The sequence below is a fragment of the Plectropomus leopardus genome, chromosome 12 (genome assembly GCF_026936395.1).
Source record: "Plectropomus leopardus strain MGB_pleo_1.0 chromosome 12, ASM2693639v1, whole genome shotgun sequence".
NCBI lineage: Eukaryota > Metazoa > Chordata > Actinopteri > Perciformes > Serranidae > Plectropomus > Plectropomus leopardus.
This window is the reverse complement of record NC_142187.1, coordinates 36427723-36497500: the sequence shown is the minus strand read 5'-3', so window position 1 is coordinate 36497500 and position 69778 is coordinate 36427723. Positions and strand designations below refer to the sequence as shown.

The window sequence follows — 69778 nt, the reverse complement described above, 5'->3', positions numbered from 1 at the left end:
TAATGTGTATATCACAAAATGACATGATATATATTTTAAATAAAATAAAATTAATAAAGACAAAAATAATATTTGAAAAATTAAAAACATAAAATAAATGTCAAGAATGATAATTCTGGATAAATATTTGTGTGTCCGGAGTATGAATAAAATCAGTTTTAATGATCAGTCCGTCCTCTAAACGTGTGAGCAGCTGGTGTTGGTTGTTGGTGTTGGTTGCTGGTGTTGGTTGCTGGTGTTGGTTGCTGGTGTTGGTTGCTGGTGTTTGTTGCTGGTGTTGGTTGCTGATGTTTGTTGCTGGTGTTGGTTGCTGGTGTTGGTTGTTGGTGTTTGTTGCTGATGTTGGTTGCTGGTGTTGGTTGCTGGTGTTGGTTGTTGGTGTTGGTTGTTGGTGTTGGTTGCTGGTGTTGGTTGCTGGTGTTGGTTGCTGGTGTTTGTTGCTGGTGTTGGTTGCTGATGTTGGTTGCTGGTGTTGGTTGTTGGTGTTGGTTGTTGGTGTTGGTTGTTGGTGTTGGTTGCTGGTGTTGGTTGCTGGTGTTGGTTGCTGGTGTTAGTTGCTGGTGTTGGTTACTGATGTTTGTTGCTGGTGTTGGTTGCTGATGTTGGTTGTTGGTGTTGGTTGCTGGTGTTGGTTGCTGTGAGGATCTGATGTGTTGCGTCTCGTTGCTCGTTGCCCTGCAGACCCTCCCGTGGCGCCGACCCTGTTCGCCCTGAGTCCTCTGCCTCCTGAGGGGACGTCGGCGGACTCGCCGGGTCCGGACGTTTGTCTGGCTACAGATTTCCGTCCGAAAGTCGGTACGCTGGTCCTGAACTTGAGGGACGGTCCGGTCAATGTGAGCACCAGCAACGCCGTCCTGTCCACGAAGAAAAAGACGTACTTCTACGCCACGTTCACCAACCAGACCCTGCACTCCTGCGAGCTGTACAGCACGCCGGGAAACAACGAAATCAGTAAGAAGATCACTAAATCAACAGAATTACAGATTTTTGTACGGGGGGAAATAAAATAAAGATAAAAAAGAATTTAAAATAAAATAATCAAATAAAATGAAATGAAAATATAATAAATAAATAAGTTAGAAATACATTAAAAACTGAGCAACAGGCAGGCAATGATGATGGTTTGATGAAAAAAGATTTAAAATGAATGAAGTGAATAAATGAATATCCAGCTGTTGTAGTGGGGGTCCTGGGAAGGCTTGACAGCTGTTGGTGTCACTGGCTGTTTTCGATTTTGTACAATTTAACCCTTTAACACCTGGATCGACGCCCTCCACCAGCATTTTTTCATCTCTGAAACCTGAGAAAAGTGGTTCCATTTTTTTTCAAAAACACGAAACCCTCTGAAACAGGTTTCAAAGGGTTAATATAACATTTTGTTTGACACCAAGTCTAAGACAATATTTTGGATATAATGAAGACACGCTGATCCTTCGTGTCCCTACAGAAGAAATGAGCCCAAAATTTGCACGAAATTGGTAAAAACTTGCAAGAAAATTTCCATCCAAAAATAAATGAGTAGAAAAAGAAAATAACCAACTTGCTCACTTTTTCAAGGTTTAAATGCCTAATACTTTACATTTTATTTTATTTTACGATCAGACTTAATAATTAATATGATGTTTGTGTCTCTGACCGATGCGTCTTCTGTTTCCTCCGCTGACAGTCGACTTGTGCGCCGACGTTCATCCAGGTGAGTCAGCAAACACGCCTGAAGGTGAGTCACTGACGACGACTCAAAGCGGCTCAACTCGTCTGTTCTGTTCCTGTTTTTCTCTCCTGAACAGACAAAAGCAAAGTGAACTTCTTCCTGCTGGTGATGAACGGAGTGAGAGTGGTGTTCACCAAAACTCTGGCCTTGAACACCCTCCTCACCATCAGAGCCGTGCTCTTCTAACGCACGCGGCTCGGCGGCCGCCGCGTCTGGAAAATCGAATGAAAACGAAGCTTCTCTGAGGCGCCAGTAAAACAAAGTTGGCATCGTACATTTCTGCAAAACGACACATTTGTACGTTTGATCCGAATCATCTCAGTGTGGTTACAGTGCCGTAGTGTCGCGAGGAGGTGGAGGGGCCGGTGGGCGGAGTTACAGGATTTAATTTTAAATTAAATCTGCTCAAATCTGGTCCTTAACTTTAAAGTCTCTTAACTTTAAACAGTACAGACAATAGAAAGCATATAAACCTTTACAACGTGAGCGAGTTTTTTCAAAAACATCAAAAAAAGTCAATCAGCAACTAGATAAGAAATGCCTCTGCAATAATTTTTAAAAAAAGGTGACAAGAAAATAACCTAAAAATTTGTTTTAGAAAAGAGGGAAGGATCATAAGAAAATGATCCAAAAAAGAGGGAAAATGTCCTGATATTTATAATTGTAACAATTTTAGATTTGACCTTTAAATAACCTTTAAACCTTTAAATAAAGGTGCCGTTTATATTCATGCACGCTGCGTTAAACGCCCTCGTGGGTGCGTGCTGTCTGCACACTGAGTTATAGCTGTTTCACCATGTTGTCTTACTGCCTGGAGCCTCCTTTTTAAATATTTTCAAATATATATTTTTAATATTTTGAGCATAAATTGATATTTTTTTCTATAACGGCTGCTTTTGCTGTTTTGAGAGTGTATCTGGAGTGTTGTGCTTTTACACACGTCACCTGTTTTCCTGGTTTCCATGGTGAAATGTTGCCTGTTTTATTTCTAATAAACATCAGTTAAGGTTTTGGATCCTCTGTTTTTTTTTGGGGGGGGGTTGTTTTTTTGTGAGCAGGATGACAAAGGTTGGTTTTCTGTGGCAACCTGATTTGAAGATTTTAGGACATATCTTGGAATTTTGGATATTTCCAGGATTTTATAGGATTTTAGTACATTTGTAGGTTTGTAAGACGTTTCTCGGATTTTATAGTGTTTCTCAGACTTTAGGATGTTTCTATGATTTTAGGACATTTCTAGGATTTTAGGGCGTCAGGGCCTTAGCTCGTACCTCTGTTGAGGGTGTCAGGATCTATTTTGATGCTGTTTTATGAATTTCCTATCAGTGGCCAGATTTTTCCCGCGGGCTGTGAGTTGAGTATCACTGCAGTAAATGATGGCGTCCTTATGAGAACTTTTAAGTGATTTATCTGAAACAAACTAGTGGTGGTCTCTCCTCTGCAGCCTCGTAACATGTGGAGCCCCTCAGGGTTCAGTTCTGGGACTGATCTTTTTTTTATGTTGAGTAAATGTTATGCAGATGATACACAGATTTATCTATGAGTGATATTCACAGGCAGGTTAAACGTGTACCCAGGACCAGATGTGTTCAATTCTAACTTTATTTCTGACTGTGTTTTCTCGATCCGTCAGCTCTCTTTGTGTCTGTCTGTTTGTGTTCGAGTGTGTCTGTTGGTTTTTCAGTGCAGCAGTTTCATCAGTTGAAACCACATTTCAACAGAAAGCTGAAACCATCACAACAGTCGAACCTGAAACTGCAGATAAAGATCCGACAGGAGCCAATCAGCAGCTCACTTTCAGATCAACAGGCAGCTCCGTCTCATCATGGTGAGGTTTCTTATTTTATGTGACACTGTTACAGTCTGCTTTCCACCACATACCAAAATAAGAAAATACTTTTCTTTTTTTTAGGTTATTAGCAATCTGGCTTGATTTCTTTCAAAAACATGGGAAGTAGGTAATGTGCAGCAAAAAAAGGGAAAAAATGACCCAAAAATTTGCCATAAATAGTAAAAAGTACAAGAAAATACATAAAAGTAAAGTATTCAAAATAATAATAACACGACAACAGCAAAGTTGGGGGCTTGTCAAACATTATCTGGGAAGTTTTTCCAGGTTATTCCAGGTTATTCCAGGTCTGTGCTGCATGATAACAAAATGCATCCTCACCATGTTTAGTTCTGACTCTTGGGACAGCCAGTGGGACGACCCCAGATGTTCTGAGGACATGAACACCAACATTTTCCCGCCAACAAATACTGACGGCGGCGAGAAACAAACAAAAAAAGCTGGCCCTTTAAAACAGGAAATGAGACAAGAAGCAGTGCCACAAAACAACCTCTAACATTTACACAACTTAGGACGCCAAAGACGTAGAGCAGAGCAGAGTAGAGTAGAGTAGAGTAGAGTAGAGTAGAGTAGAGTAGAGTAGAGTAGAGTAGAGTAGTGTAGTGTACAGTAGAGTAGAGTAGAGTAGAGTAGTAGGTGAGTAGTGTAGAGTAAGTGTAGAGTAGAGTAGAGTAGAGTGAGTAGAGTAGGTGTAGTGTAGTGTACAGTGTAGAGTAGAGTGTAGTGTAGAGTAGAGTGTAGTGTAGTGTAGTAGTGGTAGTGTAGAGTGAGTAGTAGTGTGAGTGTAGAGTAGAGTAGAGTAGTGTAGTGTAGAGTAGTGGTGGTAGTGGGTGTGTAGTGTAGTGTAGAGTAGAGTGGAGTAGAGTAGTGTAGTAGTGTAGAGTAGAGTGGAGTAGAGTGGGTGAGTAGTGTAGTGTAGAGTAGAGTGGTAGAGTGGAGTGGTGTGGGAGTAGAGTGTGGGTGGTGTAGAGTAGAGTGAGGAGTGGTGTGAGTGTGGAGTGGGTAGTGGAGTAGAGTGGTGTGGTGTAGAGTAGAGAGTAGGTGGTGGTGTAGAGTGGAGTGTAGAGTAGAGTAGTGTGGTGTGAGTAGAGTAGAGTGAGTAGAGTGTGAGTAGTGTGAGTAGAGTAGAGGGTGTGGTAGTGGTGTGTAGAGTGGGTAGAGTAGTAGTGTAGAGTGAGTAGAGTGGGAGTAGTGTGGTGAGTGAAGAGTAGAGTGGTGTAGAGTAGAGTAGAGTGGTGTAGTGAGTAGAGTAGAGTAGAGTAGTGTAGTGAGTAGAGTGAGTGGGGCAGTAGAGTAGAGTAGAGTGGGTAGTAGAGCAGAGTAGAGTGTGGTGTAGAGTAGAGTAGAGTAGAGTAGAGTGGAGTGGTGTGGTGTGTAGAGTAGAGTAGAGTAGAGTAGAGTAGAGTAGTGTAGTGGTGTAGTGTGTAGTGTAGAGTAGAGTAGAGTAGAGTAGTGTAGTGTAGTGTAGAGAAGAGTAGAGTAGTGTAGAGTAGAGTAGATTAGTGTAGTGTAGAGTAGAGTAGAGTAGAGTTGTGTAGTGTAGTGTAGTGTAGTGAATAGTAGAGTAAGTGTAGTGTGGTATAGAGTGGGAGAGTGGGGTGAGTAGAGCAGAGCAGTGCAGTGTAGAGTAGAGTGAGTAGAGTAGAGTGGGGTAGAGTGGGGTAGAGTGGGTGGTAGTGTGGTGTGGTGTGGGAGTAGAGCAGAGCAGGTGCAGTGTGGAGTGAGTGGGGTGGAGTGGGGTAGAGTGGTGTGGTGTGGTGTGGGTGTAGAGCAGAGCAGTGCAGGGAGTGGGAGTAGAGTGGAGGTGGGAGTAGAGTGGAGTAGAGTGGGGTGGAGAGTGGAGAGTGGGAGTAGAGTGGTGTGTGTGGTGTGGGAGTAGAGCAGAGCAGAGCAGAGCAGAGCAGAGCAGAGCAGTGCAGTGCAGTGCAGAGTAGAGTAGAGTAGAGTAGAGTAGAGTAGAGTAGAGTAGAGTAGAGTAGAGTAGAGTAGAGTAGGGTAGAGTAGTGTAGAGTAGGGTAGGGTAGGGTAGTGTAGGGTAGGGTAGGGTAGAGTAGAGTAGAGTAGAGTAGAGCAGAGCAGAGCAGAGCAGAGTAGAGACCATGTTGTGGAAAAGCTCCATTCGAGTGTTTAATGTGATTTTGATGTCTTCTTATTTTGATTGTAGTATTTCATGATTTTCCCGGTAAATCATCGTGAATTTTCTTGTGTCTAAATTTTATTTTAATTTTATTTGTTTTCTGTCATTTGGATGTTTGTTTGGTTTTTTTTGCAGGATGATTTTCTGAACACTTGTGGAGGCGTGGCTCCGCCTCACCTGCGCTCACTCAGTGATCAGAGCGGACTGACTCACCTGCAGGCTTCATCATCGTTTCAGTCCTGCTCACCTGCTGCTCCTCTCCTGCTCCTCTGCTGCTCCTCTGCTGCTCCTCTGCTGCTCCTCTCCTGCTCCTCTGCTGCTCCTCTCCTGCTCCTCCAGACGCTCTCCGGCTGCAGTTGCTCTCCGGGCTGCAGACGCTCTCCGGCTTGCAGACGCTCTCCGGCTGCAGACGCTCTCCGGGCTGCAGACGCTCTCCGGGCTGCAGACGCTCTCCGGGCTGCAGACGCTCTCTGGCTGCAGACGCTCTCCGGCTGCAGACGCTCTCCGGCTGCAGCTTCCTGTCACGGCGCTTTGTTTTTAGGCCGCAGGTGAAGCTCGCCTGACAAACAGGTCACAGCAGTTGAGCTCTTCCTTCCTGCCGGTTACAGAAACTATAAAAGTCCTCCTGGAGGAGTTTTTAGCTCTGAGGAGAAGAAGCTGAAGAGGAGTCCAGAGCCGGATTACCACCAGGAGGATCCAGGAGGATCTCAGCTCAGGTAGTCCAGCTCGACTCCACAGACCGTCTCTGTGACCGTGTGCAGAAAGCTGCGTCTTCTGAAGCTAATTTTCAGTGCTGCAGTTAAGTGGCTGCATCTGACAGTTTTTGCAATTTTGCTAAAGAAAAAATGTGACGGTGACTCCAGGGCCGTTTTTAGGGTTTGAGGTCATCGAGGGCTCTGTCGGGGGGATCTGCGCTTATGATGGACAAGCTCTATTTTTATGCCTTTTTTTTTTTTTGCACTCTGGCAACTTATTTACCCCCAAAACTTCTTCACTTCTTAACATCACTTCTGAAAAGTGATGTTAAGGTTTGTTGTTGGTGTTTAGAAACAGAAACTTTATGACTGCTCATTTTTATTTCACTTTTTTGGTTTTCACTGGAGTTGGAAAGTAGTCTGCATTTTTGTTAAAAGTGAAGGAATCTAAGTGTATTTAGTCAAATATGGACAGAATATTGGCTCCAGGATCGTTTTTTGTCATTATTAGGGACTGTGTGTTATTTATGAGGGGGGTGCATGAAGGAGGAGGCATGTCAAACAAATTTTAAGAGATTTTTTAAATTATTTATTTTTTGGCTTTAGGGGAGGGGCGTACTGCTTTAAATGACTAAAGTTTTGGATTTATTTTAAAGTACATTTTTAAAGAAAACATGCAGGCTTGGAAGACATTTTTTTAAATCTTTTTTTTTAATTTTTAAAAAGTTTTTTACTTTAAAGTTTTTCTTATTTTAAGTAAGCAGCCGTCATGGAGCATCGCGTCTGTCGCTGATCAGTTTGGAGACGAGTGACTCAGAGGTCAAACCAAAGGGTTAAATCTCAGTGAAAAACTGGGAACGGTTCCCTGACTCTTCAGGATGTTTTTCTTCGAACACGTAATGGTCAGCTGTCTGTCAGCGTTCACGGCTTTAAATGTGTTTAAAGTAGGTTTTTGGAAAAGGTCTCACTTTTTGTTTTTTCAATTGTTGACTTTCAGGCTGAAATGGATTCTGGGACTCTGACGAGCGGCGGATTGTGATTGGACGGCAGCTGATGGACGGACTCTGCTGTTTTCGGCGCAGACGTGGACTCTGAGGTCGGCGTGGACGAACGTCAGGGTGAGTTTTGTCTTCTGTCTTCTGAGTTTCGAGCTGTCGGAAAAAACGCAGAAAAGAAGAATGAAAATAACATTTCAGTATAAAACGCCGTCACACAGCTGAGAGAAGAAGCTCGGTGTGAGCGCTGCACTTTTTGTCACAGCGAGTGTTGAAGTGTGAAAACTAAAGAAGGAAACAAACTTTATTTCGGCTCTGGAACCAAACTGACTGTTGAGTCTGGTAAGACGAATATTTTCAAACTTATCAGTAGAACTGCTTTATTTGTCATTTTTGCAGACTAAAAAAAATACAGAAAATATGAAATTAGGAGTCGATACAAGACAAAAAGTTAAACATGAAAAACAGGTTAAAATGCAGATTTGCAGCGTCAGTGTGAGAGCAGTTTTACAGTGTGAAGACTCAGAGAACAAACAGGCTATTTCAGCAACACATGCACGCTGCAGACTGGCTGAAAAAAAAAAAGAATACAAACCTTTGTGTCTAATTATGAATCTTCAGGTTAAAAGCAAACAAAAACTGGATCAAACTGTAAAACAGCAAAAGCAGAAAGAAGTGCACATCAGTTCATAAATGCAACACGAAATGCATCGAAATAGAAGTATAATTATACTATTTTATACTATTAAATGCATATTATAGTAAAAATAAGCATGAAAAACAGTGAAAAAATGAAATGAAATAATGCAGATTTGCAGCATCAGTGTGAGCAGCAGTTTTTGTCACGATGAGTTTGACAGTGTGAAGTTCAGGGAACAAACAGGTTTTTTTTCGGCTCTGGATCCAAACTGACTGTTGAATCTGGTGAGATGAATATTTCCTTTATTTGGTTTGATTTATTAGTGTTGATCTGGAGACTCAAACGCTGCTGACTGAGCCGCAGTTATTCTTTATTTTAGCAAAATTATCACAAAATCCTGATGATTTTAAAAGTTAATGATCAAACTTGAGACCGCAGCGAGAAAACGGTGAACAACCTGAAAAAATCCAGCCAATAACTTTATAATAAAATATGAATTTAGAGTTTGGATAAACGTCAGGAATCATGTCGCAGCAGTTTTTGTCACGGTGAGTTTGACAGTGTGAAGAATCAGGCAGGAAACAGACTTTATTTCGGCTCAGGATCCAAACTGACTGTTGAATCTGGTGAGATTATCAAAGTTTCTTTAGTCAACTTTCTGTCTCTTTAATGCAATTTGTAAAGTTTTGACTTGACCGTGAAATACAAATTAACAAAAAAATATAGAAATGGATGCAAAACTCTGTGAAAGTTAAAAATAAAGTGACAACAGGATCTTAAACTGTGCAAAAACCAACCGAAGCCGACAGCACAGAGTATAAAACCTGCACAGCAAAATAATCTTTCACAGATTAAAAAAAAACCCAAAACATTGAAAATAAAAGCAAAATAAGAATAAAAGCAAAAAAATAGATGACCGACAGCACAGGGCTGTTAAATCCCATCAAATAATAAAAATAAAATAATAATACATTTGAAAGTCTAAATGTATAAAAGCCAGTTTCTGCTAGGGAAAATGAAATTAATTAAAAAATGTGATATGATAATAAAACAAGCCACCTCTTGGCTCGTCAGAGCTGAGATCAAACGTCCAAAATGTACCATTTATTGAACTAATGTAGAAAAATGTAGTTAAATTTTACACATTTCAAAATACAAAGTCATTTTCTTCAGTTTTAAAGGGAAAGAGTCAGTGTTATGTGTATTTAATTTATTCTGGTTAATCATAATCTTAAAGTCATAACTTTGACTCAAAGTGAATATCGTCAGTTTTTCTTGTTTTTGGCAGAAATGGGCTTCCGTATGAACATAATAACACATCAAATAATGAACCAGTGTGTGTGTGTGATTAGTGAGGGTGTGTGAGGTTGGTGTGTGAGTGTGTGTGAGTGTGTGTGACGGTGTGTATGGAGCTGGGAACAAGCTGATGTTCGGCGGGGGCGTGAAGCTCGTCGTGTAGCTCGTCGTGTAGCTCGTCGTGTAGCTCGTCGTGTAGCTCGTCGTGTAGCTCGTCGTGTAGCTCGTCGTGTCAACAGGTCGGTGAAAAAATTCATAACACAAAAAGCAAAATGTTTTTTCTTTATTTTTATTTTTTATCATTATGAATCCAGCTGTCGGCTCTCCGGTTCCTCACGGCAAAAAAACTGAAATTATTTAAAATTTTGCTTTTAGTTTGTCGCCAAAACTGGTCCCAAACTGGTTCGTGCTGGTTTTTGTGGAGCTGTGTGTGTCAGTGTGACTGCTCAGGGAGGCTACGCCGTCGTGTTCGGAGGAGGAACTAAACTGCGAGTACAAACCAGTGAGTTTATTCATTTTAACTGCAAAATATATTCAAATAAAGTTACCTCAGACATCAGTTTAGTGACGAACAAATTCAGGATTATCTGTTGAAATGACTGTGAGGATATAATTCAGTCTGTTCAGACTCACGTTTCTGAAAACCGGAGTCGTGTTTTTGAGATTAGAGTCAGTTAACCCTTAACTTAATTAACTGTTTAGTTTTTATTCTTATCGAAAACGTGGTTAAAAGGCAACAAGCAAATACACGAGACATGGCCCTAAATAAACCCCCCAAAATACTCCTGAAAATATGCACAAAAAAACAAACAATGAAATGGCCAAAAAAGATTTATTTATCATATATATATATATATATATATATATATATATATATATATATATATATATATATATATATATATATATATATATATATATATATATAGGAACATAATTAATAAAATTTAAAATTATTATAATTATAGTTGGTGTCGTATTTATTTGAATAATTTCCTTCTAATCTTCCTCTCTCTTTAAAACTATTTTTAAGGTAATTTTCTTATTCTTATTATTTTTTTCTTTAATTGTTGGACATTTCTTGCTGAGTTGGTCAGAAATCAAAGTAAAACTTTAATGATTTTATGATTGATGTCAACAAAAAGTTACAACTATTAGACTTCACCAAAAGATGTCAAATAAAAGACAAATAAAAATATAGTTTGATGGTATTTGATAAAAGTTTATATGTCTTATTGTTTTTGACTTTTAAGAAATTCATCAGAAAAAACCCCAAAAACTGGACTGAATCTTTAGTTTATTTCTAACTTCAGAGGAACCGAAAAAAAAAGACTTTTTAATGAAAGTGAATCTGTCGAAGCTGAATCTGACGTTTTCGGTCGGCTGTCAGTCACAGTGTGAGAGGAGCTGCAGAAAGGATCATTTTTGGGAGAGGAACTCAGCTGAGAGTCGACGCTGGTAAGATGGAAAACAGTTTAAAAAATATTAATTTAAAAAAAAGTCCCATCTGCTAACTTTTGTCCACAAATGAGTCCTAAACGCTTTTTTCAACACATGAAAAGAGTCTAAAAATATTTTTGTATAATTGAGTTTCGTTGAGGACAGAACGTGGGAAAAATTTTGAGATTAAAAAGATAAAATGAGATTTTTACCAAGAAAAAATAATAAAGTTTTTGTTACCAGGGAGAAGTTTTTTTATGTAACAAGTTTAATTTTGGAAAGTGACTCGAGGTTTTCAGCCAGCTGTCAGTCACAGTGTGACAGGAAATACAGAGAGATTAATTTTTGGGAGAGGAACTCAGCTGAGAGTCGACGCCGGTAAGAAACAAAACTCAGTTTATTTCTTATATATTTTTAACCCAACACAACGTAGAAAAAGTGGCATTTTATCCAGTGATCACTGAATATTTCTACATGTTTCCAACTATCAATTTTAGGTATTTCAGCAAAAATGAATGATAATAAGTGATGATGAAGGTGAGCTGCAGGTTTTCAGTCAGTTGATCAAACTGATCAGGTTATTTTCGGGAGAGAAACGCCACAAGGTTCTTAAAAATCTTAAAACGTTGTGTTTAAGGTGCGACACTTCAGGTGAAACAACTTTGAGATTTTGAGTGAATTTGCTTCCAAAAAATCTCTTTTCTTTTTATCAGACTTACGAAAAGAAAACGTCCAAATTCAAATTTAGTTTTTTTTTTCCTGCAGACTTTCTGTTCTGGAAATTTAGGCAAAAACGCAAAATCGTAAAAAAAAAAACATAGAGCAAAAATAATTGTCTTAATATGAGTAAATTTCGTGGCGATATCTATGAGTTAAAATTTAAGCTAATAGTGTTTTATTTTTGGTCTAAAATTGTATTGTGAAAAAACCTGATTTTATGTAATGGAAGATTTTTGTTTTGGAAATGTATGAAACTCAGTGCGTATTTAATAATATTTAATAACTCATTTGCCTTTAATTAAACAAAATGAAAAATCTCCAAAAAAATAGAAATGATAATAATGATGTTTTCAATGTAAGTAATCACCTGAGGAAGATTCATGGTGAAATCTGTTATTTGAAACCTGGATGTCTCACATTATACCAAACCGAATTCATTTATTCATTTATTTTTCTGATCTGAGCAGCTCGTATTTTCTTTATTAACAGTTTTTGTTTTAAACTGCAAAAATCTGCAGTTAAAACTCTGTTTGACTCAACTTCTTTTAGTGGAGAATAATCCAACGTTTCAAAATCTCAAGTTTTGTGGAAATGTTTTTACAACGTTTGTGAATTTATTATAAAAAGTTAAACTGAGAGACTCGAAAACTTTCACCTTTCTTATTTTAAAGTAAACTGCAGGATTGTATGGAAGCTCATTTCTGCCAAAGAAAAGCCAAAACAACAGAATGATAAAATAATAAATATGTCGTCCCTTCACAATCTTAAAAAAGGACACAAAAACAAATTGTTTCGATGCAAATAAAACGTTTAATTCGAGAGTCGGGTCAGAAACAGCAGCTTTGAAGCCGTTTGGTTGGGAGCTGTCAGCAGTTTGAGTTTCTGTCATCAGACTCGACACTGTGTGAAATCCGGAGGCGTCGACAAAATCCTGTTCGGCTCCGGAGCCAAACTGACCGTCGAGTCCAGTGAGTCTGATCTGTTTTATTTGGTTTTTTTAAAATAATTTTCTCAGCAAATTAAATCCAAGAGGAGGCAACAGTAAATCCCGACATGATCATAAGAGGTCAAAAATCAAGACAAACTGTAAATAAGCATCAATAAAAAAGAAAAGAAAATTACATTCAAAATAAAAACAGTTGAAAAATAATATCCACATAAAAATGTGTAAATATTAAAAAAATAAGAAAAATTAAATATTTCTTTAAAGAGAATTATTTAATAAGCTGAAAGATTTATTTTTCTAAATAAAACAGACTGATGAAAGAATGATCTACAACTTTAACCCTTTGAAACTGGAGCAATTTATGAGCAACTTGAGAAGAAACTGCCACCAAAAATATAGCAAGTAATCAGTAAAAAGATACAAAATAAAATACCTGAACATCAGAAAAGAAGAATAAAGTAAAAAAAAAAAAACAATCTGAAAAAATCTAATAATAATAATAAATCAGTATCACAATTTAAATAATTAAAATGATCCTCTTCAGACATTTGACGTGTTGATCAGATTTGATGTGAGGACAGAATCACTGTGTGACGTCTTCAGCTGCCGGACGGAAGATTTTATTTGGAGAAGGAACCAAAGTGATTATTGAAAGCTGTGAGTAACCGAAGACTGAAGTTATTCCAACTTTTATTTACATTACATTCATAATGTCACTGATCCCAAAAATACGTTTTCAACATAAAGTCTGTAAATACTAGTGGCTCAAACGCAGGAGCTCAGATTCATAGAACATCCTTTTATAATATTTAATGTTTTAAAACGGGTAAAAAAAAAAAACAACAATAAATAATCAGAAACTGCATGAAGTCAAAAAAGACTAAATATCAAAATCTACCTTTTAATTCAAATATAAACATATAAAATATAAACAGAAGCTTTATTATGCGACTGGAATAAAATCAGATTTAAAAAATTTTTTTTTTTCTTCGTGTTGTGTGAATTCTGCTTTGGCAGCGGGACCGTTTAACCGTTTAACCGTTTAACCGTTTAACCGTTCGACCATTTAACCATTCGACCGTTCGACCGTTTAACCGTTTAACTGTTTAACCGTTCGACCGTTTAACCGTTCGACCATTTAACCGTTCGACCGTTTAACCATTCGACCGTTCGACCGTTTAACCGTTTAACTGTTTAACCGTTCGACCGTTCAACCGTTTAACTGTTTAACCGTTCGACCGTTTGACCGTTTAACCGTTTAACCGTTTGACCGTTCGACCGTTTAACCGTTTTACCGTTCGACTGTTTAGCGTTTAACCGTTTGACCGTTTGACCGTTGAGCTCAGTGAATACTGACGAACATGATCAATAGTATTTATGTGGAGAATTTCTAAAGCATGAGAAACATCTGAAAAATTACCTAGATGGTAAATTTTTTAAATTAAAGGTGTTTAATCAGGTTTATCTAATCAGGTTCATTTTAACAGATTTATTAAATTGTGTTTATTCAAGTTTATTTAATCAAGTATTTATTATAAAATCTATTTGTTCACTTCATTTAATCAAAATAATTTACTCAGACTTATTTGTCCAGATATGTTACATCAGGTTTATTTAACCAAATAATGAAATTAGCTTTATGTTATCAAGTTTATGTAATCCAGGTTTATTTAATAAACTTTAATTAATCAAGATTAATCAGGTGAATTTAATTAGGATTTATTTAATCCAAATATACTATATTTAAACATTTTAAAAATCAGATTAATTAATGTAGTTTATTTATTCAGGTGTATTTAATCAAACTCATTCGTTCAGATACATTAAATTAGGTTTATTTAATCAATTCATGAAATGGGGGTTATTTATTCAGGTTTATGTAATTTTATTCAATCAAGTTTATTTAATCCAGACTAATAAAGTTAATTTATCGGGTTTATTTGATCAGATTTTTTGAGGTTTATTTAATTGGGTGTTGGGTGTTTTTGTAGTCAGTGAGGTTTGTGTCGTGAAGCGTCACACTGTGTGACTTACGGCTCTGCTGCTAACAAGATCGTCTTTGGCGGCGGCACCAAACTTCACGTTATCGACAGTAAGTTAAAAAACTCTTTTTGAGAAAACGGCCTGAAAAAACTAACATGCTGTAAAATTTCATAGACAACAGATTAATTGACTGGTGAGGTTTCACAGTGATATTTATATATTAGAAATGGCACTTATTCATATTTATTATTTATAAATGAATTAAATTTAAATATATTTATGCATATTTAGTATATTAATAAAACTTATTCTCATTTTATTCATGAATCATTTTAAATGAAAACAGTGACTTTATTAATCAGACAGAATGTAAAAAATAAAACTAGAAAACGTGGATGAAGTTTGGTTCAGTTTGTGTCGTGGAGCTTCACGTTGTGCGAATGATGGAGGATTTAAGATCATCTTTGGAGGTGGAACCAGTTTAACCTTTGAACCCTGTGAGTTCTGATCTATATTTTATTAATTTTACTTATCTGAGGTGTCATTAAATGCAAACGACAGTGTTAAAACCAGAATATGAACAAAACTAGAAAGTTATTAAAACTGATGCAGTGAAAACAAAAATCATAATTAAGATTTAACTTGAATTATTTTTATCATACGCTGTAAAAAGAGACAAAGTGTTTTTAACTTTACAAACGTTAGTGTGCGGGCTGCTTAAAATAATTAAAAATAAATGTCAAAGTAAAATTCAGTCCAAAGAAATTATTTCTTCTCATGGGACGATATTTAAATACATCTGTGTGTTAATAAGAAGTTTAACATTAAAAACAGTTTGTTCAGTAAATCCCACCATTAGCATCTGATTTATAATAAATATTCAGTGAATAATCAGTTATTTTAAATCAGCCACGTTAAATTGCTGTTTTTCTGAATGAGGTTTGGTGCAGTGAGTTTGTGTCGCGCTGCTTCATGCTGTGCGAATGTCGGAGCTGCAACTAAAATGATTTTTGGACGTGGAATCAGATTAACCGTCGAACCCAGTAAGTACAGATACTGATCAGAAATATAGTTTATTTTTACAGGGAGACGAAACATTTCCAAAACAGTTCAGTCCCTCTCCAAAATACACATTCAATTTCTTCTGTGTATTTTCATGGAAAAAGCCATTCATGGTAATAATCATTCAGGCAAAAGTCTCAAATAATTAAAATAATATGATTTTTTGAGGGAAATATAAACCTACAAAATTTGGTTTAATTTATAATCAGATATCTTCTTGATCCTAAAAGTCAAAATATTAAAAAATACATCTGCTGAGAAAGAATCATGACTTTATTCATTCAGACGATCGACACTAAAACAAATCAATATCTTTGCTGATCCGTTAATATGAAAATCATTCATAGTTCATTCACTTCATTTCATAGTTCAAAGTGTAAAAACGCTGATTTTCTGAATGAGGTTTGGTTCAGTTTTTGTCGAGCTGCTTCACGTTGTGTGAATGATGGAAGTCGAACTAAGATCATCTTTGGAAGTGGAACCAGATTAACCATCGAAACCAGTAAGCAGAAAATATATTATGTGTATTATTGTAATGATGCAGATTTATCAACAAAGTTTTCAGCGTTTGATGCAGAAAAAACACAGTCAGAGTTAAAAAATCCAATAAATAGATCTGAGATGAAAATGATTAATTTGACTATTCAGGCCATAAAATCAACACAGAAAATAATTCAGATTTACAGATTTACAGAGTTTTTATGAGCAGAAAAGCCTTTCAGGAGATATTTAATCCTTTGAGACCTGAACATGTTGGTTTCTTTTGAAATTATGAGGAAAAAGGTGATTAGTAAATTGGTAAGAAATATTGGGCAAATTGCAAGAAAATATTAAAAGGTGATGAGAAAATGACCTGAAATGATTTTTTAAAAGAGGAAAACGTCCAGAAAACTATATGTGTAATTATAACCACGTGATGTTACTGAAAAAAAAGTTTTTATTCAATTATTTTTACTTTTTTTGGGGGAATCATCATTTTTCTTCTATTATTTATTTATTTATTTATTTTTTATTTAACTTTTTGTAATTTAGTGGTAATTGTCATTTTTTTTCTAATCCTAACCCTTCCTTTCAATTTTTAATTTTTTTCCTGCTAATTTAGAGGTAATTTTCAAATAATCTTTCTTTTCCTGCTTGTTCTGTTCAAAAGAAGCCAAACCAAATTGCTCAGCCTTTAAAGGGTTGAATATTGATGTGATTGAAAAATTAAAATCCACTAAATCAATGTGAAAATCAATCAGCATGATTGACAAAATAACCACTGAACGCAGTAAACTCTGATACTGGTGATCACGGAGCATCATCACAAACTCACTCAGCAGCTGTTTTTAGTGAGAATATAAATGTGTCAAATTTAAACACTGATTTGTGGAAGAAATGTGTCATAAACGCCTGTTTTTAAAGGACACAGTGACGTCATTTTCCAGCCCGAAAATAACCTTTCAGTCAATACATAAAATAAATAAATGATTATGAATAAAAGTTTGGTTCAGCTGGTCACTGCTGAGTTTATGTGGCGATGCTTCATGTTGAGGGATTATACTGGTGCTCATGAGCTCATGTTTGGAACCAGATTGACCATTGAAACCAGTAAGTGCTGGTATGGAAAAATAACATCAACACAAAGTAGAAAAATATTCAAAAGTAAAATCAACACAAAGTAGAAAATAATTCAAAAATAAAATCAACACAAAGTAGAAAATAATTCAAAAATAAAATCAACACAAAGTAGAGAATCATTAAAACACATCAAGTGACAAAATATAAAACTGAATGATCAATATCTGTACCATCATCAAAAAACAGTTGTGGTATCTATTGTACAGCAATTTTTAAAATTTTACCATTATTTATTATACATATGTACAATAGACATTTATTTCTAATGAAAAACCCCAAACAATAATAAAACAATAATAGAAACTTTTTCGTATATTTGGTAATTCTATATTTCTTTACACACTTTACGCACTCAGCATATTACACATATTTTACAAACTGCTCTGAAACTAAAGCCTGTTGCTCACATTTATTTTTTATTTAATATTTTTACAAATGCACTTATTTCATTTTAATTCGATTTTCAGTTAATTCTATAAATCTATAATTAAGCTCCGCATCACAGCGACTGTAACAAATCAATATTTCCTTCGATGATCAATAAAGTATTTCTAATTCAGATTCTCAACTGTAACTTAATCATTCCAAATAAAGTTTAAAAAGTGGTTTTATTTTTTAAAATGCAAATAAATGTCTGACAGATTTTCTTTATCCTGATAGTTATATATTAATAATAATAATAATAATAATAATAATAATAATAATAATAATAATAATAATAATAAATTCCTGCTGCAAAAGAATCATGAATTTATTCATTCAGACAATCGACACTCAAAATAATCAATATCTTTGCTGATCAGTTAATGTGGAAATGTTCATTTGATAGTTCAAAGTGTAAAAATGATGTTTTTCTGAACGAGGTTTGGTTCAGTTTTTGTCACGACGCGTCCCGTAGTGTGAAGTCTACTAACCAGAATAAACTGATGTTCGGAGGTGGAACCAGATTAACTGCTGAAGCCAGTAAGTAGAAAGTAACTTTATTCTTGGCTTTATCACAATAATCAATACACACAATAATCACAATCTTCAGTATCTAATCTAGAACATGACAACCTCTCGTTCTGAACATACAGTAAATATCAAAACCTCTAACATATATTTATCATAGATATGCATATTTTTAAATTAAAACTGTCTCTTTTTTTAGTATCTGAATGTCATCGTTCCAGTAAAATCATGATTTTCTAAATGAAGTTTAATTCAATTCATCATTGCTCAGAAAAAACACCCAAAATAAAGAATTATCCAACTAAATCCAAAACTGACGTTTTTATCATCTTAAAATTGTCTTAATCATAACAATAGATTCAAACCTTTGAGCAGCATCCTGACTCTACAGTAAATGTAACCATTTGCATTTTATTTATAATAATAAATGATTTCAAATGAAAATAGTGTCTTAATTAGCCAGACTGAAGTCTCTAAAGTTAAAAAAAAGAAAAAAAGAAAAGTTTTTTCTGAATGAAGTTTGGCTGAGTTTGTGCCGTGATGCTTCATGTTGGAAATAAAATGATCTTTGGAGACAGAACCAGATTAACCAGATTAACCAGATTAACCAGATTAACCAGTGAACCCAGTGAGCACTGACACACATCATTAATGTCTTTTATAGAGCGTTAAAAAACAAACACAAACAAACAACAATCTGAAAATAAAAAACTTGTGTTTTACAGGAATAATCCAAAAGTATTTGTGGGTATTAAAACAGTTTGCAGAGTATTTTTAATGAACCGTCATCATTCGTGTGATTTCTGACACGTATTTGTCACAGAGGTGCGTGTTTGTCTGAGGGCGGCTCAGGGCTCTGCTGAGTTTGTGTCAGGTGATTTCGTGTTGTGTGAACGCTGGAGGCGGATTAAAGATCACTTTTGGGAGTGGAACCAGATTAAGCGTTGAACCCAGTAAGTGCTGATAATGTCTGATTAATGTCTTTTACTGAGAATCCGAAAAGACACGAAAAGACAAAACACTTTTGTTTTTCAGGAATAACAAACAAAATCTGAGTGATAGATTTAAAATTATTAATGATTTATTGATGAGTAAACAGCTGCAAACAATATATGACGCGTTTAGCGCCGCAGGTTCATAAACCAGCTCAAAGCAGGAAATAATTCACTGTAACACTGTTAATAAAACTTTCTTAAGATAACAGCAACAAATCCAAAAACATGAAAAAGGAAAAATTCAAAGGTTTGCAGGAAAAGTGGCTGAAATAATCAAACACATTATTAAAAACAGGGTTTTTTTTCAGTATTTCTACTAAATGTTGGCATTGTAAGTATTTTATATATAATCTATACTTTATGATTTTTTTAAACTTGTAATTCTGAGAATTCAGAAACTAAAAAAGTCGATCTTTCTAAAACAGCAAAAATCAACAAGAAAAAAAGGCAAATTGTAAAGTTTTTGAGGAGAAGTAGCTGAAATAATCAAAAACATTGTCGATATTAAAACAGTGTGCACAGTATCTCTGCATCATAACTGCTTTACATCTCTAATATGTTGATAGTTTCTGATCATTTTATTGAAATGGTGACTTTTTTTAAGCGGACAGAAGTCTGTAAAGAAAAGTGTTTTTCTGAATGTGGTTTGGTTCAGTTTGTCACACAGTTTGTGTTTTGCTGCTTCATGCTGTGTGAATGCTGACAATCGAAAGCTGATTTTTGGGAGTGGAGGCAGATTAACCGTTGAACCCCGTGAGTACCGAAACAGATGATAAATATCATTCATACAGAGCGGGTCTAAACTTCAAAAACACAATCTGAAGAAAAGCTGAAAACATAAATATACACAGTCCGGTCCAGCTGGACTCTGAGTACGTTTACGTGCATGCGAATATTTCACTTTCATTTCCATCGTGACAATATTCTGACGCTGATGCGGCTCACGTAAATACTTGATGCTGTTTGGATATTCTAAATTTGGCTGTTTTCAGGGTGTAGTATTTTCTGATTTAGACGTGGATTATTTAGATATTTTCAGGTATTTTTAGCGGGAATGTTGTCTGTTTTTGTAATGAGAGTAAAAAGGTAATATTTGTATGCATGTAAATAACTGATAAATAAACAGCTTCATTACAACAATACAGCTGAAGAAAAGAATCCGAATCATCAGTGAATTCATCTGATGTATCAAAACCATTTTCAGTATATTTTAATACACAGTTAATTTCAAATTTCAGATGTGACTGAGACAAAAGTCTGAAATGTAAAACGGCGGTTTTTTGGGTGAAGTTTGGTTCGGTCGCTGTGCTGAGTTTGTGCTCTGCTGCTTTATGTTGTGTGAATGCTGGAGGTGGATATGAATTCATTTTTGGAAGTGGGACCAGATTAACCAGTGAACCCAGTGAGTACTGATACAGGCCATGAATGTCAATGATAGACCGTCTAAAAAAAACTACGACAAAAGGAGTTTAAAGGAATATGGATAAAAAAAAAAGAAAATTTGTATATTTCTGGACTGACTGATGAGAGCAAAGAAGAAATGATTCCTGTCAGGTTCATAAAATCTAAATAATTCACTGTAACACTGTCAGCTGAAAAACCTTCAACAAAAACAACAAAAAACTACAACTAAACTTTAAAAAACCAACCAAACAAACCCTAAAATCCTTTAAATAAGAGCCATGATCAACAAACATAAAAAAAGGGAAAAAAAAATCAAAGATTTTGCAGAAAAACTGCTGAAATAATCAAATAAATCTCTAGTGTTTAAACATTTCTGGTAGTATTTCTAAAGCAACTAGCCTCTCATCATTATCATAAGATTCATCATATATATTTATCCCAAAAATCTGTCGATGTATTGATGAGGTTCGGCTCAGGTGCTCTGCTGAGTTTGTGTTCAGGTGCTTCATGTTGTGTGAATGCTGGAGGTGCATATAAGATGATTTTTGGGAGCGGGACCAGACTAACCATTGAACCCAGTGAGTACTGACTCAGACCATTAATGTTGCATATAGAGCATCTAAAAACCAATAAACAAATGTTGGTTTTACAGGAATAATAAAAAAAAAAAACAGAGTGATGGATTTTAAAAGAGACAGAGAGAATTTGTTATTTTATTGACTGACTGATACGCTAACGATTGTAAAAAAAAAAAATAAAAAAAATTAAACAGATCATTTGTTCATAAAATCAGCTTAAAGTAGAAAATAATTCAGTATATGTTGTCAGGTGAAAAACTCGTATCTCAGAGATGTCAGAAATTAAAAAACACAACTTTTATTAAAATAACAGCTATAATCGGCAAACATAAAAAAGGGGAAAAAAAATCACAGTTTTTGAGGATAAGTAGCAGAAATAATCAAATAGTGTTTAAAACAGTTTGTTCAATATCTTTTCAATTAAACATTTAAATGTCAAATATATTAATCAAGAGTTTTTAGTGAAATTGTGACTTTTTTTAACTGGACAGAAACGTCTAACATAAAAACGTTGTTTTTCTGAATGAACTTTGGTTCAGTTCGTCGCTCTGCTGAGTTTCTGTCCTGGAGCTTCGTGTTGTGTGAATCCTGGAAATCAGAATCGACTCGTCTTTGGACACGGAACCAGAATAACCATTCAGACCAGTGAGTCCTGAGATATTAACCATTAATAGTATACATATTTCTCATGGTGTTTTGCCTGTAAACACCCAAAATCACGATCGTAAAAAAAGAAAAAGATGAAAAACCAAACTTGCAGTTCAGACTGATGTGAGATGAAAACTTTGTAACTCCAAAATGTTTTAAAAATCAAAGGAAATAGTTTTGTGATCAGACATCAAAATGAACCAACATCCATATTTGCCAAAATAGAGACTCGATTTAGTAAAGCAGAATAGAAATCTGTGAGTGGATATTAAAAATAAAACTATTAAACAAGTAAAATGGAACAAGAGTTAATCTAACAAAAAAAAAAGATTTTGGTGCAAAATGTCAAAAAGTCTTTCCAAATCTCCATATTTTGATGTGTTAAACAACACGTAAGAGGACACTTTCATCAGTGTACACAGCTGCACTTAAACACCAAAAGCAGATGCATATTTATATGAATAAGTATACTGAGTATTTCTTTCCATTAGACGTTATTAGTGGGAATATTGTTTTTCTTTGTAATAACGGTAAAAATGTAATAGTTTTATAAATGTAAATGTAGCTACTGATAAGGATGCAGCTTATTCATAATATCTTTTAATCTACAGTTCAATTCAAATTTAAGATTTAATTGAGACAAAAGTCTGAAATGTGAAACTGAAATTTTTCTGAGTGAGCTTTGGTTGGTGCTGAGTTTGTGCTCTGCTGCTTCATGCTGTGTGAATGCTGGAGGTGCAAATCAATATAAGATCATCTTTGGAGGGGGAACCAGATTAACCAGTGAACCCAGTGAGTACTGATACAGATCATAAATACTATTTACATCAAGCATTTTTTTCATTAATATATACAAAAGCTAAACAGAAGAATTAGTGTCGAAATAAAAACAAAAGAAAATAGCGATGATAAAGCAGGCTGAACTGTTTTAACGCGGAAAATAAATTAAAGGCAAATTTAGCTTACGTCATTTACAAAATATTTATTTTCTAAACATAAAATATTGTCTCGATCATATCAATCGCAATCAATTCTTCAACTGAGCTCGTCTTAATCAAAGCTGTTAATCAATCTGTTAATACTTATTTACAACATCATAGCTGAAACAGCAGCTATTGTTGTGACCGGACCTGAATCATTCACACAGAAGTCTCGTGTGTAAATTATTATGTAATTCTCATTATGTAAAAGAATGTTTTTCTTTTATTATTTTTATGAAGTTTGGTTCAGTTTGTGTCTGAGAGTTTGTGTCATGGTGCTTCATGTTGTGTGAATGTTGGATATAAGATGACTTTTGGAAGTGGGACCAGATTAACCATAGAGCCCAGTAAGTACTAATATTCAGTATTTAAAATATGTAATATGAGGTCACATATAAAGAAGGAAATATTTAATAATCTGGACTCATAGATGAGATGATATTAAAAATCAAACTACTAAACAAATCAAAGGGATCAATAAATAACAATAAGCATCATAAATACATCAATCATTCATCAGTCACTCTGAAGTTAACATGAAGTATAAAATAAAAATGAGTTTTAGTAAAAATATAAAAACAAAATGTGTATTGGTAAGATAAAATTAAATAAAAATATGTGCATCGGTAAAAACATAAAATGAAAATATGCTCAATAGTAAAAATATAAGATAAGAATATGTTCATTTGTAAAAATATATTAAAAATTATGTGCCGAGTATTTAAAGTGTGTAAAAATATAGAAAAACAAAATATACAAATATGTGTCTCAATGCTAAACTTTAGTGTACAAACAACTATGTTTAAAAGTTTAGAAAATAAGAAATATATGTCTGTATGCTTAATAAGTTATCGTTAACTGCAGATTTTTATGTTGGAATAAGATAAGTGTTTTTGGGTTTATTATTTAGCGCTGCAGCGTTTATGTGATGATGTTTAGTGTTGTGTGAACACTGGAAATTACAAACTGGTCTTTGGCTCGGGGATCACACTCAACGTTGAAGCCAGTAAGTTTTTTTTTTTTTTTTTTAGTTTTAAAGAAATAACTCAAAAGTCCTAACGTCATTATTTTTAATAATTCAGAATCTAAAGTATTTTTCTTTTAAAAAACAACAACAGCAACATTAACATTACTGATGTGATCTCAACTCACAAATTAAAACACCTGATTTTGACTTTAACCCTTCAGAGTCTGGATCGACATCAGTTTTGCTGATGCTTTTCACGAGCACCGAAACCTCTGAGCCCAGAGAACTTTGGTTTGATTTCTTTTGAAAAAAATACAGAAAATGGCAAGAACTTTTTTAGCACTATTAGGTTTTTTTTTTTTTTTGCTTATTTTTTAAAAAATGTTTTTACTAATTACTTGCAAATTTTGGGGTCATTTTCTTAAAGTTGCTTATTACCTGTATTTCTGGATGAAATCAAGGCAGTTGGCTCAGGTCTCAAAGGGTTAAATGCCTTGGCTGTCAGTTTGTAAGTTTGAAATTAAGATTCAGTCCATTTGGATGCCATCCTTATGTATCACTGCTGTTGAGTTTAAAAAAAAAATGATTCAAGTTAGTGAATTCAAAGGATGACTGGATGGAGAAAAGTTAATTAAACGTGTGCTCCAACACCTGCTGGAAATGTACATTTTTTGAAAAATAATTATTCCATCCAATAAGAAATGCTAAACTAGAAGAGGAAAATAATCAGTTATCTTTTAATTGTATATGAATACACTCTTTACTGAGCTGTAGCACATGTGGCAACAAAAATTAGCCCAAATTATAACATTAAATAATTTTCAGTATAATGTTTAAGTCCACATACTATTAAGCCCATTTATTAATTAAATTTGTTGTTTGGGTTTTATTTTAGGAATCTTTTGCTTTCTGTAATTAGTGTTTGTTCATCGAGAAAACGGTTATGCAGTTATTGAGCAGATGTCGTCCGCTGTGTGACTGTCGGTGGAAACTACAAAGTCATTTTTGGAAAAGGAACCGAGCTAACTGTCGAGATCAGTGAGTATTAACGTGATCATTTTAATGGTTGAGAACTCATTAATGTGCTGTTTTTGTCACGTAACTTAAAAGCTACGAGAAAATGTACATGACAGTTAAACGGACCGGCCGAATCGATCATGAGTTTAGACTCCATGAAGTTATTGAGAGTTACCTAAATATTTTACAGGAATTACCTCCTCTCTCCATACAATGAACTAACTTTCAGAAAGTTTCAGCTAAAATCTTTTTTTTTCTAAATCTCCTAATTTCTTGCAATTTGTGGGGCATTCCTCTCCAGCTGTCACATTTCCTCTCCCCCGTGTTTTTAAAAGAGATCAAATGGACTCAGATGTTTAAATACTTGTTAAAGGCGTCTGAATGCAGCAAAATATAAGTGATGTCAATCCAGATTTGGTTAAGTTAAAATGTTCTTTGTAATAATTTTTTCCTCAAATTCTCAAAAACGTATTTTATCATGCGCAGAAAAGTTGTTCCTCAGACATATATCTGCTCAACATTCAATCTGTGTGAGCTGTTTTAATATCCAGATATAATGAGGGAAGTGCAGATGTGGAAATAGTTAATGTAGTTACTGTTCAGATCAGACTGACTGTGCGACTTCATCTGCAAACTGGAAGATCATCTTTGGAAAAGGAATCAAACTAACTGCCGAGAGCAGTGAGTATCCAAATATAATCATATTTAAGTGATGATAATAATAATAAGATAAATAACGGCTCTTATTTCATGTGGTTCGACTGGAGTTTAAACAGCCCGACTGGTTGAAAATAACAGTACAACAGTAAAGTTTCATTAATTAGAGTTAAAAAAAAATTACATTTGTAACTAAATAATTCAACAATGACTCAAAAGAACAACTTTGTCTAAATGTACTTAACTGGAAAACGCGCTTAGATTCTAACTTCCTAACATAATTTGAAATGTTTAATTATGAAAATGATAAATAGTCTTAAATTAATTTTATTTTTCAGATATTTTAAAGATAATTTTCTAAATCTATTCATTTCATGGACTTTGTGAAACATTTCTTAAGAAATAGTTTGTTGCCTTTTTGCACATTTTTAAAAGCAGCGCAAGAAAAGTGACGTCGCTCCACCTTCCACTCCGGAGAGCTCATTTTTAACCCTTTAGCAGTCACACTAAGAAATAGCAAAAAGATTATACAACATAACAGACAGCAGAATATGTTGAGAAAATGTATCAGTTTCTTGAAAACATTTACCATTATAATGCATGTAAAAAGTCAGTTTAATTAAAAACAAATCTGAAAATAGAAGTAACTTCACATAATAAACACATTAAAGTAAAACAAAAATATATAAATGCAAAAAAAAAATGAATCTAGTAAAAAAATTCTGTATGAAATTGATGGTAAAAAAGATCAGTGTTATATGATGAAAATCTGAAATAAAAGTAACATTTTTAAAATACGCAACTAAACAAACACAAATAATGTTTTATTTTCTATTAATTTGTTTTATTAAAATAAAACTGGCAGATTTGAGAGATTTGCATGGATGTCATTTTTCTATAAATCTGTGTCAAAAAAAAGTTTACATTAAATAGTGTTAAACTTAAAAAATCACAAAAACCAAACACCACCGGCTCTCCCTCAACTATGAAACTAAACTGCTCCTTTAGTACAACAGATGTGTAATCTGTAATCCCGTCCACCTGTAATCTGATTTGAATCAATATTGGAGCCTGTGGTGGATGAGCTGCAGCAGTCCTGCAGCGTTCTGGTTTTTGTCCAGCTGAGATTCACTGTGTGACTTCTGGATCAGGAAACTTGAAAATGCTGTTTGGAGAAGGAATCAAACTGACTGTAGAAACCAGTGAGTATCATTAACTGATATATTTATATCATATTATTATTATAATTATGCATTAAAAATATTGATAACATAAAATGAATGAAAATATGTCAGTGTGCTAAAATCAACTCAATGCCAAGTCAAGTTTAAAATACTTAAAATGTTTACTTCTTCATTTTAATAGCTGCTATTAACAGGTTATTAACGGTAATTATTGTGGCTCGCGGCAGAAGCAGCGTCTGCAGTTATTGTTCAGCTCAGATTAACTGTGTGACTGCTGGAGGAGGAAACGTGAGACTCATTTTTGGAGAAGGAATCAAACTAATCGTAGAAAAGCGTGAGTACCAAGAATTCATAAATTAGATAAAATAATTGGAATCGACACAAATGAAAATAAAAAGCCAGCTGCTAATGTAAATATGGTGACCGCACAAATTAATCACACATAAATCACTCAAAATGTAAATCAGTGGTAAATTAAAGGATAACAGCACAGCAAGTCATAGAGATCAATGTTAAAAAAATAAAGTGGTAAAACTGTGAAACAGGCTGAAATATGTAAATAACTCGTCAACAAGTGAAAGTTGAATTAAAAGCCAAAATAAAAAGGCAGGTTGTATAAGACTCACTGGACCTGAAATAAAGAGCCGCGTGTGGAATTCAGATTCTGTAAATCATTTTTAAAGGTGATCAGATGATGATTTTATTCTTTAGGTATTTTGGCGTCGTCGGTCATTTTTAGAAAACAGTGTGGTGGTCATCTTTATTTTCACTCTTGGACTTCAGGTGTCTTCTTTTAAATGCTTTCTACGTGCATTTCTGAGCTCAGGCAAAGCAGCTTTATTTTAGAGCACATTTCATACAGTGCAATTCAAAGCGCTTTACAGAGCAATCACATATAAAAACATATCAGCGGATACAGTTTTACAGTAAAAGAGTGAAGAGATGAGATGGATAGATGAGTCTTTTTCTGGACTGCAGCATATAAACCAACATCAGACGGCCGAATATCTCGAAGATCCAAATGTAATACGAGTGTTTGCAGATGATGGTCCGCCGTTTACTGACACAGCGTTATTGCTCTGAGCAGAAACATTGTGTGACTGCTGCTGGAGCAGCATATGGGAAAATCATTTTTGGGAAAGGAGTCAGACTGACTGTTGAGGCCAGTGAGTATCATTATCATTTTATATTTCATTATCATTGAGCTGTGGCTCAGTTTTTTTTAGGCAAACATGTAAATGTAAAATCCAGACTGTTGCTGGAAAAAACTTAAAACTGGCTGTGATCCTGAATATTAATATTTTAATTAATTATAGTGAAAGTTAACGGTCACATTTTAGAGGAGAGACTTGAACAAACACAAATTTCACTAAACATACTTCTGCGACCTGCTGGCGTCACAGTTAGAATGAATTATGATGAACTTATGTTAATGGTACTTTACTGGCAAAAGATGCAGAGCAATCAAAGTCAACGGGACAAATCCATGCAATAAGTTAACACTCATGAACAAAAGTATTCTTACTGAATGTGAACATATTAACCACCATAAGCTTAGCTTCAGATACCGAGCCTTTACACATTTCTCTGCAGGACTTTTCTCATACTCTCCTTTGTGTCATCACTGGTCATATACTTTATTTGTTTAATTCTTAAATGTTTTATCCCCACTGACGTTATTTCGAGCTTCCTGCAGTTCGTATAAATGACCAGAGTAGATTTTGTCCCGTTGTCTCCATTAATCTCTGGGTTTCTGTGGTTGGACTTCTCTCAGTGTGGCTGGCTGTGGAGTTTATAACCTCATCTCTGACTCCAGGAAGATAAAATAACAAAAAGGCCTGTTAATAAAATAATTATTAAAGAATTTGAAAAAATAAATAAATAAAATTTAAAAGTAATATTATTAAAGTAATTGCATGAATTGAAAGAGGCAGTACATAAACCCCATCACTGATGTCAGTAAAAACCTTATATTATTGGTGATCTTTTATGCTTTCACATCAGTGACGATGTGATAATATGAATTACAAGTTTCTCAGCATCTTAAAACCTTAGAAGTCTTTAGATAATATCAGAAATACACTAATGTCCCGCTAAAACAAGAAAGTTTACAAAAAAGACAAGGCTCTCATCTGACAATAATGATAACAATGATAAATAATATTTAACTTTATTTATAGAGCACTTGTCTTAACAGCAGATTCAAACCAAAGAGCAATAAAATAACCATAGAAAATGTAAACAGTGATCACTAAATATAGACAATGAGGAATAAATGAAAGTTTAAGAACAATGTAATGTAATATTACAAAGTTTAAGATTTGGTAGAAATATACCTTAATGTAGGTGCTGTTTTTAGCAAAACTGTTTTCAAAAATCTGAATATTTAAATCTAAAATAGCTCGATGGTGAGAAGGTCTGTGCAGTAATTGTTCAGCTGAGATTCACTGTGTGACTGCTGGAGGAGCAAACTTTAAACTTCTTTTTGGAGAAGGAACCAAACTAACTGCAGTAATCAGTGAGTGTCAAAAATTCATATATTTGAATTTAACCGTTTGTTGAATGCTCATGGGAAGCTATTTTTGGTACTGACGCAATTTAAAGTCAAAGCATCTCCAGCTGTAAACTTTATGAAAGCTAAATGACGAGGCAAATCCGTTTTATATAGCTGAAATCATGTTATTTTGTCCTATCTCAAACATTTTGACCATGATAATATTTGTAATTTGTCAGCAGCATATTGCAGGAATTGCATATTTTCTGAGTTATTACTACATGTTTTAAATACTTAAAAGTTCTCTTTGGGATTCATAGAAACAAACCTCCACGTCTGAGTTTATGTGGTTGAATTTCTCAGAGTGTGACGTACTCTGGAGCATCTAAACTCACCTTTGGATCCGCTGTTAAACTAACAGTTTTGTCCAGTAAGTAAAATGATTGATGATTTAATTTAGGACGGTCTCTGGAGATGCACCCACATCTTGCTAAGACAAGCATGTTTTACCTCATTCCTTAAATTTCAAAACTTTTAGATGCATTTATTTTGAACGTGGCAGGAGTCAAGTCAGTTTTTTTCATATAGACCATTATCACAAAACATGGTTTGCCTCAGAGGGCTTTACAGTGTACGACATCCCTCTGCCCTCAGACCCTCACATCACCCAGGAGCAATATATTAAAATTAGCCCGAAACAAACAAACAGACAGACAGACAGACAGACAGACAGACCATTAAGTCCCCTTCACTGCTTTATAAGACGAATGACTTTTTGCTTTAATGTTCGTCCTCTCTTTACCGTTTGCAGTTAGCTGTATTGCGTCCAGTGTGATTATGAAATAGTCTCTGTAGTTATTGTTCAGAGAGATTCACTGTGTGACTGTTGGAGGAAACAGACGGCAGATTTTTGGAAAAGGGAGCAAACTAACAGTAGAAAGCAGTGAGTATTACCAGTTTAAATATTCAAGACTGACAAACGCTTTTTTATGCAGTTTAATTTTTACCATCATTCAAACAAAGCTCTGTTTGTGACTGACGTAATTATGAAAGAAAGCAAAGATCACATGGAAGAGTTCGTCTGGCTTTTGCAAATCAGCCTGAATTAAAAAGACTAATTTTTGAGAGTAATTGTGTTTAATGGAACAATGAAACATGCAGTTAAAAATAGCATGTTGGTAAAAATAAAGCTGTTTGCAGACGATGCCGTGCACTTTATCACTCGTGAACTTTAAACTGCAGTTTTTTTGTTGAGTTAACAAACACTGTGTGACTGGGACAGGAAACTGGAAAGTAATTTTTGGGGAGGGCATCAAAGTGATCATAGAGACCAGTAAGTTAAGTTTATTACTTTTTTTGAATATTACTTGTTACTGAATGAAATTCAGATTATCGAATTGGGCACATTAATAAACTAAAAACCCCATGAAAGAACAAATATCTGTTCAGGCCGTCCATTCTTCACTTCCTGCAAACAAAAGAACCACCTGCGCTTTATTTGTTTGTTTTGATTGTGCAGCAAATTAAAAACTTAATCTACTTTATTATTTAAACCACGAGTGAATTTCAACAAAAAACCCCACTGTGCCACATAATAAGAAATATTCTTACGTATTATTACTGTGCATATTGATCCCTTTATTTGTGACGACGCCTTTCTTTTGTTACTCGTAAACCTCAGCAAACAGCAGAACAGTACAGTGCAGTCAGCTGCTTTCAGATTTAAACGAAAGTCATACGTTTAAAATGAGCAGAGTGAGAATATTCAAAATTAAAAACATAAACTTTAGATGTTTTGTCAGCTAATTGTAATAAGAGAAGCAAACTCGTCTTGCACCGACGCTGTTAATAACATGCATCAAAATAGTGATTACAAAATAATGTATTTGTGCTCTGAAACCGATGGACTGTCGGCCGGTTTGGTTTTGATGCCTCAGAAAATGATTCTTGAGATTTACGTCTTTGGATTCATGACTGTGTGAATGTTGATGGTTATGGGAACAAAGTCATCTTTGGTTCTGGCACAAAACTGAATATTGAATCAAGTAAGTTACATGATTTTCTTTTGAGGCAGAAGACACTTTGAAGAAATTTTGGTGAAATTTTGATGCATTTAAACAAGTCTGATTCAGCATTTTGAGCCGTTTCGACACCAGCAACCTAAATGCTTCAAAAAGAGCTCCAGACCCGCGTCTCGCTGCGGTAACTGTTCGACCTTTTGCTTTTCAGTCTTTTTTTTTGTTTACACATTTATGGCACCAAATAATTTTTTTCTTCCTGAAATGCAGCCATTCTCATCCCTACATTTAATTTCCTTTTAAGCTTAATAACACGAACATATGAACTGCGCAAATATCATTTGGCTATTTTAAAACTGAAACAGAGAAGCCTGATGAGGAAACAGCTCATGTCATCCATGTCTGGGTTCACGCACTTGGCTTTCTCTTTGTGTGACTGCTTATGGAAACTCAATTTTCATCTTTGGTTCTGGGACAAAACTGAGAGTTGAATCACGTAAGTTTTTCATGAATTTGCGAGGAATAACCTAATGCAGCTCTGTAAACTCGACATTTTCATCTCGATTTATGCCAGCGTGAGTTTAAACATCGAACTCCGGCAATCGTTTCATTTCTGAAAAGCCACATTACGGTTTATGCACATGCTTAATATTTGAGTTGAGGTTTCTCATGCATAAATCCAATTTCTTTAAGCTGAATAACACATAGCACATATCTATAGTCTAATCCATTAAGGACATGAAACAGTGAGGGCAAAGTCCGGGCCACTGATCCTGTTGTTTTTGTATTTGCGTTTCCTGTTGTGTGACTGGAAATTCAAACGCGAGGCTCATCTTTGGTTCTGGCAGCAAACTTATAGTTGGATCAGGTAAAAAAATGACTTTTTTTAACAATAATGTTCAATCTAATGTAGCCGAACTTTTTTTTTTCATGTGGTTCTACAGTCTCTAATATAAAAAAACTTTATTCATATAGCAGCTTTTCAAAAACATTTACAAAATGCTTTTTGAACAAAGCAAAGCAGAACTGCACAGACGGCACAGACCTATTGAGCACAAGCGAGACCAAACGAGGGAAAAATTCAGATCAAATTAAACCCAGAGGATGAATAATGTAAGATTCAGGATGCATTATATCAGTCTAAAATAATACAAAGAAATAGACCAAATACGACAGCAACTAAAGCAATAAATGCGATAAAACCATGAATAAAATAAAACAAAAAAGATAAAAAGGTAAAATAGATCAAATGCAATAAAAGAAATTTAAAGAAATAAAGACGAGATCACAAAGAAACAAAACTAAAAAAATATCATAGTTGAACCTTAACTTAACAGAAATATGTTGTTATATTTCATTTCTAAAATATTACCTCTTCTTTGCAGTAAGATCTTTTTTTTTTTTTTTTTTTACTAATCACTAGTTTTGTTATAGGAATAGTTTTATCAGGAAAAAGTCAGTGATTGACTGCAGGGTTTATGTATCCGGCTCTTTTGTTGTGCGACTGGCTTTTCAAATGACAAACTCCTCTTTGGTTCTGGCACAAAACTGATTGTTGAATCCGGTAAGTTTCTTCATTTGATTTCCTCATTTTTAACAAATGTTGGATCTTAATTGAACATGTTTCACTTCATTCTGGGCGGCTGAAATGTCCACTGGCAAATAAAAAAATACTAGGTTAACCTTTACTTCACTCAGAAAATCTATAAAACTCAATTACACTTCTATAATTTCCATTTCTAAAACATAACATTTTCTGTATGCTGCGTCCTGATAGATATAAAATATTTCAGATGCACATCTAGTGAATCTCAAATCCAGTTATTTTTAAGCAATCTCAGTTAGATTCAATTAGATTGGATCAGAAACTTTGAGGAAAAATCAGCCTCTTTTTAAATGTACGAGTTTCTTCGTGAGGAAACAGTCTGGCGGTAAATGTTTCGAGTCGAGGCACTGTGTGACTGCTTCATCGGGAACTGGGAGGATGAAGTTTGGAAAAGGGACCAAACTGACGGTTGAAAGCAGTGAGTTTCAACAAATTTTAAATTCAACAGGAAAACGACTAATTTTAGTTGCATCCCAAATCTAAAGACATATTTTGACTCTGATAAAATTGTTCATGTTGAGGATTTCTGTCATTTGAGGCTCATAAAACCATTTCAAAACTCTTTCAGATTTAAAAAACAGTCCTCATCAACTCAAAACAAGACTGTTTTAACCCCGTTTGGGACAGCTCGCCTCGAGGAAATTATTAGCTTCCATAATATAGTTTACTTTAGAAGACAACATTAACGGTAACGGTAACGTTCAATTGTTGAGGATAAAATCTAAAAATTTTGAAGGGGGTCCCCAAAACACTATTATTTATTCAGTAGTAAATGCCAATTTGAAAATTACAGCTGAATCGGGTATTCATATACATTTGTTTGCGGATGACGTGATTTAGTACTTCACTGTTTTTAAATTTAGATTTTGTCCAGAAAGAAAAAAAACTGAAACAGAGCTTGTTTTCTGATGAGCATTTTTTTGAGGAAGGAATCTGATTAGTTGTTGAGGGTCAAAGACTTCGACTCTAAATTTAAACAGTTGTTTGTGTTTTTGAAGCCACACGAGAAAACGGTTTATTGTTCCGATCGGATCCACCGTGCGACTGCTTCAGGATCTAACCGGAGGCTTGTTTTTGGAGAAGGAACCAAACTGACTGTAGAGAGCAGAATTTAAATATTCAATAAGTCAATTACAGTTTGTTCTGACAAGCAGACACAAGCTGTCTCTTTAACTTAGAAAAGCATAATTTATAGCCATCACTTCCCTCCTTAATTTATACACTAATCATGAATCACAGTTTTTTAAAGCATTTTTAAACACTATGTGCACCTACAAGATTTTAAATAAATGCTTTTATTTCTACAGCAAAGTCAGAGATTTAACTCCCAGACTTTATGAGAAGTATTTAGATGTTTCTCATTTAAAAGATCTACATTAACGCAACAGCTGAGAGTTGAATAAGGTCAGTTATTAAGCTGTTTGCAGATGATGTGATTAAAGTTGTTGCTGTGACAAACTTAGTTATTGCAGTTATAGTTAAAGTTAAACTGGAAAATAACTTTTGCCGAAGGATTCATGCTGCATGTTGATGCCAGTAAGTACTGCTGGTTTATTTGTATAATGTGGTATATTTAGAGCGTGAGTCCATCAGGTTTTGTTCCTTAGCAGTGGAGAGATATCATGGGGAAAACATAAAACCAACAGAAATATAATTTGTTTTATATCATGACCACCACAAAATTACACGTTACCTTGAAAAACATGGATGAATCGTCAGCATGTACAGGTGCCAGCCCGTAATGTTGGAAACAGATCACATTAGATTAAACATACAGATTGAAATTTGACAAAAACCCACACATTTTAGATATTTTATTTTAATTACAATTCATTCAGAACTGCGTTCATACTCTTAAAATTTGAATAAGTCACCTTCATTATGATATGCAACTTTAATGAGTGCATAAATACAAATACAATCTGTTTTACATTGTAAACATATATATATATTTACTATAGCCTCTGATCACTGAGGTCCTTAGAAAAAAAACATTTGCCTCTCTAAAGATTCAAATAATTTACAGTTGAGATTTTGCTTATTCTGGTAATACAAAAGAAAAACAGTCTAATTAAAATCTAACCATATTTTAAACATTTATTTTCATTGCTACTAATGTCATAAAAAACATGTTAACATTCTGGACTGCACATATAAATCATTATTCTAGCATTTAAATCAATAAATTCACTGGACTTCTTATGAATCAGTCAGCTGTCGTATTTTAGTGGATGTTTGTGTTTTATGTATTTGACTTTCAAACTGTGCGACTGACTCCGGGCGTTACAAACTCATCTTTGGTGGCGGCACAAAACTGATCGTTGCCTTACGTAAGTCAGTTTCCAAACTTTAATGAAAAAGCACAACTTAATTCAACAATCTTTGTTTTTAGAGTAAAAAACATCAGCTGCAATGTTAGTGTTTATGATAAACGTTGTAAGATTTGCACATTCTCTATCTTTTGTGCTTCTTAGAATATATATATATATATATATGTGTGTGTGTGTGTGTGTGTGTGTGTGTGTGTGTAATGTTTTATATTACTCTGCCATTTTTTAAATTTAACAACACTCACAATACTCATAACAATTCATTCACAAGTGCGTACCTTAAAAACAGGTTATTTTGAATTCCAGCCCAGTAAACGTGTTTCCACACAGACAGTTGGACCGCTGACCTCAGACTGGCTTCTAATATGTAAAAATACGTCAGTTTCTTAATCTTAATTCTTAATAGTTTTCAGGACTGTCTGCATTTGTTTTTGCTGAGTGTGTTTCCAGTGTGTGAATGCTGGAGTGAAGCTCCTCTTCAGCACTGGATCGACTCTGCGTGTCCAAACAAGTAAGAAGAAACTTTTTAAACTTTTTGAAAAGGTAGTTATTGGAAAAACAGCAAATGCACGCAAAATAAACATATAATTTAGTTCCTTTATCAGAATCTGACACTGGACTGCTGAAGGTTAAACTTCAGCGGAGGGAACGAGGACTGAAGGAATAACCCAGCAGCCTGTTATCACTCTGGTTAGTCAAATCCAGAATAACATGAATCCTGTTATGTGTATTCTAATATCATGATGACGGCAGTCACATATCATAATTAGTTTGAGTTGGAAAATTAGGCCATTATAGTTCATAAGTAAAAATGCTCGCGTACCATCTGCAGTAGCAGTTCTGCTGTGACCTTTTGTCCTTTTTTTCTGTAGCCTTTCCATAAATGAAGTATTCAAAAGTTTTGGATGTTAAAGACATGTAGGTATTGTAGCTGTGGGTCAGTGTTTCTGTAGCTGTTGTTGTCACGGTGTGACTGGATCTGGACTCAATAAGATCCTCTTCGGCTCCGGCACCAAACTGATGGTAGAATCCAGTAAGTTTGTTTTTCTCACGTTATCAGCTGACGTCCGATCTTTGATCTAATCTCTGACTCTGGACTCGCGTCACGTCCACTTAGATTGTACATTTTGGTCAAAGTGTAAACTATCTTTTCAGAAAGGTTTGTACACGGTAAACAGAAACATGCTCATTTATCCCTCGACCCTTTGAAACCTGAGCAAATTGGTTTGATTTCTTTCATAAACCGGGGAAAAGGCCATATACATTTTAAGAAGGCATGGCCCAAAAATAGCAAGAAATTTGTTAAAATTTACAAAAAATGACCTGAATATGAGCAAAAAAAGTTAAAAACAAACAAACAAACAAACAAAAACACACACACACACAAGAAAATGAGCCAAAAAATAAAATTAAAAAACGATATATTGTTCTGTTACATAATTCTTTAATATATAATATAATGATTCTATATATTTTTCTTTGGCTATTTCACTGTGGTTTTTGATAATTTTCGTGTAATTCTCCCTCTTTAAAAAACAAATAAACAAACAAAAATGAATTTTCTTCATCAACTTTCATTAATTAGATATTTATTCCCCAAAAATTGGTTTGGGGCCAGGTCATAAAGGGTTAAATATAAAGATTATTCTCCATTATAGAGCTAAAGATTTAAACTTTTGAGTAATTATCAGGGTTTTGTTAAAGAAAAAATGCATTTGGTTTATTTGAGGGTTATTGTGAGAAGACCAGTCATCCAAATTACACTAATTACCTTCAACACAAATAAGTTTTTTGCCTCAGTGACAGAAAAAAACCTTTAAAGTTAAAAATGCAGGGTTTTAAAATTAAAGTCGTTTTAATGGCAGTTTTTCCTTTTTTTAAAAAAAAATTATTCAGTCACTATTTAAAGGGTTGGTGCAAAACATGTCTAGCTAATATTTTCATCCACCGTCACCAATAACAACAATAATGAAGGTGAAAGGAGAAATCCTCGTGAACTTGAGATTATTTTAAGAAACAAGTTCTTTGTATATGTTTAAATAACATCGACAAAATTACTACAGACACGAACATCCTTTATTGTTATTATTATTATTATTATTATTATTATTAGACTTAATTTGACTTTTTCCAGGTGCAAACTGGTTAATATTTTGAGACGTCCTTCTTTAGCAGGAGATCAGTCGTAGGATTTAAATCCAGCCAAAACTGGATTGGCAGCGGATCGATTCTGTTTGTACAAATCAGGAAGAAAATCAGCTTCTGTAAAATAAACCTTTTCTAGCTTTAAATGTCAGTTTCCCTTTGAAAATGTAACTGTGGAAATTTAAAGTTTACGTTAATAACCAAAACTTTTTACCGTGAAAAAAAGTTTCAGGAGAGAAAATGACAATATATGATTAGAATTATACAAACAAGAAAACATTTTTCATATCTGATCAATAATGGATGACAAAGATTTGAGTCTATCTTAACAAAATATGAAGCTCGAGTTTTTGACTCGCAGCCGAGTGCTGTGTGACTGACTCTGGACTCCGAAAACTCTACTTTGGAGGAGGAATCAAGTTAATTCTTGAAAGCAGTGAGTTAAATCTCATTTATTTATCTTTATTTGTAACAAAAAGTGATTCTTTCAGACTGTTTTCTCTTCACCTCAATTTGATACAACAAAAGCGATCAGCAGTCAGGTTAATCTTTTTAATCACTGACTGTTTTCTTGAAAAACTGATTAAATAGTTCATGTGGGCTCATTGCTCACAATCACACCCAAAATTAGCAAAATGATCAACTTTAACAAAAACCATCTGACTGCACACGAAAAAACCATCCAGACTGAACAGATTTAACTTTTGTTAAAATGTGTTTATTAGCACCAAATCTTTAATACTAATATTGAAATTAAACCAATTACACCTTTAAATTCACCTTTAAATGTTCTTTTATCTTCTGAGAATTAAAGCTAATTACACAGAATTTCTTATTGCAGAAAAGAACAATACGAACATCTACATTTACTCCAACGATTTTATCAAATGCTTCTTGAGCAAAACCACAAATGTACACAAACAAAATAATTTTTAAAAATCATGTAGTTGCTAAGTTTTTATGATTCTTGGCGTTTGTGAAGGAGGTTGTGAGTTATCGCTCAGCCGTCCTGAACTGTGTGACTACAGGCGGTTTTGGAAAACTTCAGTTTGGATCTGGCATTAAACTCATCGTCCATGATGGTGAGTAAAAACTGCTGATTGCAATTAAATCATAAAGACAAAAATGTGATTACTTATTAAAAATATATATATATATATATTTCAGTCTGACACTTGTCATTTAATTCATTAAAATGTGATGAGAAGAGCCTCCTCCTGTAGGAAAATACAACACAAATATCTTGAATTTCATGGGTGACTCCAAAGTGTTGATCAGCTCTTATGTGAACATGAACAAATATACAAAATCATTACAAAATTATCACATTTGATTTTCGAATTCAAAAAAGAGTTCATTTAACATTAAAATATTTTCACCAGAAGTTAAAGGAGAGAGTGAAATCCACAACTCTAAAAACATTCTGCAGGTGTAAATGCCTTTATTTTTTTAATGGATTAAAATGGTCAAAAATCAAATCTTAATTCAGCCGCCCGCAGAGTTTATGTGGTGAAGCGTCTCAGTGTGTGAATGACGGGACTGGAAGGCTGAAGTTTGGACGAGGGACTGAGCTGAAAATACAAATCAGTAAGAGTTTATGTTCATTAACCAGAAACTAACTGAGTCAATCTGCGACAACTCATTTACCAGCTGAAACCAAAGCTAATTTATCAATTAATATTGTTCAAAAACACAAGAAGAAGTTAGAGGGTATGAGTTACTAGAAAGTTACCAGAGATTTACCCCCAGAAAACGGGAAAGAAAGAAAGATTTAAAAAAATGTGTAAATATTAAGATAAAATACTCAATAATATTTACATGATTAATATTATAAATATAGTTTTCTGGACATTTTCCGTATTTGATTCAATTATTATAAACTTTTTACTAATTTCTCAATCCCGATGTCTCGTTTTCTCTTTTAAATCCTTTGTTTAAGGTCTTTTTTTGTCATCTTTCCCTAGTTTCTTGCAAATTGTGGGACATCTCAGGTCAAGTTGCTTCATTGCCTTTTTAGTCGCATTTTCAAAATAAATCAAACCAATTTGCTCAAATTTCAAAGGCTTAAATTTTTGTGAAGAGCGTCAGAGCGCAGCACATAAAACCTGAGGTCATTCCAGGTTTCAGAGGATTAAATCACAAAAAAATAGCATTCTAAAATAGTAATTTTTATTTTTTGTAATTTTAATAGTTTCCCACTGCTATGTGAGGGAATAAAAAGCTGCATTAGATAAATTATATAAAGTTACTTGACTGGCAGGAAAGTTATTGATGACAATATTGAGAAGCAATGATTCAACTCTTACAAAAATGAAATATTAGCTGCTAACAGTCGTGGTAACTGAACACTTTTTGGAAGTTTTGGTTGTCCTAAAAGGGAAATGTTATTTCTTTAAGCTCTGCTAGCTACCTTTAATTATTATGCTTCTATATTTGACATCAAAAAGAAAAAACAATGAAATAATAATAATAATTTCATGTAAAGAAATTATTAAGAATAAGTAAATTATTAGATAAGAATAAAACAAAATGCAAAAAGACAATTTGTCCATTCACAGGAGCAATTTCATCACGTTTCTAAATACATCAAATTAAATTACCTCCATACATCAGTTCTTCATAGATTTTAAAAGATCTCCCATTTCAGAAAGAAACTGAAACATACAAAGAGAAAACATGAATAAAACCTCGTATTTCTGAAGTCTTTCAAACCTCTGAAGTGTCTCAGTAATCGTTCAGCCTCCCTAAACTGTGTGACTGGAGCTGCTTTCCAAAAACTGCAGTTTGGATCTGGAATTAACCTCATTGTCCATCAAAGTGAGTAAAATTAGTTTTTGGGATAAACAGGCATAAATATAAACATGTTTCTCCTTTTAACTGAACATTTAATCATTTTAAAAGTTATGAGAACAAGGTGTTGTATTGCAGGAGTAACATTTTGCAGAAAAAATTAAGATAAAAATATAAAGATTTACTTTGGGAGCTTTAAAGTTTTCATCAGTGCTGATGTGATGTGAAAAATCTCGCAGTTATTAAGACGTTGAAACTCTAAGTGTTTGTGATGTAGATTGTGAGTTATCGATCAGTCCGACTGAACTGTGTGACTGCAGGCGGTTACCAAAAACTGCAGTTTGGATCTGGAGTTAAAGTCATCGTCCAGAACAGTGAGTCAAAACTGTTAAAAACATATAAATTATTAAAACTTATATCTCATAAGATCTAACAGTAATGTGAGGATAAACAAATATTTGTATGCGAGTCCTCCAAAATTTTCATCAGAAACTACTTAAGCAAAATGACAAACATGCAAAAAGAACAAAATAAATGAATTAAAAAAGTAAAGTAATTGAAAGAAGCAGAATTTGTGAAGGAGGTTCTGAGTTATTATGACTGGTTCCCCAAAACTGCAGTTTGGATCTGGAATTAAAGTCATCGTCCTTGACTGTGAGTAAAAAAGTAAAACTTATTAAAACTTAAATCTTTTCAGAACAAAATGTAATCTTGCTGTGTTCAGCCTGCTGTTACTGTCAGAAAATATGAACATCAAGGCTAAAAATGTAAGTACTTCCAATTTTTTATCAGAACTTTGGCAGAACCACGAACATACAAAAGACAATATTAAAATCATAAAGTATGATTGGATTAAAGTTCGTGAAGGAGGCTCTGAGTTATTGATCAGCCTCCCTTAACTGTGTGACGACGACTGATTACCAAAGACTCCAGTTTGGATCAGGGACCGAACTCATCGTCAGGAACAGTGAGTAAAATCAGAACTGTGACAGAACAAACATGTGGTGAATTTAAAGAAATGCTGCTCATGTAAAACCCATAAATCTGCTCTGAGAGTAGAAAGAAATTTACCTGAATGAGTTATTCCATACAAATATTGAAGATCAGCGTGGCTACTGGCCCTTTATGTATATAAATGTGTTCAATAATTTGCTACCGACTGTTTTTAGGAATCAGCAACTGGATTTTAAACATTAGTTTCAACAATCAAACACATTCATCACCTATTTTGTCTTAGAAATAATAAAGGCGTTTAAGGGAAGGTTAAACCAGGTGTTACTGTTAAACCTTCTAATTATTATAATGAGAGTAAACTAAGAACTAACATTTAACAGAATTTTGGCCAAAATTGTCAAGATTAAGTTTTATGCCTAAAAACGTGACTTAATTCACATTTTACCTGAGTGTTTGATTGCAAAGTGCAGCTGGGTTTAAGTTGACTCCGATTCTGCTCCCCGGTGTATTTGGACTGAACTCAGACACTGTGTGAATTACGCAGCCAACAAACTGCTGTTTGGATCCGGCGCTGAGTGGACAGTTTACACCAGTAAGTCTCTTTATCCGCCAAACTGGCCAGCGCCTTTTTCATTTTGAACTCGTGAAAAAAATCACTTCGGTTGCGTTTTTCCCCCCCGGGGCTTACATGGAGTTAAAAGAGTCATGTCAACATGGATCTTATTATATCTTATCTTATTATATCTAATTATTATTGAGTTTTTCATATTTAAACAAAAGCAATGACAACAATGACGTGAACACTGTAAAACTAAGATAAAAAAGGATAAAATAAAAACCAGCCCAAACTAACAATACGCGCTGCAAGAAATGTGCACATGGGCATGTAAAAAAAATGAATAAATACAATTTTATACATATATAATATAAATAAAGACATGCACATATCAGCATACATGCATATGTACATACATATAATGAAAAAAAATAAAAACATAACATATACAGGCAGTTAAGACAGAAAGCCCCCTCCAAAGAAAAAGTGTCATGCCCATGCCGATCTCTTTGAGAACATGATGATGTTGACTGCTGGGACCAACGCAGCAAGATCCTTTTTTTTTGCCAAAAATAAAAGAGCAGTCAGCAAAGATTTAATGTCTGTAAAAGGTCGTCTGTAGTTTTTGATGTAACAGATAAAATGTTAAAGACATAGAGAATTGTTGACCAGTGACCTCCGGGATCGCAGAATGGACATCTCGTCAAAATGTTTGATTGAGATCACGTGACCAAAAAAAAAAAACAAAAAACATGCAGAAATGTACTTTTTGCATTTAAAACAAAGGTTTGATGAGCTGTTGAACTTAATATTATCTTCAACTGTCTAATTTAAGACTGCAGTTTTCACTCGAATGCATCGGTCCTTGGTGTTTAATTCATAAGTAAAATTAATGCAGAACATTTCCGATTAAATCAAAGACGTAATGAATAAGATTTGGCTGAGGTGTATGTTTTGTCTAAGTTTGACTATTTCGTCATTTCAGTTATTAAACTCTAAATTTCAGACTAATTATGTTACAACAAAACAAACAGGCATTTAGATGCTGTTAATGTTCTTATCGACTCTCATCTTTGAGATGATTGATCGTTTTATTTCATGGAGTTAAAAAATGAATATTTTAAAAGTCTTTGTGGTTTTTGAGCTGACGACATTTGCAGTGTGAATGACGCTGCACGCAAACTCATCTTTGGAAGAGGAGCTAGAGTCCTCATACAGCCCAGTAAGAATGAATCAAAAGCTTTTTTAATATCTGTTCGTTTGTTTGTGTGAGAATTACAATAACTTTGTTTCAAAAGTAATTTTCTGCAGTAAGCCACAAAGTGCTCAACAGAGCATCATAAAACACATCAAACTCTGCAGGACAAAATAAAATGGGAAACCATCGGAGATAGGCAGCAATAATGTGAATAAACTATTAGATTGTTGGATTTTCTCCTCTTAAAACTGCAGTTTGCCTCAAATTTTGGGGCCTTCAGAGAAAAGCTTTGTGAAGTCAATACAACCCCAAATCCTCCAGTTTGATTAAACAATTAAAGAGTTAACCTTTAAAAATCAGCTTTGACTTTAAATATCTGAACAGAAACAAACGAACCCTCAGCTCAGTCACTGATCAATCAGCACCATATTTTTCAAAACTCTTACAGGTATAAATGAGTGTTTTTTGGAAAATTGTCCTGAATCCAGGATTGCCCGTTGAGATGCTCAGTGAGTTTGTGGCCTAAAGCGTCTCAGTGTGTGAATGACGGCACTCGGAGGCTGATCTTTGGACGAGGAACTGAGCTCAAAACACAAAACAGTAAGATTTTATGTTCGGTGAACAGAACAGATGATGAAAAACTCGCTGACTCACTAACAGTTTACAAAAGTCCAACATAACATTGTTAAAATGGCAAATGATATTTTACGACATTGGAATTCAGCAACAGTTGATTATTGAGTTAAACTAAGTTTAAAAAAGAAAAAAAAAAAGAAAAAAGTTAAACTAGAAAAAAAAAATCTCAATTATCTTGGATATGGATGGGATGATATCGAGGCTAAAGCTATCAAAATCACATGATAGAGAGTTTACTTAATGTCTGTGCAGTTACATCAAATATAAATATTCCTAAAGTCAAAAACAAATGTCAAGTGTTTGAGTTGTGACAAACTTTGGTCAAATTTAACTCTCAGTATACAAAAATACTACAGTGAGAGCTGTGAACCACCATCCTGTTCCTCCGCATCAGCTTTAAGACTCATTACAACATATACAAATAGATCATAAACCAGAGTGTGAAATGATCACGGCGAAGACTGAAATGTGAATAATCAGAAGAGACGGTAAAAGTGAGAAGACGACAACAGTGTCGGTCGTTTTTGTCTCAGCTGTCGCTGATGTGTGACTCAGACTGGATCTGGAAAGATCTTGTTCGGATCAGGAATTCATCTGTCAGCAGAAACAAGTGAGTCTGCTTCTATTCATTAAACAGCTGATTATTTGGTCTCAGGTCCGTTTAAATGGTCCGTTTAAATGGTTAAATGGCTAAATTCAATGGTTTAAATGGTTTCCTTTTTAAAGCTGTAGTGAAAAATGTTTCAGGAAAAAATAAAAAAGGTAGGATGATTTAGTTACTTATTTCTAATTATTATAATTATGTATTTAGAATTTCTAGAGTTTAAAATATCTAGAATTTCCTTTTTTATTCCCCCCCCCTTAATTTAAGCAAATTTTCAGGTCATTTTTGTATTATTATTATTATTTATTTTATTTTATTTATTTATTTATTTATTTTTTAAACAAATTTCTTGTTAATTTGTGGTTCATTTCTGTTGATGGTCGTTCTTATATGTTTGAAAGAAGTCAAGCCAATTTATTAGCATTCACACGTCACAACTAAACTCTGGATGAGTTCATATTTAGAAAAGTGGTTTACAGTATCGTCAGACTTCAGATATTATCTTAAAAACTACAGAGTTTTTTTTTTTTTATAACTTTAACAGTCATTAAACATTAATATTGCAGTAAGAGTCATTGGATGGCGTTGATCACGTTAACACTGATGATCTGAGCTGCCGGGGTTTGTGCCGCTGCAGCTGCAGAGTCCATTTAATCATACAAACAAGTGAGTCATGAAAATCAAACTATGTGACTATTAGTTTCCAGTTTCTTTACTGATAAATGATCAGAACTGATCTGATCTGTCTGCACAAAGTTAAAAAAGTTAATCAGGTTGTAATGTTAAAACAATTACTTCAATAACTGATCAGTTAATTGAGAGAAAATTCACCACTGACAATTTTTGATGTTCAGTTAAATTAAAAACTGCCTGTTAATTATGTAGTTCTAACATCTTCAATGTAAAACATCCCTAAATCAACATTTACAGCTGCTTTTTAAAAAGAATAACTGACAGTGAGATGGTTAAAAGTGATGCCTGCTGATATGAAACACTCGATTTTATGAAAAAGTTCTCCAACAGCAGCCGAATACTTCTCACTGATATGCTTTAGATCCTTTCAGCTCAGGTTCAGGTTTTTTTCTGATTCATCTTAATCAGTTACTGTTCAGCAACTTCTGAAACCATTAAAATAAAATTAGTGATGATAATGATCTATAGTTAATTACTGCCATTTCTTTCAAAACTAATGAAAACCATCACCGGTGCAGGCGCACTGTTGATTTCCACGTTTTTGTGAAGGAGTTAATGTCTGTGTGACAAGTGGATGGAAAATAACGTTCGGCCGTGGGATCAGATTAAATGTGTGGCTGAGTGAGTCGAACTTATTCTCTTTATTTCTTTTATTAATAACATTCAACCCCTCGAGAGTTAATGTAAAATATGTCAGAATTAAAATACACCAAACAACACAATTTAACTAAAATGGCCTGTGATGTGTAAGTCGTTTAATATACAGAGTGACCAAAAAAAGCACGCACTGTCTCACTCAGGTAATAAAGGACTGAATGTACTGCGTGTTCACATATACTCTGTGTATGTATACACATGCTCACACATGTCCATAAAAATAACTGTAACACAATAACAGATACATCAAGACAAGTATGCACACATCACTCTTCATATAAATCACAATACGCACAACATGTAGATTTGTTAAATTTATATAGAAACGTAAACAGATGTGTCGTCAGTATAACGAAGGATCTCCTGCAGTTTTTGAATGACGATAACTTGCTGTGTGAATAATAACAACTACAAATTTCTGTTTGGATCTGGAATCAAAGTTACTGTAACATCCTGTAAGTGCATTTTCAGTATATTCAGCCATTTAATAACATTTATCATTGTTATAAAAGTCTGCTCTTTACAGTCAAACACATCATTAGAAATAATCATTTCAGTTTCTTTGTGTATGCTTTTTTATGTAACATTTTAAACTTGTACTTTTGCTATCTTTGTAATACAACTACTTAAAACAGAAGTTTAACAAAGTTACTGATAAAGTGTCTACATTATGTCAAATTACGTCTTTAGTACCTCTTCTTATTCAAAAAAGTAAAGTAAAGTAGTAAGCAAAGCCAACAGTTAACATTTAGTCAAGAGTAACACGAGTCTCACTTATTTGAGCAGACGGACATATTTTTATTAAAACTAGTGATTTTTTTTCTTTTGGTGAAAGTAACAAGACGGGGAGGTCATTTTTAGAGTTTATTGCAGATAAAATTACACATGAGGCTTCCTGGGAATTAAAAATGTTTGTTAAATATGTTTTAAAAATCCCCCTCTCTCTGATCGCTGGTGTTTTTGCTGCCAGATAAATCTGTGTGCGAATAACAACATTAGATTTTTGTTTGGAGCTGGAGTTAAACTTACTATCATGGCAAGTAAGTGTTAGACTTTAGTTAATATTTCACTCACATTTCAATGTAATGCTGCGGATCTCATTGCTAAAAGGATGGCTCAGTGGTTTAATATTTCTAAATCTAGAAGACTGAAGGTACAAAGATCCTAAAGGACCTAAACGAGTCGAAACTGTCAAACACAAAAACAATATGTGACACAATTTGGAGTTTCCAAACTAATATTTGGTGCTGGAACATTAACTTGAAAATTAAAAATGGAAATCAAACTATGTAATCTCAAAATCCTACAAACTGTAATTTACAAATCTCTCTCAGTGACATTGGTATTGTGGATATAACTTTTTTTTTATAACTTTGCATCATGTCTCTTCATCCTAATTTTTTAATCCGGAGACGCTGCAGAACAGCAGATTTTTGTTTTTCCAAACCACATTACATCACACGACTGCATAAAATAAAGACAGTATATGCTGTAAATTACTATTTTTATTTCCACTAATGATAAAAGTAAAAAACGAGTCAGTCGAGCATAATTATCGTTATTGCTGAGGCATCAGTGCAGCTAAACGCTATAATGAACTGAAGATGATTCAATTTCAAATATTTAAAAAAAATCAATCAGGGCTGTTATGAGTTTGAGTTTTTTCAACATTCACGCTGACAGTTAACAACTGAATAAATGCAGAATTTACAATAAAAGAGGAAAGATATTTGTAAATGGAATTCACCTAATAAAAAGAAAATAAATGTATAAAATCATATTAAAACTGTACATATTTAAGTACACACATACACCTATATATTTCTACTCATAGATACCATACATAGATAACATACACTTGCATACCACCATGTATACATTTAAAAAGCCATTAAAACAGCTAGATACATACACAACATAATACATTCAATCATCTGTCTTCAAGTCACTGATATTCTCTTTACAATATGCTAATGTATATAAATATATATACTAACACTTAAAACAAGAGGCCAGACATTTATTACACAAATGACTGATGACTTATAGTTATTTGATAAATACTGAAAGGTTTAGAACAGAGTACAGACCACCTGCAGTCATATAAATCATGAGCAGCTTTAATGAGGGACCATGTACTGGTTTTGGTAACTGGTTTAGCTCCTGTGTGAATAACTTCAAAACCATATTTGGATCTGGAATCAGAGTGTTTGTGTTATCAAGTAAGTGTGCGTTTCATTTCCACATGGACACATTTTATTTGTCTTTGACATGTGGGAACATTTTTAAATTGATTAATGAATGTTGTCTGAAAGAGGCAAGTTTATTCAAATACTAAATACCACACAAGACAAAACACACCTGTTTGTATTCTGTAATAAATGATTATGCTGCCACAGTTAAACTGAGAAAAATACCAAACCCCATAATTTGGTATTTGCATAAAATGTATAAAGATGTACATGTTTTTTTTTTTGTTTTTTTTTTTTAAACAAAATCCACTTTCTAAAAATATAGTTCAGTGTGGGAAACATACAATCGTTGGACCTCACTTTAAAATGTGTAAAAAAAAAAAAAAAAAAAGTTCAGTACTTTTTGTAGATACAACAAATAAAGAAATACAATTTTAAAACTGAAAAAAGTGTAAAGAAAATGAAATGTAAACAGTTTTGAGTAATTAATAAAAAAGTGCAGTTCCATGTGCGGACGTGCCTTGTTTCATTAAAATCAGTGAAAAATTCTTATGGATAAAAATGCACACCTGAAGTTGAGCCTCTAAAAGACGTTTAGGAATAATTAAAGATTTGATTTGGGATTTTTTACTGTAAAACATTTTGATGAAGCCGAGTTTTAAATGTTTCAGGGCGACCTTCAGTCACAGTGTGTCTGTGAGTCTTCGGTTGGACGGAAAATCAAACAGCCAGAAAACGTTTTCTGACCTCGAACGACAGTCAGCGATGTGTGAACATTTTTCTTCTGTTAATGAGTCGTCCTTTTGTTTTTTGTTCTTTCAGATGAGGAGTACAAGCCGTCCTACTACGAACTGTCAAAGGGTAATACGTCGGTGTGCCTGGCCACCGGCTTCAGCAGACACAAAGCAACAGTGAGCGAACACGGAAGTTTTTTCAATGAGACAAAGGCCGTCCGCATATCAGACGACTCGCTGTACAACCAGGTGGCTTTCATATCGTCCCCGGAGGAGAAGGAAATATGCCTGCAAGGTAACTGTCAATGATATAAATCAGTTTAGCCCAAGCTTGTTTGAATTCATTTGCACACACAAAAACTGCAATAAAATCCTGAGAAATAACAGTTAAAAAAAAAGTGTCAGTAGAAGCCAGCGGACCCCCCTCAGCTAAAAAACAATAATCAATAACAAAAGAGAAGAAAAGTTTTTAAAAAGATATACTGAAAAATAAGACAGAGATAAATGACAGTGAAAAGCAGAAAAAATAACCAGTCAGTCCACATTAACACGAACGTACAACACTTCTGCGGAGTCGTCTGGTTTATCATTTTAACCTGACCATAATGAAATCATTAAATGAACAGAAAATAAAAGTCAATCTGATATTCGCTCATATCACCAATACATTTGGAAAACAGATAATAAAACTGACGCGGTGAGTTCAGATGCTTTCGGACGATTATGAAAAGTAACCAAAAAGTTGAAATCAAAAGCTCATTTGAAAAAAATGGGGGTCAAAAGTTAAATCTGAAAAACAGTTGATTGTGGTGACCATGGTAACCAGGGTTATTAATAACACGTGCGGCTCGTTTTGTGAGACAAATAAATATGACGGTCATAACTAACGATCACTGGTTTGTCTGATTTCTTTCAGCTGCAGGACAATCTGACAAGTGTGAAGATAAACTGGAACAAGGTTCGTATTAAAGTGACCAAACAGCCGACTGAAACCCCGCTCGAGTTTAGATTTCATCTTTGTGGTGATGGTGATGATGATGACGATGATGATGTCTGCAGATGCTGAGGTGAACCTGATGACTGTGACCGTCCTGGGCCTCAGGCTGCTCTTCGTGAAGACGGTCGTCTTTAACGTCCTGCTGACTCTGCGTCTGTGGATCAGTCAGTGTGAGTACAAACCACACCACTCGGAGGCTGTCGGCTCCTCTGTGAGCTCAGATCAGACCGCCGTTTCTTCCGGTTGGTGATCGGATTTCAGCGTGAAGCCTCTTTGTTTTTTATCTGTTGTCCTGGTGACGAACATTTTCACAGCACGCGATTCTCCGAACAGCAGCTTCAGCAGCTCGTTCTCATTCCTAACTCTAAACGCCGCTGCCCGGTCAGTCATTTAGGCGTCACACACCGATGCCAAAGAACGCCCGACGCGGCGGTACGATACGCCACCGAAGGGCGTCGGTTTCTGCGGCGGACGGGTCCAACAAACTCCGGACTGTCACCCAGGAGCCCGCAGTTTGGTTTCCGTATAAATGCAGATTGTAGCGCCTGATGGTTTATTCTGAAGCAAACCACAAGCTTTTGATACAAAAGGAAATCAGCGTAAAAACAAGGTGTTTAACCGGTGTTGTCATTTTATTTTGAAAAAGCTTTTATGCATCTAATGAGCAGAAACGGAACATTTCCTGTGAAAACGGAGGTGAATTTTTAAAAAGACAAAATGCATCAAACAGGCGTAAACTGACATGCAACCCCGAACGTAAAATGTTCAAACTCCTGACTAGGAAGGACACGTGAAGACGTCCACGAGACACTTAACCGTTGATCCCGATCGTCCAGACCGCTGACGGCAAAGAGACACTGAGGCGATCCGCACAATTACTTCCTCGACTTTGTGCTCTGAAAGTCTGAAAACGTCACGACTCGGTTTAACGTTGACTTTTTCTATGTTGCTTTTGATATTTCAACCAGAGTTCCCAGTCAGTTTATGGTCATACTGGTGCTGGTCTCCTTTGGATGCTGTTTTAACCCTTTAATTCCCCATCGCCTGGGTCATCATGAGTTTTCTTGAGCTGTATTCAGATGCCTTTTACAGGCGTCGAGCTGAAACATGAGAAAAAATGGTTTTATTTAATTTAAGAAAAAAAAAGATGAAAAAAATGCAATGAACAACAGAAATGTCTCGTAAATGATAAAAAACTCAATAAGAAAGTACCTGGGGGAGATTTATATTATCAAAAACTATGGAAAACTTTCATTTATAAATCTATTTGCTATATATTTACTCTACACAATGAAACTTTTTCTGCACGTTGTTTAGGTCATTTCATGTTTGTTTTTGTTTTTAACTATTCTTTTTGTTGGTGTTGTTGTTGTTGTTGCTTATTTTCAGGTAATTTTCTTGTATCTTTTTCTTGCAATTTTTTGGGCCATTTTTTTCAAGTTGCGTTTTTCCTCTTGTGCCTTTCAAGGAAATCAAGCCCATTTGCTCAGGTTTCAAAGGGTTAAAAATGTGCCTGTATGATAAATGTTCTGCAAAGGTAGAAGTGTTTGTAAATGAAAAAATAATATTACAAATAAAATATGCTCATGAAATATTCATCTCAAACTAAAAAGAATAACAGTGTAAACACACACACACACACACACACACACACATATATGTATATACATATACATATATGTATATATGTATATATGTATATATATATATAAGAGTAGAGAAAAGATTCTAATTCAAAGATAAATCTTTAAAATTCTTCAAAATGTCATTTGAGTTTCACTTATGTCGTCTGAATCTGAATAAAACAGAAACTGTCACATTTTGGAAACCTGCAGAGTTTTCGCTGCTCTGTGCGTCTCTGGATTTGTATTAAATCTCTTTCAGGTCACATTCATTTAATATTATTTTGTGTTTTATTTTGTAGAAACTCTGCAGAACTTCAGAAAAACCTCCATGATGGAAGAAGGTTTTTCGGATGGACTGGACGAGGACACCGCTCAGCCTTGTCTCCTGACGTCTCATTTGATGGACAGAAACTTGTAAAGATGTTGTCTGTTAATCTCAGACTGAGGAGGACATGAGGACGTCCCGTCGTCTTCGGGACGTCTGTCCTGCCGTCGGTCATGTTGTTGCTTTTGATGAATGAATTCTGTAAATATGATGTCACATTTTCTCAGACTGACGTTTCATAAACTCTGTGAAAATAAAGACTGAAACGAGAATGTGAAGGACTGTCGAGTTTTATTCATGATTTCTCTGACTGATTTATTGACTCTCACTTTTTAGGATCATACAGAATCTGTTTTTGTGTGCAAAACCAGCAATAATTTAAAGTCTTTTCTCCTCACCTGATTAACCCCTTGAAAGCTGAGCAAACTGGCTTGATTTTTTTTCAAAAACACACAAAAAGTTACAACTTATAGGTTACAAGAAAAATTATCAGAAAAATAGCAACACCAAAAAAAGGTTTAAAAAAGGTAGAAAAAAGGTATAGCAATTCGATTTATAAATGAAAAGGTAAGAACAAATTCATAGTTAATAATTTGGAAAAATGTGTTTTTTTTAGACATTTACCTCTTTTTTAAATGATCAACCTTTAATATTTTTTCCCTCTATCCCTCTCTTTTTAAAACCTTATTTTTGGGTCATTTTCTTGTCACCTTTTGCTTATTTTGCGCCAAGTCACTCATTGCCTTTTTAGTCATGTTTTACAAAGAAGTCAAACCAATTCATTCAGGTTTCAAAGGTTTAACATTTTAACACTGAAACACATGAAACATAATCTGACCCAAAAAAGCAAGTATTCCATGTTTTATGTCTCGTGTAGGATGTGCATGAATAAATGTGTTCCTTTAGTTTGTCCAAAAGTCATTTGAAGAGACAGAAATGTAGATTTATTATCCTGTTAAGAGATGTTGAATCTGTTTGAGTTCGGTTTTACCTCAGAGGTCAAACTCTTATTAAACATTTCTAGGATGTTAGGACTTTAGTGTCTTTGCTGTGTCCTCTGTCGGGGGATGGGGGGATATATTTTGAAGAGCTTTATGCTCTCTGGCACCTTCTGGACCCTAAAAGTACAAAAACAATTTTTTTTTATTTTTTCTGTCAATTAGAAAACGGTTTTGGGGCCACCAGGGACCCTGTCAGGGGCCAGGTTCGGCTTGTGGGCCGTCAGTTGGGTATCACTGATATGAAGGAATAAACTGAGTCATTTAATAAAGAAATAAAAAGTAGGAGACACTTTCTATATTTCAGTCATTTCCTTCAACATGTGGGCAGCTGATCAGAACTCAAAGTCTCGGTTTGAGACCCCGGGTCTCGGTTTGAGACCCCGGGTCTCAGGACGCCTCGTCTCTCTGCAGAGTGCCGCACTTGACTGACGGTACTTTGTGTCCTCATACTGAAGTTTAATGAAACAGCAGTCGTTTAATAAGATCACAGTTTGAGCTCAAACTGGATCGAGCTGCGGTTTTCTCTGAAGCTTCCTGTTTGTTTCTCTGCACCAAAAACACCAGCAATACACTGACAACTGTGTGTGTGTGTGTGTGTGTGTGTGTGTGTGTGTGTGTGTGTGTTTGTGTGTGTGTGAGAGCTGGTTTCCTTCACAAGGTTACTACATGTGGTCACAAACATGCTCGTTTGTATGTTTTTGCTTATTCTCTGACAGTTTTCTTGCCATTTGTTTTAATAATTTCTTGCAGATTTTTGGGTGGCGTCTCCTTAAGCTGCTTATTAACTTCTGATGTTTGTGTAACTTGCAGGTAGACAATCTTTGCATTGCGTACATAAAATTAACCCTTTAAAAAGTTTGTTTTTTGCTTGATCCTGTGTAAATGCATCTAAAATAAAACAGTAATTGTGCATTCATTTTTTTAACTTAATGTTTTTTTGCAGCAGAAATGTGAGGCCTCTGTCTTCTGTGTCATCACATCATGACCTCATGTTACCTCACACACACACACACACACACACACACACACACACACATAATCAATCTGAAATTAAGGAAAAGAGTAGCTGGACGTTGCTTATGTGCTGTATGGGTAGATTTGGTTTATCGAAGGCAGAAGCAAAAAAAACAACGAAAAATCACAACATTAAATAAGAGCAGCAGAAACGTGACGTGACGAGACGAGACGAGACGAGACGAGACGAGACGAGACGAGACGAGACGAGACGAGACGTGACATATGATCAAAAAAACTAGGGAGAAATGTCCAGAAAAAATTATTCATATAAATTCTAATATAATAACTGCATTATTTTAACATTAAAATTACAAAATCAAAAGTATGTCAGAGAAAAAACCTTTCATATTATTATTTTTTCCTTTTTTTTAGCACAATCTTTCTTGTTGGTTTTTTTTTCCTTTTTTGGTTTTTTGTTTTCTGGTTATTTTCTTCAATGTCTCCCTAATTCTTGGACCTTGTCTGTTTAAGTTGCTCATTGCCTTCTTCCTCTCGTGTCTTTAACAGATATTGAGCCAGTTTGTTTCCATGAAAGGTAAATCAATTTGATTCAATTCAAACAACTTTATTTATCCCACAGGGCCGATTCGTTTTCAGCAGACAGACACACAAACATGTACCAGGGAGACGCAGCCAGGACTGAGGCGTGCGTCACAGACAATAACTCAGTAAATCAAAGCGTCAATAGAGGAAATAAATACAAGAATAAGACAAATAACATAACGTCTCAATAACGGCAGAAATAAATGTGTGTATTAATAATATTATTATGTATGTTTTCAGATAAACATCTCTCAGGTTTCTCGCTTTGTAACGTGTCATTTTCTCATGAGTTGTGGGTGTTTGTATCTGCGATCTGATTGGCTGCTGCTGCTGCTGGAAAATCTTCTGCCTCACTGTTTCCACAGGATGTGGTCGCTCAGCGAGCTGCAACGAGACGCCTGCGTCACAGACGAAGGCGGCGGCGGTTTCTGCCTCAAAGCCTGCTGGGACAGGAAGTGTGTGTGTGTGTGTGTGTGTGTGTGTGTGTGTGGGCGGTGCAGAGTGCAGTGTGAGAAGCAGATCAGACGCCTGAACAGAAACCATCAGAGCAGCAGGTCACACGCTCCTGTGTGATAAACGTGTCACTTTATATTTAACTCGTGGGTTCAGGTGTGACTCGGAGCCAGGTGGAGGTCACACGCACCTGCCGAGGGGCCTGAGGCCTCAGCAGGGCCCCAGATACGTCATCCCTTTGAAGATGAAATAAAATAATAGAGAGATCCTAACTATCAGATAAGCTAGAACTGTTTTTGTGCACGGGCACGTGGAGTCCACGGGCGTTAATAAATATGATAAACATGAATAAAAGCTACTTATTAAAAACACATGTTGGCTGTAAAGCTATTAAAATCAAATTCTACTATAAACAAAGCTTTTAAAGGACCTCTGACAGAAGCCGGACAGTGGGAGTTTTAATTATTAAAATTCTCCCTGCGAGTTTAACAAGATAAACCGGGTGAACTTTAATAAGCATTCATAACAAAACACGACACTGATGCAGCGACAGGTTTCAGACAGAAATCGTATAAAGTGTTGGACTTTAACAGCAGAGCTCTGTCTGAGGTTAGAAACGAACACACTTTGGTGAAGGTTAGAAAAAAAACACGATTCTGGTAAAATATTAATAAAAAAGGTAAACAAAAAAATGCTGCAGTCACTACAAGTACAGTGGATGCTGAATGACAATTTTTTTTTTGGCAGAAAACAACTGAAATGCATTTCTGTTGAAAACTTTCTTTATATGTTCTGTATCAACATATTTCCAGATATGTTAATCAGCAACATTTCTTCATTATGTTCATAGAAAATCAAATTTGCTCGGTCTCCGTCCAAACATATTTGCTGTTTAAAATTAGTTGTACATAAACATTTTGCAAAAGTTAGGGTTATGTAAACCTTAATGTAACCCCGAATTTTACCCTCTCTTTTTACTGCAAAGTGATTTATTTATGCTTTTTGTCCTCTAATGATTTTTTGAGACCCAGTGATAGTTTAGGATGTTAATATTATTGAATTGAATGATCCCATGCAGATTTAAATATACATTTATACATAACCCTTTACTAACCTGAGTGGGTTTCTTTTTATTTTACCTTATAAAAGTGGACTTGCACTTATTTATTCTACATAAACTACTTTGATTTTATGATTGCTGTCAGGAGTCACTTTTCATTAAACTTTTGCCATATATTAAACTTATGGACTTTTTAAATTAACTCATTAATGTACATATGTTTATGTTACTACATCATGCTATCATGCACTGCTTTTTCCTACATCATTCTGCATTTGAACCAGTTGATATTTTAATGGAGCAAATTCACAGATAAATATGCAGTCAATCAACTAACAGAAAAGCAAATGACAGTGAATGTGAAGCTTTTTGGGTCCCTGCTGATGTTACTGTCTCGTCTTATCGGTCCACTGTCTTCAGTCTTCATTTCTGTGTATTATTACATCATCAAACAGGGTTTATAACTGTAATCATTACATGTCATCATTTCATCCAATAGGGTTTATCATTTTCTGTTTATGTTTGCTTCTTTTAACATTTGTTTTTTATGGTTATAGTGTAAAGTTTTTACATATAAAAATCATCATCGCCTGCGTAGAGTTTGACCTGCTGCGACAGAAACCACAGCTGTAACCGAGATGGAAAATTCATTTGTTTGTTTGTTGGTTTTGTTTGTTTGTTGGGTTTTCTGCAGGAAGTCAGCGGCAGGATGTGCATGAGGTTTACAAGACGAGGAAGAAGAAACGAAGCTGCAGCAACGAAAAGCTTTCAGGTCACAAACATCCGTCACACACGAAAAACAAACACAACCTCAAAATATTTCCGACACGTGGGGTGGAAAAAATAAATGCAGCTGAAAAAGTGTTTCAAAACTGTTAGAAATGTTGCACTTATGATAAAATAATAACACAATTTAATAAAAAACACAGGAAAACATATATTCTGCATGTAAAAAATTAGAAAATCTGATGATATGATGGCTGTATTTCTATAATCTGTTTTCACAGCAGCCATCAGGTCTACCCACAGGGGGATGTAGAAGTGATTAAAATACATTTATCAAACACTTATGTTTCATCTAACAAAAAATGAAGCAAATATATAAACATAAGTGATATATGAGACAAATACAGTAAAAGTATAAGGGCTGTCCACATACCTTTGGCCAAATTTTAAATATTTGATAAAAGGAACTAATAACAGCAAAAATACTTTGTCATAATTAATAGGTATTCTTGTTCATTTCATTATTAGATGTTTTATTTTTAATATTTGACACTTTTAACATTTTATTTTTATTGCCATACCATTTTTATATTACTACAACATTTTTTGTTTTTTATCACATCATGTTTATATTGTTAATACTTGTCATCCATATATAATATATATATATTACATTACATTACATTATATAACACGTATATATATATATATATATATATACACATTTAACATTTTTGTCATTGAGTTCCACAGTCTCATTTCCCAGGCCTGGAAAGTCATGGAATTAAATTCTTGAAGTACTTAAAAGCCATGTATGTAAAAGTACATGTATCTCAGCAGTCAGTCACCTGTTAGATTATTACTGAGTAAAAGTATTTAACGTTTATTGAACCTCAGTATCAAAATATATTTTATATTAAATATAATTAAGTATTAAATGTAAAAGTACAAGTAAATTATCATGAAAAAAGCAGGCATCCTTATAAAGTTTATTTCTTCTAAATATAAACCACCTTAAAAATGAAGTACACCTAAAAAAACCCTAAAAATTTAAAGAACATCCAGTTTTTCCCTCTCTTCCATTCCTTCATTCATCCATCTGTCCTTCTTTCTCTCCTTCCTCTCTTTCATTTTTTGTAGTAAGAGACTGCTGAGGGAGAATATATCAGAGTAAAAGTCTATATCTTATATTTTATACAGGAAAAGTAGTGAATAAAAAGGGAAAGTTGACAGAAATATAAAAACTAAAGTACAGGTAAAGTACTATAATAGAGTATAATTACTTTACTACATTACACCACAGGTTCAAACACACTGAAAGTAAAAGATCTGATTTCACATTGTTGTCTTTGTGTTATTTCGGGTGAAGGAATGACTTTCATTAACTGTACAGATCAGCAGCAGCATAATCTCCTCATGACGTCTTCTCCAAATGACAGCAGCGGCCGAAAAATCGAGCTGTGTACTTTAAATTCTTTTTATTGTTGTATGTTGTATTATTGCCTGCTTTTGGTAAACCAGATTAGAAGGTAGAAGGTGGATTTAATGGTCACTTTTTAAACAACGTTTAAAAAACAAAATTATAATTATCCTTGATCATGCTACATCTTTGGAGTTGAAGGTACTACTACTCTACACCTCTTCCAGTTTGGTTCCTTATTTTTTCCAGTTAGTGCTGTTTTTTATTTTATCACTTTAATCACGTGATAGAGATCTTATTTTCATCTTTTTCCATTTTTATTTTTTAAATTTTATTTTACAGCACAAACAGTCCAGCTGCTGCTGACAGTAATATATAAATATACATATATATATATATATATATATAATCAGATCAGGTTTACAGGTTTGTAATGGGAGTCATGTGAGCTGTAGGTGGTGCACTGCAGGCTTTTACAGGTTTCCCATGAAACAACAGCGCTACCCTGTGACTTCTCTCAACAAGTGCAAATATCACACCAGCAAATATAAATTAAATAAATAAAACAAAAATACAGTATATATATTTATCTATCGTACATATACATATATTCTTTATTTAACCAGCGAAAAGGCTCATTGAGATTTAAAATCTCTTTTCCAACACTGACCTGCAGCCGAGAGGGCAGTTGAAAACACTGTTACATCAATTCATTCATTAATTACAAAGAGCAAGCACAGCCTCCAGTTAAAATGCAACACAGAACCATCAAATACGTAAATATGTGCAATAATCAGTTTCAGTGAACATTACAGCAGCAGTCACATTCACCAGACGTGTGGTGTGTCTACGTCGATGTGTGACCTGAGGGCCATCTTTGAGGTATTTGTTTGCTGAAATAAATCCCTGAGTCAGACTGTGTCCATAAATGTCACAAACACAGCGCTGACAGATGCAGGTGAAGTCCTGCTGACATGGAACAGGTGGACTGAGCCTGTTCAGTCCGGTTCAGTCCAGCAGGTGCTGGTGCTGATCCGGCTGACGGTCACACGCCTTCAGGACTGTGCTGGCTGATGCTGCAGGCTCCTCCTCTGGTTTGTGGTGTGACAGCAGCGCCACCCTGTGGTTCCTCCCAGGAACTCTGCAAATGCACAACTCTGTTTAACCCCTGACTCAGCTGCTCAGGTCACGCTCAGCTTGGAGAGGCAGATTTTGAATTTTGTGTGTCATGTTTTAAAGGTGATTTTACTGTGCCTGGTGATGTAGTGTTTTAACCCTCTACGGTACCGTGTTGCCTCAAGCTGTCATACTCATTTTTGGCTGTTTACACTCACACATTACATTCTCAGTTATGTTGCAGTGGTTTAATAAGAAGCCATGGTCATGACTTTCTGAAAAACATGCTGAGTCACTTTTACAGGATCTTCCTCGCATGATTCAGCCCATCAACTCTCTCCTCAAAGATGGTCTGAACACGTATTTTCTGTCATTTTACAATCGGAAAGAAAAAAAACAGATTCAAAATAACAGATGAGTAAAGTTTAACGGTAAATTCTCAAGTTCAAGCTAAAGTTTGCTGAAATATGCTCACGCTCATTAATTAACACATTCGGTCTCCGGGGCTGTCCCACTGTGGTATAATGATGTCTGAGGGTGACGACTGGACAAAAAAATGATCACAAACATTCATTTTTAATGTTTTTCCTTTTCAAATGGCATGAATTTTAAATCTTAAAGGCTTTTCAATATTTTCCACTAATTGTCTTCAAACTATGTTTACTTAGTCTATTCTATGACTATATATATATAATGTCTGGTTGACCACATGTGTTAACAAATGAATTAAACATGTTGATGCATATATGCATATATACATATATTAACTTGTATATGCTGATTAATTTTGAACCTCAGAAAATATAGTAAACTTTAAATCCAAGAGCAAATACTAATACAAAATACTAAATTAGTAACATTAAAGACAGAATACATTGAAAAAAAACAGAAATAACAAAAGCACTAATTAGAGGAATAATGTTATTAACTGTGATATTATAAACTGTCTGATTATTACAATTTAGGCTAATTGAGTTATATGACGTCCAAAAGTTAAAAAAAAAAAAAAAGAAAGAAAATTACTCTAAAAATGCAATTCAATAAAACTAATAATGAACAAAATAATAATAAGTAAACCGTGGATGAAGTGTTTATTTTTAAGAAAAACGATCTCGAAACGTAACCAGAGCCCCTCAAGTGTTTATTCAACAAACTGACGTCATGTGAAGTCGTGATCTTATTGGCTGATTCAACCACGAGAACTAGGCACGTGGTCGCAAGTGTTACCAACCGTCCGATTCAAACCAAAATAAAACGCAAACCATCGCTCCGTCTGTTACCGGCAACCTGCGCAAAGACTGAACCTTTGGACCGGATCGACAGCGAAATACGGAGCTCGGAGACCTCTCGGAAGGAGCGGAGGAAGAGGAGGCCACCGAGGAGGGACACGGTTTAGGATCATTTCCAGGATGCGGTGAAAGAGGCGAAAACGGAGGCGGATGGTTTCACGCAGGGTCGGGCCGTTAGTCGGCACGTTAAAGTTCCGTTAGAGGACGGGGACACCGGCGGTGTGTGTCACTGCCGAAAACACACCGAGATGGGGGACATCTGAAACACCTGAGGACACCTGTAACACACGAGGACACCTATAACACCTGAGGATATTTGAAACACCTGAGGACACCTGTAACACACGAGGACACCTGTAACACACGAGGACACCAGTAACATCTAAGGACAAATGAAACACACGAGGACACCTGTAACACACGAGGACACCTGTAACACACGAGGACACCTGTAACATCTAAGGACAAATGAAACACACGAGGACACCTGTAACACACGAGGACACCTGTAACACACGAGGACACCTGTAACATCTAAGGACAAATGAAACACACGAGGACACCTGTAACACACGAGGACACCTGTAACATCTAAGGACAAATGAAACACACGAGGACACCTGTAACACACAAGGACACCTGTAACATCTAAGGACAAATGAAACACCTGAGGACACCTGTAACACACGAGGACACCTGTAACACACGAGGACACCTGTAACATCTAAGGACAAATGAAACACACGAGGACACCTGTAACACACAAGGACACCTGTAACATCTAAGGACAAATGAAACACCTGAGGACACCTGTAACACACGAGGACACCTGTAACACACGAGGACACCTGTAACACACGAGGACACCTGTAACACCTGAGGACACCTATAACACACGAGGACACCTGTAACACACGAGGACACCTGTAACACACGAGGACACCTGTAACACACGAGGACACCTGTAACACATGAGGACACCTGTAACACACGAGGACACCTGTAACACACGAGGTCACCTGTAACACCTGAGGACACCTGTAACACACAAGGTCACCTGTAACACCTTAGGACACCTGTAACACCTTAGGACACCTGTAACACACGAGGACACCTGTAACACACGAGGACACCTGTAACACCTGAGGACACCTGTAACACATGAGGACACCTGTAACACCTGAGGACACCTGTAACACACGAGGACACCTGTCAGGTAAAATCACTACTGATACTCTGACTGTGAGCAGTGTTGGACAAAGTACACAACTTTACATAACTTGAGTCAAAGTATAGATACTTCTGCTCTAATATTACTCCAATACAAGTGAATGTTGTTGAGTCACGTTACCAGGCTACCTGAGTAAAAGTACTCCATACTTGGCGATAGCGTGGTGTACAAAATTACATAAAGGTAATACTATAGCATGTCCAAAATAGCCAAAAACACTCATACTGTCATTAAAAACAGCCTTAAACACCATGTAGCACCTAAATCACTGCAGATACTGTGACTGTGAACAGTGATGGACAAAGTACACAAGTTGACAGAACAAGTGAAATATACTCCTGGACAAATATTACTCCAATACAATTGAAAGTCACTGAGTCAAATTATTGGGCTACTTAGTAAATGTACTGCATACTATAGCATGTTGTCCAAAATAGCCGTGAACACTGTGTAACACCTATAAGGTAACGTCACTGCTGATGCTGTGACTGACCTGTGAGCAGGTTTGGACAAAGTAGGCTACATAATGAGACACAACATGAGTCAGAGTACTGATACTCTTGGACAAATATTACTCCAATATAAGTAGAAATCACTGAGTCCAATTATTGGGCTACAAGAGTGAAAGTACAGGAGTGCTTGCTTTAAAAATATGTAAGTATCATATATATATGTACAGTATATATACAGTGTATACACACACACACACACACACACACACACACACACACACATATATACACACTACCGTTCAAAAGTTTGGGGTCACTTAGAAATTTCCTTATTTTTGAAAGAAAAACACTGTTTTTTTCAATGAGGATAACTTTAAACTAATCAGAAATACACTCTATACATTGCTAATGTGGTAAATGAGTATTCTAGCTGCAAATGTCTGGTTTTTGGTGCAGTATCTACATGGGTGTATCGAGGCCCATTTCCAGCAACTACCACTCCAGAGTTCTAATGGTACAATGTGTTTGCTCATTGCGTCAGAAGGCTAATGGATGATTAGAAAACCCTTCTGCAATCATTTTAGCACAGCTGAAAACAGTTTAGCTGGTTAGAGAAGCTATAAAACTGACCTTCCTTTGAGCAGGTTGAGAATCTGGAGCATCGCATTTGTGGGGTCGATTAAACGCTCAAAATGTCCAGAAAAAGAGAACTTTCATGTGAAACTCGACAGTCTATTCTTGTTCTTAGAAATGAAGGCTATTCCATGCGAGAAATTGCCAAGAAACTGAACATTTCCTACAATGGTGTGTACTACTCCCTTCAGAGAACAGCACAAACAGGCTCTAACCAGAGTAGAAAGAGAAGTGGGAGGCCCCGCTGCACACCTGAGCAAGAAGATAAGTACATTAGAGTCTCTAGTTTGAGAAATAGTCAAGTCAAGTCAGTTTTATTTATATAGCCCATTATCACAAATCACAGTTTGCCTCAGAGGGCTTTACAGTGTACGAAACCTCAGGAAGAGCGGTAGAGGATAGTGAGGGATCCCTCTTCCAGGACGGACAGACGAGCAATTGATGTCGTAAATAGCAAGTGAAATACAATCATGGCAAAAAAGGAAAGGGGGGGGGGCACAGCAATAATAGAAACAGATGCATGTCATATTACAATAACAGCAGGTGTGAAATTAGTAATTGCTCTCTATGATGATGTTGATAGAGATGATAACAGTCTCATGCATATGTGAAAGGGAGGTATCCAAAGGCAAGATCACAGCATCGGCGCAACCAGGACCAGACCACGATCAGGGCGAGCGGGGGGCACAGTATCAGTACAGCCACAGCACGAGCACAACCAAAGGCAGGGTCGCGGCATCAGCACAGCTATCACCACGGTCAGGCACAGTCAAGGTTACGGCCAGGATCCAGGGAAACTAGGAAACAAGGGAGCAGGAACGCTCCCGAGAGGCAGCAGGATTAGCGTAGTGCAGTTCATCAGACCCAGGCTCTGTAATCGCGAGCCCCAGGTAGTGAGAGTACCACAGGGCTATCACAGAGCTAAGCTAAGCTTGCACATGGCAATGCAGTAAACAGACATGCATGATTTCTGATGGCAGCATTGAGAGAAGGAAAGGAGCTCAGCGTATCAGAGGAAGTCCCCCGGCAGGTTAAACCTATGTCAGCCTAACTATGGGCTGGTCCAGGCAGCCTGAGCCAGCCCTGATTATAAGCTTTATCAAAGAGGAAGGTCTTAAGTCTACCCTTAAAAGTTGAAACGGTGTCTGCCTCCCTGACCGAAAATGGAAGATGTTTCCATAGGAGAGGAGCGTGGTAGCTGAAGGCTCTGGTTCCTAACCTACTTTTGGAAATTTTGGGAACCACAAGTAATCCTGCGTTTTCAGAGCGCAGTGATCTTGAGGGTTGGTAAGGACCTATGAGCTGTGACAGATAAGACGGAGCCTGACTATTTAGAGCTTTGTAAGTAAGGAGGAGGATTTTAAATTCAATCCTGGATTTCACAGGGAGCCAGTGCAGAGAAGCTAAAACAGGAGAAATATGATCCCTTTTCTTGCTTCCCGTTAAAACACGAGCAGCAGCGTTCTGCACCAGCTGGAGAGACCTAAGAGATTTGTTTGGGCAACCAAATAATAGGGAATTACAGTAATCCAGCCTAGAGGTGACAAATGCATGTACTAATTTTTCAGCATCTGTTTGGGACAGGATATGTCTAATTTTTGCGATGTTACGCAAGTGAAAGAAAGCTGTCCTTGAAGTTTGTTTTATATGGGAGGCAAAGGATAAATCCTGGTCAAATAAAACTCCGAGGTTCCTTACAGTTGTGCTAGAGGCCAAGGTAATGCCATCTAGAGAAATTAAATTGTTGGAAAAGGAGCTTCTGAGGTGTTTTGGGCCAAGAACAATAACTTCAGTTTTGTCTGAATTCAACATCAGGAAATTACGGCTCATCCAGGCTTTTACATCCTTAAGACATGTTTGAAGTCTAGATAGCTGATCAGTTTCATCAAATATCCTCAGGTGTATCCTCAGGTATATTAGGCGGTGTTCCTGATTTACCTGTCCATCTATGTGTCCCCCCTCACCTATGTTCAGGAGCTCTGGGCAGTGACCGAAAGAATGACATCGCGGATACAAGCAGCCGAGATGAGTTTGCGCAGCGGGTGAGCGGCTCGGTAATCTGGAGGGAGCTCGGAGAACCGCTGCTCCTTCACACTGAAACGGGCCGGATGAAGTGGATTGTGCATCTGATCGAGACGCCTCCAGGGCGCGTCCCGTGAGAGCTCTTACTGGCACGTCCAACCCAGAAGACGCTGGAGGGATTATATGTGTCGTCTTGCCGGGGAACGCCTCGAGGTCCCCCGGGGGGAGCTGAAAGTAAGGAAAACTCTGCTCAGCCTGCTGCCTCTGCGAGCCGGCCCCAGATAAGCGAGATGTGATCTGAAGAGGAGATTGCAACCAAGAAGGAGGCCTACGCTGCAGAAATCTAAAGTAGAGAGAAGATAGAGGCTTAGAAAGTGGCTCATTTTACAGCCTCTTTGTCAGATTTGACTGGGAAGACTGTTAGTCCTGCTGCTAACCAGAAACAAAGAGGAGTTTTTTGCTGCTGAAAATATTTGAAACTTTTCAAGACAATGTTACCGTGGCGAACCTGACAGTGACCTGGATTGCACCGACACGATGTTGGCTGATGTTGGACTTTCATCAAGGAGGTGCAAATCAAGTAAGAGACAACTGCAGGTCAACTGTAAGGTAAGAGAGTACTTTTTGTATGTTTTTGCTCAGAATTCGGTGAAGTGGGCAGTGATATTTGGTTTGACCTGACTTGGTTTGAAAACGAGAAACTCTGCGAGTACGAACTCATATTCTCGTTCAGTTGATATTGTTTCTCTGTTTTTGCAGTATCGTCACTTCTTGCTGTTACTAACATCAGATTTGGCGCTTTCTGCCGCAGGAGCCGCGATTACTGTTCTGCATGCATGTATGTCATCAACGAGAACTCAGTCTCCGGGTTTGAATGTGTGTAAAGTGTTTGAGGCAGCAGCGAGTCCAAACCTAGTGCTGAGCTCACGTTGTCAGGATGGTGTCACCGGACCAGCCGGCCCTGGGCTGACCGCTGAAGGGACACAGTAAGATGGCTGACATCAGCAGGAGAGGAAACATTACAGAGATTCAGACCCAGATGCAGATTGTGGCTCTATTTTGCACCAATAACAGCAAAAGAGACACAGTAATCCTTTGTTGGTGCAACAGCAGCGTATTTTTCAGACTGGCAGACATATCAGACTTGTGAGTGTAGTTTGTATCTTTTCCTTGTGTATGTTGTTTTTTACATTGTTAGCCCGGGACTTACATTGGAGACGATGTTGTTGTGAAACATACAATAATTTAGTGTTTTAGATAGAAAATGACGGAGTAGACTCAGTTTTAAATGGGGCATTCAAAGCTTTCTGTGTGATGTTATCAGCAAAGATGTGGTACCACTAGATGTATGATGGATGTATTTTTATGCCAGAGAATATCAATTATTGATGTACGGATGTGATTTAAGAGGTTAAGAGTTCTGTGATTGAGCAGTTATGAAGTTGGTTTGTCGTTGGTGGGTTTGCTGCTCATGTGAATCTTCTCAGTGTTTCCTTAGCAGCTGTAACCACAGTCTCTGATCAAACAGTGGTTTGAATACCACTTCCCTCCTCTTTGAAGAGGAGTCAGATATCTGTGTTGAGCTTTTTGTACAGCCTCTCCTACACTTTGTATCACTGTGTTTCTAGAGCACAGTAGTACAGAGCAGAGTCTGCCAGGGTTAGTGTGCTTATGGTCAGCTCTGTTGAGTCCGCCGTTGTCTCGGATCCATATTTGACCTCATCAGGAATATGTTGACCTGTTCTCTTTTTTGCTGCTTTCCACAGTATAAACTGAGGCGCCTGAAGGTCAGAGTGATGTTTGTACCAATAAAGGCTAACATAGTCCTCAGTTGTCTCATATTCACATCTGAGTCTGACAGATTCTCCTTCTCTTCCACTGACTTCTCGTCCTACAGGAGAGATTTTGTCTCCAGCTGTTAGTCCTGGAAAAAGCAGAGAAAATGAATCCATTAGACTGACATTGTTGATGAGGCTGAGAGGAGAAGACAGTGGAAAATGTCACCTGTACAGTGTTACTCTGTGGACAGAAACAGCTCAACACATGAGAGATTTCTGCTGTCAACTCCAGTTTCTATAAATCTTTAGAAAATGATCAAAGATGTAGTAGTTTGTATGTTACCAAAGAAAAGAGCAGCAAGAATAATCCACAGCCAATGCTCCATCTCTACAACAAGGTTTAAATCAGCAGGAGAAAGTAGCTGATGTTCAACATTCAGTCTGAGAATTGTTCTCTTCACAGCAGCACTTATTATTGACTGAATGGTTGAACACAGTGCAGAAGTAGTGCACCGCCTACTTGATAATGTCGCCCTCTAGTGGAGGTCAAAGGTTGAGTACGACAGTGTGGAAAAAAGTGTGTCAGCTTGTGTTTTTGTACAGAGACTGTGGGTTTGCTGTCACTGTGGGCCTCACAGCACAGTAGTACACAGCAGAGTCTGTCACTGCAGCAGAGGAGATGCTCATGTTGATTTCTTTGTTCTCCACTTTAATCTTCAGTCTGGGAATTCGAGAAATTATTATTCCTCCTGATCCTGAATGAGAGATGATGAACTCTGGTGGTTTTCCTGGATATTGTCGATACCAGAAGAAATAATCAGTGTTAGCAGCAGCTTGTTTGTAGTATGTGTAGGACAGAGTAACAGTGCTGCCTTCTAAACTGGACTCTTCATTGTTGACTGGAGTGAGTTCATCACAGCTGACACCTGAAGGAAGAGAAAACTCTGTTATTTCATGTTTCAATCAATGATTCACATTCAGGTGTTATTGGCATGAAACTTTTTCAGACTGTATAATTGAACGTACCTGTTAGTATGGACAGAAACAGCAGAGTAAACCCACAGTGCTGCAGTGACAGCATGTTGAATAAAGGTGATGTTGATGGTTTGTGTATTGAACTCTGTTGAATATAGAAGTTCCTCTCTCTTCTATAGTTCAGGAACAGCTTAGCTCCTCCCTGAGTCTCTCCGTCTCCTCTCACATCTGTATTTTCACTTCTCTCTGTTACACTATATCCTGGTTATTAGACTGGAAGCAGCATTTTGTAGCAGCTGGAGGTGGGAAAGGTTTCTTTTGTTTTGTCTTCTGGTGATTACATTGTCAATCTTAGAAAGGTCTGGTGACACCAGTAGGCCTACTCTGTAGGTAATGAACAAGTTGTCAGAGTTACTGGGCTTTAACTGAATATATATATCTCAGATTATCAACATTTGAAAATGATAATCTGAACATAATTTGATCTAAGGGCAATACGTGAATTAAAAAATGAGAGGACCTATGACTGAACCCTGTGGTACACCCAAAGAAATCAGAGCTTGATAAAACAGAAACTTTTTTCCATGAAGATAAAAACATATTCAATACCTGAGTGTGATGCAAACAAATTTATTAATATAGCCATTTGATTTGTCAATGATAGAGCTACATACAACAGTAGATAAAACAACAGTGTTACATTTCATGATCTTTTTTTCAAGATACTACATTAATAACAAAACCTGTAGGTTTTATTTTAGAAATAGTTTTGCACATTGAAAGTTATGCATATGTGGGAGAGTTTTTCTCAGAAATAACTGACATAAAAATGGAATTTGAGCTCTTAAAATTAGGAAGACTTGACATTACACTTAATTATGATAGGGTATCGCTCATATAAATATATCGCAACACCTCATCATCATCAGTGACCTTTATGTATGACAACATGCTCCATCTGTCTGTTTTTTCTTTGGTGCTTCAGTTTCTGTTGTTTTTATTCCCACAACAAAAACTCCTCACAGTATCATCACAAGCTGCTGAAGTGTAACAGTGAGTGACTCGCTGTAGTGGAGCCAAAGGTTTTTGTACAGAGTTGACTTGTTTCCTGTCACTGTGGGCTGCAGAGCACAGTAGTACACAGCAGAGTCTGTCACTGCAGCGGAGTTGATCTCCAGATCAACACGTGTCTCTGCTTTGTTAATGTGAGCGGAGAAATCAGAAAGAGTTGGATAAATAGATCCTCCCTCTGTGATGTAGAGCAGGAACTCTGGTCTGGATCTCTGGTACTGTCGGTACCACTGGATACTGTAGATAGCACCGTCATATTTACAGGTCAGGGTGATGTTTCTGCCCTCTGCAACATGTTCTTCTGTCCTTTTTGGCTTTATGCTGTTCATGTAACCCAGGGCTGCGAAAATGAGTATAATTCATGTCAGTCAGAGATTCAACCATCAGGAGACTTCTGACATCAAACATGACCAAATGTCTTTTTCTGTGGTAGAAACTGTGCCCTCCACAGATAAAGCTGTAGTAGTGAAATATGTGGTTAATCCAGCAGGTTACTGAGACTCTGATCTGTGCTGTCACACTCACCTACAAAGTGAAAGAAAAGTAAAAAGAGGTAAAGCAACATGTCTTTGGAGTTGTTAAAGCCAAACCGACAGCAGATGAGCAATGTTCTTCCACTGCAGGAGAATGAAAAACTAACCAGCCTCTCTGCTGCACAGCCCTTCTCCTCAACATCAAGCTGACTGAGCTGTTAGTTCCTCCAACGTGTCTGCTCCGGAGACAGGAATAATCTCATTGGTTGAGTGAAACATCAGTGGCCGGGGCCAGAGATAAACCTGTTGATGGTTTTGAAGCATCAACATTCGAGACACAGAAATGATTTCGGTCTAGAAGACGTGTTATTGTGGGAAACTGACGAAACTAAAATGTACTTTGTCACCTTATTGTTTAAAATTATTACCGAGATTTTTGGAACAGCGAGTTGATTTGTCAAACACTGATAACTTTTTCAGCTACAGAGACCAAAATCCACCAGACAGCAGAAAGAGAAGTCTTTAAACTAAAGTTTGCAGGGTGGGGGAGCCCCCAAAAACACTGACACATGAAGTCTGGCCCTGTTGGGGATGGTTATGTTGTCATCTTCCTCTGGATCAAACCTTCAGCTGGGAACCAGTTTGGGTTTTAAGGATCAAACAGCAGTGCAGAGAAAGGACACGTCTGGTGGATTCCTCTGATGCTGGCTGAGGTGTTTGAGCGTTTGTTGTGTTTTCGTCTTAAAGTCTAACAGCGAGCGACTCCCTCTAGTGGATGTTGTGGAGTATTATTGTGGGAAACTGACGAAACTAAAATGTACTTGCACTAGTAAAAATTAATAATGACTTATTTATCGCTTCTGACACAGGTCTGGTCTCTGTTTTAATCCTATTAGATCTCAGTGCTGCATTTGACACCATTGACCATCAAATCTTACTGCACAGACTTGAATCCTCAATTGGCCTTAAAGGAACGTCACTAGCCTGGTTTAAGTCATACTTATCAGATCGTTCCCAATTTGTTCACATCAATGATCAACCCTCCGCACATACAAAGGTCTGCTTTGGAGTGCCACAAGGTTCGGTGCTTGGACCAATCCTTTTCACTTTATATATGCTTCCTCTAGGCAACATAATTAGAAAACATTCCTTAAATTTCCATTGTTATGCTGATGATACGCAATTATATCTATCTATGAAACCAGATGAAACTGATCAGCTATCTAGACTTCAAACATGGCTTAAGGATGTAAAAGCCTGGATGAGCCGTAATTTCCTGATGTTGAATTCAGACAAAACTGAAGTTATTGTTCTTGGCCCAAAACACCTCAGAAGCTCCTTTTCCAACAATTTAATTTCTCTAGATGGCATTACCTTGGCCTCTAGCTCAACTGTAAGGAACCTCTGAGTTTTATTTGACCAGGATTTATCCTTTGCCTCCCATATAAAACAAACTTCAAGGACGGCTTTCTTTCACTTGCGTAACATC

General features: G+C 35.9%; 2 protein-coding genes across 13 annotated transcripts in view; both read left to right on the top strand.

Annotated features, from left to right (window-relative positions):
* trdc (T-cell receptor delta constant) overlaps nt 1-2726 on the top strand; it is a 12970-nt gene extending 10244 nt beyond the window's left edge. Inside the window, exons 4-6 of the mRNA XM_088085012.1 lie at nt 682-951; nt 1667-1693; nt 1788-2726. Coding sequence (XP_087941138.1) covers nt 682-951; nt 1667-1693; nt 1788-1897 — 407 coding nt within the window. The 3' untranslated portion in view covers nt 1898-2726. The remainder of the gene's footprint in view (nt 1-681; nt 952-1666; nt 1694-1787) is intronic.
* Nucleotides 2727-15400: 12674 nt separating this feature from the next.
* On the top strand, nt 15401-51301 carry LOC121951147 (M1-specific T cell receptor alpha chain-like). 12 transcript variants are annotated; one of them, XM_088086050.1, is made up of 5 exons: nt 15401-15455; nt 48171-48377; nt 48999-49040; nt 49142-49247; nt 51004-51301. In XM_088086050.1, exons 1-5 carry the CDS (start codon nt 15416-15418, stop codon nt 51158-51160), a joined length of 552 nt encoding a protein of 183 aa, XP_087942176.1. In that variant the 5' UTR covers nt 15401-15415; the 3' UTR covers nt 51161-51301. The 12 variants fall into 12 exon arrangements, with proteins under 12 accessions (XP_087942176.1, XP_087942171.1, XP_087942172.1 ...); XM_088086045.1 differs by lacking the exon at nt 15401-15455 and adding an exon at nt 15790-15976; XM_088086046.1 differs by lacking the exon at nt 15401-15455 and adding an exon at nt 18002-18057.
* Nucleotides 51302-69778: the final 18477 nt, after the last annotated feature.

Bases quoted from the DNA above. Each gene is read 5' to 3' on its own strand.
- LOC121951147 (XM_088086045.1), top strand. From the start codon at position 15,805: ATGAAAATCATTCATAGTTCATTCACTTCATTTCATAGTTCAAAGTGT. The intron at 49,041-49,141 runs GTTCGTATTAAA...TGATGTCTGCAG, and splicing joins TGAAGATAAACTGGAACAAG to ATGCTGAGGTGAACCTGATG. The intron at 49,248-51,003 runs GTGTGAGTACAA...TTTATTTTGTAG, and splicing joins CTGCGTCTGTGGATCAGTCA to AAACTCTGCAGAACTTCAGA.